At 34.2% G+C, this 53513-nt stretch overlaps 4 protein-coding genes across 6 annotated transcripts; 2 read left to right on the top strand and 2 right to left on the bottom strand.

Moving 5' to 3' along the window:
* Positions 1-8299: 8299 nt before the first annotated feature.
* On the top strand, positions 8300-16911 carry LOC113693387 (DNA (cytosine-5)-methyltransferase CMT3-like). The gene is made up of 21 exons (XM_072081304.1): positions 8300-8795; positions 10201-10235; positions 10354-10453; positions 11574-11681; positions 11764-11883; positions 11964-12063; positions 12163-12362; positions 12441-12506; positions 12604-12873; positions 12978-13036; positions 13125-13191; positions 13283-13612; positions 13707-13775; positions 13856-13942; positions 14043-14130; positions 14592-14710; positions 14868-14972; positions 15066-15109; positions 15205-15274; positions 15367-15470; positions 16373-16911. The coding sequence occupies exons 1-21, from the start codon at positions 8433-8435 to the stop codon at positions 16530-16532; spliced, it is 2664 nt and encodes an 887-aa protein (XP_071937405.1). The 5' UTR covers positions 8300-8432; the 3' UTR covers positions 16533-16911.
* Positions 16912-17744: 833 nt separating this feature from the next.
* LOC113693466 (protein NLP6-like) lies at positions 17745-25279 on the bottom strand. Of its 2 annotated transcripts, none has more exons than XM_027212012.2 (5): positions 24138-25279; positions 22962-23012; positions 22094-22844; positions 18126-21976; positions 17745-18032 (listed from the first exon to the last, which is right to left on the bottom strand). In XM_027212012.2, the coding sequence occupies exons 1-4, from the start codon at positions 24804-24806 to the stop codon at positions 19764-19766; spliced, it is 3684 nt and encodes a 1227-aa protein (XP_027067813.2). In that variant the 5' UTR covers positions 24807-25279; the 3' UTR covers positions 17745-18032; positions 18126-19763. The 2 variants fall into 2 exon arrangements, with proteins under 2 accessions (XP_027067813.2, XP_027067848.2); XM_027212047.2 differs by having other exon boundaries at positions 22106-22844; positions 24138-25041.
* A 1411-nt stretch (positions 25280-26690) lies between these two features.
* Positions 26691-31452, top strand: LOC113693634 (pentatricopeptide repeat-containing protein At2g02980, chloroplastic-like). 2 transcript variants are annotated; one of them, XM_072081417.1, is made up of 4 exons: positions 26691-27512; positions 28645-30256; positions 30490-30640; positions 30845-31452. In XM_072081417.1, exons 1-2 carry the CDS (start codon positions 26974-26976, stop codon positions 29456-29458), a joined length of 1353 nt encoding a protein of 450 aa, XP_071937518.1. In that variant the 5' UTR covers positions 26691-26973; the 3' UTR covers positions 29459-30256; positions 30490-30640; positions 30845-31452. The 2 variants fall into 2 exon arrangements, with proteins under 2 accessions (XP_071937518.1, XP_071937547.1); XM_072081446.1 differs by having other exon boundaries at positions 28645-30107.
* Positions 31453-50212: 18760 nt separating this feature from the next.
* On the bottom strand, positions 50213-50890 carry LOC113723446 (dirigent protein 22-like). The gene has a single exon (XM_027246528.2). It carries the CDS (start codon positions 50857-50859, stop codon positions 50287-50289), a length of 573 nt encoding a protein of 190 aa, XP_027102329.1. The 5' UTR covers positions 50860-50890; the 3' UTR covers positions 50213-50286.
* Between the last annotated feature and the right edge of the window lie 2623 nt (positions 50891-53513).

The following is a 53513-nucleotide window of genomic DNA, read 5'->3' on the forward strand; positions in this document are numbered from 1 at the left end:
AAAAAAATTCTTGTATCATAAACATATTTTTTGATACATTTTTTTTTTCAATCACCTTTTATCTCATGTGCATTATATTGTTAAAAGTTCTACAGTAATTATTTCAAATAATCTCCTATTTAAACAAGATATTAGCAAGTTCAGAAAAAAAAAAAAAAAAAAAACTTTCAAACCCCCAGTTTACTGTTCATATTATTTTATGTCTAAACTACTCTATGACTTTTAAGAATAGCTATTAAAATTGGCTAGTTATTTTCATGTTGATGTCCAGTAAAGCTGAAAAATAATTTTAAAAAAATTGACAATTGAGTTGATCTATGCTTTTCATAAACTTTGAAGTTGTCATATGTAGTATCATTTTTTTTATCTGTGCATTTTAACTTGATAGCTTAAGCATCAAATTTAATAATTAATGAAAGGCTTGGAAGCCTTAATAGCAATCGTCAACCACCACACTTGCGTAGGAGGTGTGAATCGGTAATTCGAAACTTTGAAATTGGAATTTTTTGAAGTTTTGGCATCAGAATTTCTGATCGAATTCGATTTCGAATTCACTAACTTCGAATTTGAATTCAATTCGAAATTCGATAAATTTTGATTTCACTGAATTCAGGAATATAAAATTTATTATTATAATATAAATATTATATTACATATATATATAAATATATATATATATATGAAAAACTAATTTGACATCGAAATAGGAATTCCGAATCACCGAATTCAGGAATATAAAAATTATTATTATTATATAAATGCTATAGTTCATATATATAAAAAAATATTATATATATATATATATGAAAAATGAATTTGAAATCAAAAGAGGAATTCCGAATTCCGATTTCAAATTCACGGAAATTCAGATTTGAAAAATCCCATTACTGAATTCAAACCAAATTCGCATAATTCAAAATCGGAAAACCCGATTTCAATTCTGAATTCCGAATTACCGATTTCAAAAATTCCAAATTAAATTCGAATTCGATTGATAAATCAGAATTTTTCGATTTTGCACACTCCTACACTTGCACTATTTCCCGTAGCTCCTCACAAGAGTCACAGAGAAAAAGGGGGGAAGAATGTCACAACATGAAAATCCACTAGTACTATCAATCTGCTAACCATAAAGTTCCAACTCGGATGAAAAATCAAAAAGCTTATTACGATAATATGGTGGAACTAGTGACTCTTTTTGCTTTGATCTTGGTGGCATTGGTATCTATATTAGTCATGGATTGGGGTTTTTGTGCAAGTAGGAGCTAATTAAGGCAATGAGTAATGCAAAATTTGGTAGAAGGTTGCGTAGTTAGGTTCAGTAGAGTTAGAAGCAGTGGTTGTGGTTCTACGTTGCAACTAGGTGATATGGGGTTGGCTGGGGTGGGTTCTTAGGGACAACAAGTCTTCTGTTATGCAATGGTTGTGAAACATTCAAGCTACATGCTTTAATATGTTGATATCTGCGCTCTTTAAATTATCACAGTTATACTTTTAATTAAGTTGAACTTTATAAAAAAGACACGTGTTAACACATCAGGATGTGTAATATAGACGTTACATATTAGTATATAACAGAAGATGCATAGTCGTCGTTGAACCTCTTTGTCATGGCTTAAGGAAAGAGTATGCACAAAATACCCATAACCATTGTTAGGCTTCTTTATCATGGCTTAAGAAAGGAGTATGGGTCATAATAGAGATGTAATCGAACCGAGCTGCTCGTAAGCACGGTCAAAAACTTGACTCGAACTCAGGTTGACCAAGTTCGAGTCGAGTTCGAGCATCCAGAAGCATTGTTCGAAGGATTGTCGAGACTTATCGAGCTTTTTAATTTTAATTATTTAATATATTATTATTATAAAAGTACCCTTATACCCAAAAGAGTTGTTGAATTTACGAAATGTTTCAAATCATATAAAAATTTTTAAAGGGCAATAATTGTTTTTTCGCTAAAAAATTATCAAGAAAATGAAAATTTTTAACTCGAGCTCGAGTTCGAGCTTGAGCGAGTAGTATTATTGCATGTCGAGTCATACTCGAGGTCGATTCGACTCGATTACATCCCGAGATCATAATCGTGTTGGTGACAAGGTACAAGTGAGAGTTGGTTGACTTTAGTGAGTCGTTTGAAACTTTAAGACCCGTTTGGCAAGTGAATTTTTTTGTTATTTGTCTAAAATCTTACTGTAATTTACTGTAAAAATTTTTATAAAATTTTTTAAAGTGTGTTTTTTTTTAATATTTTGAAGTGTATAGTATAAAAATTTTAAAAAGTTTTTTAAGATTAGTGTAGTTAAAGTTTTAATATTAGTTCACTGTAAAACTTTTTATAAATTTTTTTGAAGTGTGTTTTTGTTTAATATTTTGAAGTGTATAGTATACAAATTTTGAAAAGTTTTTTATGGTTAGTATAATTAAAGTTTTTAAAAAATTTATAACTGACAGACTTGACAAAAAACTTGACTGCCAAATAAGGCCGTGTATGATGTGAGGCAAAGCGTTAAAGACAATTTTGTCATAAAAGAATAAAAAAATTGAGGGAGGAGGGCCCAGGTCCAAATTGGTAGTGCAAATAACGGCTGCCTTTTAACAATCAACTATTCCAAAAGATATCTCCAATCAACGTGGTCAACGTTTGTTTTCAAACTTGCATTTATGAATTGCCTATAAAGCTATAACATATTTTCTTTTAAGCAACTCGAAAAAATCGTGAAACACATCAATCTTTAAAGACGTCACTTGTGAAAAATTAAAACAATTGATAACATACAGGAAATTCTTCCAAACTCGTGGTCTTCACAATATTAATGATTTTTTCTATTTTCACGTGATAAAATTGGACCTCATGATTTGGACTTTTCCATTGCTAGATAATAATATAAGAAGGGTTTGTTTGGATTGGCCTTTATTTTCCCAAATATATTTGTTTTCATGATCATTACAATTTTCAATACACTTTTTTACCTTCTCAATTACCTTTTTATCTCACATACATCACATCACAAAAAGTACTACAGTAAAAATATCTCAAATAACTTATAATCCAAACAAACCCAGGCAAAGAAAGTTTTGTTGTTGAGTAACTAGTGATAGATCTGGAAAGCTTTAGGTAGTTGTGGTGGTAAATGAGCAGAGAAAATTAATTGATAGGCAATATCATAATAATAGCACCACATATTTGTAAGTTGTACCTTTTTAGTCTTTCGATGATTCAAGTTTGATGATTACAAATTGCAGCTAAGGAGATAGCCAAGAGATGAAATCTTGGATGGGTTTTAAAGGATCAAATATGGCTTAGTTTCGGTTATTGCATCATATCAAATGGGTAAAGAAACAATAAACAACCCTAAGGGATGGAATAGAATAGAGAAAGGGTTTGTTTTACATTTATTTTTTAAAGTTTTTGATTTGAATGAGTGTGCAAGAGTTGGGGATGTTTTTGAAATATTTTATTGTAGTAATATATATGAAAAACTTTTACTGTAAATATTTTTAATGATGTTTTTTGAGATATTTTTGAGATATAATTTAGGGTATTTTTAAGATTTAAAAATTTTTAGAATAATTTTTAAAAATTAACACTCCACCCACAATCAATATCCACCACCGCTATCATCCCCTCTCTCCCTCCTCCTCTCTTATTCCCGTACCTCTTCCTCCTCCCTCTCTCCCCTCCCACCCTTTCCTTTCCTTCATTTTCTCGCTAGAACCCGGGCCTCCCCTTCCTTGCTCTTTCCAATTTAACCTCATTGAGACCGGATCCTGGCCTTCGATTGAGGCCTTCTGGTTGAGGCTAGAGGGGAGGAGATGGGGTATCGTGTGGAAGGGAAAAGGAGAGGAGGAGGCAGAGGGAAGGAGAGGAATGAGGAGGAAAAAGAGGGAGAGGAAAGAGGAGAAAAGAGAGGGAGGAGTAAGATGGTGGGTGGGGGTGATAGATTAAAGAAGAAGATAATATAGATTTTATTTTTTAATTTTTGATATATTTGAAATTATTTTTGATATATTGTATGGATATGGTATTTTTAGAATTATTTTTATATGTGTTGCTGTAACATTGTATGTGAAAAAATTGGTTTTTCAAAAAGTGGAGAATCCAAATAGAGCCTAAGTTCTTTGGACTACAAGATATGGTATCACAATGTGCTCGGCATCATGATCATCTAATTGACAAATAAGGGTAGCCATGATTCAAATTTGAACTGGAACACAACCGAAATCAGATTGACAATTTATTGAATTGCAACTAGAATTGAATTTTGGAAACCAAAATTGAAACCATAACCGTGACTAAAATTTAGGTTCAAATTCACTAAAATTTTGAACCAGAATCAAAATCAACGGTTTACTAACCGCTCAAACCATTTGAAAAAATATTTGCTACCTAAACGTATTTAACTAGTTTAGAGTTCAACGTCAATACTCACCATTTAATACTCGTAACTCCAATTATGATCCAACAACTATTTGTCCCATTCCATTAGTAAGTCTATACTCCATGACTAATCTAAATCCAAGATGAATATAATTTAATTAACAATGAGATATTTTTCATAAAAATTGCATCATTTTTCTTTTTCCTTACACATGATAGCATAATAAATTTCTTTCTTTCTTTTTTTTTTTTTTTTTTACATTCATTGTCATTTTTTCCTATAACCAATTTTACGATAATAAGTCTTTAAACATAACTAAAAAAATTGGAACCGTAATCGGAAAAAATCAAAACCATGACTAGTGCCGAAGGTTCAAGAACCGTAACCATAAGCATCCTTATAAGGATCGGTTTAGGTTTTCCTTTTAACAAAATCAAAATCTTCAATTTTTAAATCGAAAGTATTGATTTTAGAACCGTGGTCATGCCTATTTGGCAAATGGGAGCACATGTTACTCCAAATCAAAGAAAATGTGGGGTTGTCAATCCACTCAAGGTGTGGAAAATAGAAGTATAAGCTGAATTGGTGGAGGCAAGGCAATTGTAATATTTGCAAAAGTAAATCTTATATACACTGAAAGTGTTTACATTATCACCATTTGATTCATGATATGTATGCAAAAATTAAATTTTAAATTTGAATTTTGTATAGTTGTCATTCATCTAACGCTGATAGTGTATATACACTGTTAGTGTAAAAAAAATTAATCCTATTTGAATCTAAAAGTAAGAAATATAAGTGTGTGCTTAAAATTCCAAGAAGCTGTTATCTCGAAACGAGCTTTAGACCAACAAATCCTCATAAAACAAGGCCAAGAAGCTATTCAAGAAACCAATTATATATTGAATCTTCAGTAATTAATCGATTAGGAAAGTTCTTGACTAAGCATGCATAATGCAATGGAACATTTAAACCGTCTTTCTGGACTTCTTAAATTTGTTGAGCCTTTAGTGTACTTTAGGTTTAATTTGCCTTGCATATGCGACTAATTTTAATCCATATATTTTGTTCAGTGACTTGAGTCTAAGGCTTGTCAGTAAAATTAATCGCTTGCTAGCATTATACAGTTTCAATAGCATTTTTTACATTGTGATATATGCGAGAACAAAAGATTATTGAAAAGATATAAATTTTGATTGGAAAATATGTTTATAATGCAAACATATAATTTTTTGTAAATATAATGTGATATCCAAACAAACCCATTGTTATAGCTATCTTTTAGGCAGATGAAGAAGCAAAACTGCGTGCCAACTGGTGCATTGCATACAAAACAATTAAGACTTTGTTTGATAACTCAACTTAATCCTTAATTTTAATGGATTTAAATTTTAATATTTTCAGATCGTTTGATAAGCAAATATTGAGCATCTAAATTTAATAAGTGGCACTAAATTTTTTATGCAAAATTTGTTCCCAAAATTAAATGATAAACTATTCATTTATCACTGAATCTGATATGCACTCAAATGTATTAGATTTAATGTTTAACAATTCAATAACTTAATGGATTCAAATTTCATATTTCAAACTTTAATTTTATTAAACGCACCTAAGTATCAATCAAGTTCCTATAACTTCATGGCATAATCCTATTGCCATTTCTAGCTCAAACACTGGGTTTGTTTGAATCCATTAAACAATTGACAAATAATTCTACAAATAATACTCAATTTTTTGCATGAGCTTCAATGTTGATTAATTTGTCAATTGTTTCCAATTTTTTGCGGCCATTTACTATTTTTATGCGTCTAATTAGAAGTATGAAAAGAGATATGTACCATGACAGATTTTTATCAAAATTTTAACATATTAATTACTGCAACTTTTTCAACGATCGAATATGCACGGAGCCACAACGTTAAATTACTCATTTGATGATATATTCACACTAAAAAAGAATGACTGGCTTGGGATGTTATTCAGAAATAGAGTGCAATTTAGGTAAGTATAATTGTAAAATCTAAAATTTTTGTTGTCATTCGTGATTTATGAAATTTTTTTTCTAAAAAGCTCCCAATAAATGAAAATGGTTACTACTATTATACCTTCAGTCACACCTCACATTTCCAAAATATTGTCATTAAACACTTTGCAGATAATTAATTGATGTATTTGAATCACCACTTTTATTCTTTTCAAGTACATAATGAATACAAAATTTTGCTAGTGATATTCTCAATCTCAAATAAACATCCTCTTTTAATGTAATCTCAAATTAATTCAACTCTATCGTCTATAACCAAATCTCAAAAGAATTCAGTTCTTGTTTAAATTGAAGGCCTCATTTTACAAATGAGTTTTTTTAGCGTTTGTTTAAAATTTTAATGTAGTATTGTAGGAAAAATTTTTAAAGTGTATAAAATTTTAGATATGTTGAAGTGTATAGTTTAAAAAATTTAAGAAGTTTTTTGGAGGTTATTGTAGTTAAACCTTTTAAAAAATTTGTAGAAATCAAAATTGACCAAAATCTTGTTTGCCAAACGAGGCCAAACACGCCCGTAGGCCTCGTTTGTCAAATGATTTTTTTTGATATTTATCTAAAATTTGACTGTAACTTCATTAGAAGTTATAGAAAAAATTTTTGAAATGTAATTTTTTGAATATTTTGAAGTGTATAGTTTAAAAACATTGAAAAGTTTTTTGAGGTTAGTAATATTTAAAGTTTTAAAAAATTTGTAAAAGACAAATTTGGCAGAAAACTTATTTGCCAAACAGACTCGTAATTTTCTAAAGAAAAACTTTTATATTTTTCATATATATATATTTTAATTAATTTTTACTTCACCCATATCAAATCAAATTGATACAATATATAATTTTTTTAAATAAAAATTATAAAAAATAATCTAGACTAGACCTTGTAATATTCACGTTCTATTCAGTATCGGGTAGCAACCCGTGAGTCTCGTTATTACTAGGGATGGGTGCCCGCGGGTGCCCGCCCCGCGGGGGGCTCACGGGGCGGGGGGCGGGGTATACTCCCCCGCCCCATCCCCCGCCCCGCCACCCGCAAAAAAAAAAAAAATTATATATATATATATATATATATAAATGACTATATATTATATGTAAGTTAATTAGTTATAAACTTATGATAATGATATTATTAATTAGATGTATTATATAATGTATATTAGTTTATGTAATATAATTGATATTATCAATTATATGAATAATTATACATGTCTACTAATATAATTTATTAATTAGTTATACTAAATTTACTAATACATTTATACTAAATTTCTAATTACACTTAATAGAATAACACTTTTTTCTAAAAAAAAAGCACAAACACAATGATGAATTAGTGATTGCATTTGTACTAAAAGTGAAAATTTGACTATTTTAGTTATATTTATTTCATCATATTGGATTGTATTCAAATAACTTCTGTTTGATTGTTTTTATGAGTTTCAATTGTAAAATTACAATGAATAATAATTTGGTGATGTGTTGATATTTTAGTACTTGATTATTTATTAAAATTTAATTATAATAAAATTTTATTAATCCCGCGAGTGCTCCGGGACAAGACGGGGCTGGGGCGGGGCGGGGCGGGGGGAGCGGGAGGCGGGGAACGGAGCGGGGGACGGGGGGAACTAATAGGCAACGGGACGGGGGACGGGGGAGGGGTCCCCCGCCCCAACCCCGCCCAGTTGCCATCCCTAGTTATTACCCAATACCCATACCCATATTCAAACGCCAATGATTATCCAACCCCTCAACGTTCACTTTCCTCGGACTTCACTTCCCTCGTTCAAATCCACTTCATTCACTCCCCGAAATTCCGCCTTCCCGCCTAGAAATATTTTCAAATTCACATTAAAAAACTCGCAGCAAAAGACAGGGAAGAAGAAGCCCTCCTTTTCAAAAACAATACCCCATTTCCTTCACCTTCTTCCCTTACCCCCTCAAAAAACCCTTTCTACTCTTTCCCCATTTTCCACAAATCTCTTCCATCGTTCTTGAACTAATTCTTTCACCTCCGAAATGGGGAAGAGGAAGGGTTCATCGACGCCGGCAGCTTCGAGGGAGAAATCTAGGGCTTCTTCTTCTTCTTCGGTAGAGAAGAAGTCGAAGCGACAAAGGATGAAAGTTGAGTCGGTTCCGGCAAATGTGGATAGTGATTTCATGGAGGAGCCGGACGTGGTGGTTGTGTCGGATGACAATGAACGGGAGGATGGAGGTGAGGTCGAGGGAGAGAGCTCGCCTATGTCGCCGGCTGAGAGGAAGACAAAAAGGCGCGTTCTTGCGGAAAATGAGGAGGAAGGTGATTTTCGGTTTCTTGGTGAGCCTGTTGCTGACAAGGAGGCTCGTTGTCGGTGGCCTCATCGATATGCAGTCAAGCAAAAGGTCGGAAATGTTTTGGTTTATTGTATATAATCGACAGCTATGGATTTGTACATGTGTTTACCTGTGAAGAGTAGATGAACTTAATCTGAAAAGGGTATCTTTTACGATTCTTCACTTTTCGTTTTTTTTTCTGAGAGTAAGATTTTATTCTCCATTTTTTGCGTATTCTGAAAAAATTAGGGCTTTTTTTTAAAGGGTTCTGGACATTCTTTATTGTGATTATATTTGCAAGTACGTTGAATGTGAATAAAGTTTCATGTCTTTCCTGATACAAAGCTGGTTTTTGGCTGTTTTTGTAAGTAATAAAGAACAAGGACTTTTGTTTTTTCCAAAGAAACATTTGAGACGATGTCAACTTTTTGGTCTTTTTAATATGATACAAATCAGTAGGAGCGCAAGCACATGTAACCGAGATTATAGCAGATAAATTGAGGAAAAAGATGCTGGAAATATTGTCGTTGTAGTATGTCAGATATGGGAGCTAGTTTGGAGTATTAAAAGGGTATTGATAGCTGGCCAGATTATCCTGAATAAGCTCAAGTGTCTTTCAACATGGACGCCCTGAAAACTAATGTTAGCAGTTCCTTGGGCTTCTTCGCAAGTCTCTGTTTTATTCTTAGAATCTCACTGTTGAGGTTAACATACGACCGTTCTATGGACATTGGGATTGTATTTCCTTCAGTTGTTTGCTAGTGTCAAAAGTTTTGTCTTTTGGATCATGCCAAGTTTGTCCATTGGTCTTACGCTTTAAACTCGTTCTTTTGCTTTAAACTCGTTCTTTTATCTTTCGGTGAATCTATATGTTTTCCATTCTGAGTCTATCTCGTTTTGGGTGGAAAACTTTGGCTTTCGGATAATGCTTTGGTTTTAGTTACTTGTCACTATAAAATCTTTATCTGGTTTATTCGAAGTTTGATAATTAGTGTATCCTTCTGCGAGTATGGGTTTTATAGACTTAATGGGGGATTACTCATCTTGGCTAAGATTAATTTTGTCCACAACCTGCACGAACTCAATGGGAACTTTTAGACGAGCAAAAAATACTTTTCAAGTGGATTCTGCGCAAACAATTTTTCCATTAGCTCCCTTTAGCAAATAGGAGGCTGTATGTTGTCATTGTTTTATCTTTCTGATAATTAGTATCCTTTCTTTTAGTGAATCTTTATGAACTAATAGTTAAATAAAGGTAATTGTTGTTCTTAAAAGAGCCTTAGTATGAAATACTTTTGGTTGGATCTAAGTGTAGGAGATACCCCAATTATGAACTAAAAATGGTTTGGTTTTTTGTCATTCAAACAAAACTTGTTCATGTTATCAGCTATAATCATCATGCTGAATGTTGATGTGCACAAATTTAATTTGAATTTTTGGCTGAGTTAATGAGCTAATTGTTTTGGTTATACAGAGGAAACAAAATGCAGTTTTAAAAGACTCAAAAGGGTGAGTATATGGTTCTTGATTATTTAATTTTCTCATTCTAGTTCTACTTATTAGAACTCTTTGCATATAAATTGTTGTTCTTTAATTGCTTGCATTTTTTTTCTATTCACTTGGAAAGTGAGGATGACTCTGAAGAATTTATCGATGCTAAAAGACACTTCACTCAAGCAGAAGTTGATGGGCAGATTTTTAACTTGGAAGATGATGCTTATGTACAGGTACAGGAACTTTGCTTCCTTTTTCTAGTAAATGGAAGATTTTGCTAGTATGACATTTTGAGTGGGCTAGGTCTAGTCATACCAAATCAAAACCTATCTAGTCTAGAGGTGACCTGCACATATCGTGTTTTCTGTCAAGGTTTTTAGCATCTGTCATGGGTGTGCAATGAGCTTAATGTAAGATTCATCTCTTGCTCCTGCATTTGCTTTTTCCAGTGCTGTTATGTAACAAGGAAATAATCTGTTCTCAGTATAAATATGTAGTTGTTGTCATATCTTGAAACTCGAATGCTATGTGATCTTTTTAACTTATGATTGTTAAGACTGAGTAATGATTTTGGAGAAGTAAAAGGAGGGTTTTAAGTTTGTTTACTTGGACTTAGATGTCCAGCTTTTTTAAATGGTCTCAGATATCATAGACCATGTAGTGTTCCAAAACTTATGAGATTTTGTGGATGTGGCATCGTTTCTATTTCTTTTAACTGTCTGAATTCTACGGGGTTCATTATCTTTCCAGAAAATTTAATGTGAATTTCCTACCCATAAATATCGTAACTTTTTTTGGGTGTCTTGTTAATCTTGTTATGTATTGCAGGTGATCCTTGTGGCTTAGCGTTTTTGCATTGAAGATTGTATAATCAAGGCCTAGATATTTTTTTCTTATAAGTTGATTCTAGTTTTTTCTTTCTTTCTTTTTTTGGGTTCAATTTTCCCTTTGCTGAAAGCTGCTTTTAGAGGTTTTTGTTTTTATCTGTGAATTTAAATTATTTTAACCATCAGAAAGCTATTCGTGAGAAACAACTCTAGAGATTTTTTCCACTGTACTTTTGCTTTCGAAATTGAGACAAAAATACCTTTTCAGGATTTAAACAGCTTGGAGTGTCATTTTTTGGTTATAATCTTTTGAAATGTGCCATTTATGGAGTATAACAGGCTAATACCAAAATAGGAGGAAATTTTAAAGAGAAAATAAATCTTATATTGTTGAGAGTTGCCTTCTTTGACAACTTTGTTAGCCTGGATTTCATTGTCTTGGTTTTGCCGGTATTTTGAATCACATGTATCCAAATCTGGTTCAGAAAGTTGTTTAATTCTTGCCTAATTAACATGCTGTCACAAGGCTGAAGTAGGCAAAAGAAATTACATCTGCAAAATAGTGGAGATGTTTGAGGGAACTGATGGCATGCCGTATTTCACTGCTCAGTGGTTTTACAGGGCCGAGGATACTGTAAGGCTTGACAATCATTCCTTTAAATATCTGTATTTTCAATTTCCATTTTCTGAATTATACTGCCACTTCCTGTGGTCAGATCATTACAGAATGTCATGAATTTATAGACGAAAAGCGAGTATTCTTTTCTGAAGTCAAGAATGACAATCCTTTGGACTGTCTGGTTAAGAGACTTAGGATCGCCCGGCTGCCGCCAAATGTATGCTGACTTACCTAAGAAACGTCTTTTCAACTTTGAGCTTCTGTAAACCTTTTTAACAGGACCGGCTGCTATTTCAGATGGATTTGGAATGCAAGGATGCTGCAAAATCAAATTGTGACTATTATTATGACATGATGTTCTTAGAGCCTCACTGCACGTTTATCAGCTTGCCGCCTGGTAACTTTTTTTCCTTTATATATTGTCAGCAACAAATTACTCTTTCTTTTTTCACAAACTTTATAGTGTAAAGTTTTGGATGATATTTATATTGTCCAGAGAATAATGGAGCTGGAAGTGACTCTGGCTCTACAATATCGAGTGAAGCTGATGCTACTGGAGCAGTGGCTAGTGGTGTAGAGGTCTCCCAAGAAGCAAACCACTTGGAGATGAGGCTACTGGACCTGTATTCAGGCTGTGGGGCAATGTCCACTGGACTTTGCCTGGGAGCTTATAGCACTGGTGTTAAACTTGTTACCGTAAGGACAATAAGTTTTCTTGAACTTCTTTCTAGTTGTTATGTCGTTCTTTACCATTAAAATAACTTCTCAATGCAGAAATGGGCAGTTGATGTAAACAAGTATGCATGTGAAAGTCTAAAATGGAACCATCCGGAGACTGAGGTGTATATTGCTCCATATGGTTTTGTATCCATTATTTCTATATTTATAACCTTGTTCAGGATACATTTTTCTTCTTGATAATTTCTTTTTGATTAAGGTACGAAATGAATCTGCCGAGAACTTTTTGCTTTTGATTAAGGAGTGGGAGAGGCTTTGTGTCTCCTATGCATTAGTAGAAAGCAATGTTCTACCACATCCGTATGTTAGCTCGTCAAATGAGCAAGTAGATGAAGTTGGTGGAGATGATGAAGATGACGATGTTGATGATAGTGATGGTAATAGTTCTGAAGTTTTTGATGTCAAAGAGGTATTGGCTATGTGCTATGGGGATCCAAAAGAGAGTGGTGCTGTTGGTCTTTACTGTAAGGTATACTTGTTGGATTATCAGTGTACCTTTATATCTCTATCTTGCCTTTTTAAACATTTTCAATTAGCTTTGGCTTGTAGTAATGTCTCTAAAATGCAATTTAGATTCGCTGGAAAGGTTATGGACCAGATGATGATACATGGGAGCCTATAGACGGTTTAAGGTAGGCATTAAGTCTGGTTTGCTTAGTGATTTCTTGATGTTATTTGTTTCCTTGAAACAATCACTGACCTTCTATACGTGTTTCTTAGTGATTGTCAAGAGAAGGTGAAGGAATTCGTCACTAAAGGTTACAAAAGAAAGATTTTGCCTTTGCCTGTAAGTTCAAACATCTTCCAAAGAGATGTGAAGTATACTGGACTACTGCAGATTATGTTATCTAATTTGTTGGTTTCTTGATGTCTTGCAGGGAAATGTCGATGTTATATGTGGGGGCCCTCCTTGCCAAGGAATAAGTGGGTTTAACCGATTTCGGAATACAGACCAACCATTACAAGATGAAAAAAATAAGCAGCTTGCCGTCTTCATGGATATTGTGGCTTTTCTAAAGCCTAGATTTGTGTTGATGGAAAATGTTGTTGATTTGATTAAGTTTTCCAAAGGGTATCTTGGGAGGTATGCTTTTGCTCGGCTTCTTGCTATGAACTATCAAGCACGACTTGGAATGATGGCTGCTGGTGCTTATGGTCTCCCACAGTTTAGAATGCGTGTCTTTATGTGGGGTGCTGTTCCTAAAGAGGTGATACTCAGTTTTTCTTTTTCTTATTTATTTATTCAGGTTTCAAGGTGTCTTTCCTCTCTCATTAGCAGTACCTACTCTTCTATTAATGCAGAAGTTGCCTCAGTACCCATTGCCTACCCATGATGTCGTTGTGAGAGGGGTTGTTCCCAAGGAATTTGAGGTAGGCTATGGATGGTAGAAAAATATTATACAATTTGATTTTTGCTTCTTTATTAGCCTAAATCTTCTGTGTCAATGTAGTCCAATACTGTAGCTTATGAAGAAGGTTCAAAAGTTGAATTGGAGAAGGAGCTTTTTCTTGAAGATGCTATTTCTGATCTTCCACCGGTATATATTGCCAATACTAAGCTTTTTTGAATTAATGTATGCCTCTAATGTTCCTTATATGCTTAAAACTCTCTCTTTATCTTGCAAACTTAACATTTAGGTTGAAAATGACGAGCCACGAGATGAAATGCCATATGGTGGTGCGTCCAAGACTGAATTTCAAAACTTCATCAGATTGAGGAAAGATGGTAAGTTCATATTTCTTTATTTCTCCTTTCAGTACTTCTGGATTTATAATTTTCAATGCCTTATTTTAAACCTGGAATTCTTGCTTTGTCTTGGTGAGCATGGTAACGTGATTCCAATGGATGCTAAAAAAGTCATCTAACATTTTTGATCCAGAGCAAACAATACACGTTTGCTGGTGCTTAAAAGTTTCCAGCTATATTTGTCATTCATTGTTTATGTTGTGAAAAAAGTTAGTTTACCAACTAAGCATCGAACTATTTACATTCTTAAATCTGGAATGTAATACTTAAATCCATGAAACTAAAAGTACTTTGTTTTATAGGTTTCCTTTTTCTATGGCTTTTACCTTGTCTTAATTTAGCACAATATGGATTACGTTCTGATACAGGTTCTCTGCGTAGTTTGAGTTTGAAAAGTTATTGAATGTCGTCTTTCACAGTGTTTTTTCTTTCTGATGCAGAAATGCCAGGTAGTCTAGGCTTTGGATTAGAAGTAGCTCCACATTTGCTGTATGACCATAGGCCGCTCCAACTAAATAGGGATGATTATAGTCGGGTGTGTCAGATTCCCAAGAAGAAGGTATATTTTAGTTCGTTAGTCTTTTTCTTTTTTATGTTTTGTTTTTCCTGGTCAAAGGACCTTCTCTCATGTATTTATGCTTTTCAGGAGCTTCTTGTTATGTAAATTGTCAATTGAATACTACCTGCTTCTGAACTATTTGTACCATGGTTGCTAGGGTGCAAACTTTAGAGATTTGCCAGGTGTAAGAGTCCGTGCTGATAACAAGGTGGAATGGGATCCAGATATAGAGCGTGTCTATCTGCCCTCAGGGAAACCTTTGGTACGACTTCTTGAATATCTATATCATGCAGATCAGCATGTATTTGTTTATTTCTTCATTGATAATCCTTACCCTAGTGAGTTGCTTGTGCAGGTACCTGATTATGCTATGACTTTTGTTGGTGGATCTTCATGCAAGTAATCTTCATTTCTCTCCTATGTCTCTCAAATTGCTTCTGTGATAAATTTTTGTTTTTTGGCTTTTCACACAACTATTGTTGCATGCCATTTAGGCCTTTTGGACGATTGTGGTGGGATGAGACAGTACCTACAGTTGTCACACGAGCAGAACCTCACAATCAGGTACTGTTGTTGTCACTTTCTAATTTAATTGAATATTCTGGTTTGCTGTTTTATACTTCACTGAATGATGAACCTTCTTTGGACTTTGTCAGACCATATTGCATCCAAAGCAAGACAGAGTCCTTACAATCCGAGAGAATGCTAGACTCCAAGGATTTCCTGATTATTACAAACTTTTTGGCCCCATTAAAGAGAGGTAAAAGCTGAGGAACAATTATGTTTCTGACATATTTAGGCATTCTATAGAGTACGCGCTAATATGATCCTCATAGGTTCTCTCAATTCTTGTTACACCCTTGAATAAAACAAACTGCCTCTTGGCCTCATACTTAGTCTTTTTCCATCAGTTAGAATTTGCAGACATATGTTGAAACGAGGAAAAAAAATTGCAGTAGCAGCGGGTTTGTCACTGTCAGAGTGAAAGAAAATTAGATCCCAAAAAGTCTTTCCCTTTCACCTGTTCTCATAATGACAGCGAGGATATAGGACATGTTGCTGACGAATATGGCAATGCATAGGTTGTGTGATAAAATGGTGAAGAGGTTGTAGAACTCTTAAAAGTAGCTTAATTTTGAGATGGAAGTGTTCAATGTATTGCATCTAGATTTCATTATGAAAGTAAAATATCAACTCAACTATACAGAGGCTTTTCAGTATTATTCACCTAGTTTCGCAAAATCTTGGACCTTCTGCACTTTCAGATAATCTGTGAGCCAAATTCCAAATGGCGTCTACTTAGTGTGCAGAGCACAAGTTACTCTTCTGGAACTGTTTCAGAAAGCAGCTGGTTTTAGTTGTCTGTCAGCTTCTGTTTCTTCATGAGTTTGGTCATTGTCAATAGGCCTGTGTTGCTACATGTTGAGATGTTATTTATATAGGCAATTAGTTGCTGATTTGCTTGACTGCATCGTGAAATTTGATTTGCTTGACTGCATCGTGAAATTTGCTGATTTGCTATATGTTGAAGAAAGCCATGTTCATTATCCTGAAATTTGATTGGCTTATTTGGTAATCAACAATATTATAATACCTCCTATGTGAACACGGAATGGATATCTGTTTGCAATTATTAACACTCGATGTTTTATGATACTCCAGGTACATTCAAGTTGGCAACGCAGTTGCTGTGCCAGTTGCTCGCGCTTTAGGATTTTCTTTAGCTTTGGCTTTGAAGGGTTTGTCAGGCGACGAACCAGTACTGCAATTACCAAAGAGCTTTCCAAATAATGTCGAGCTTCCTGCAGAAGTGTCTTCATGAAGGAAGCCAAATTTGTGTTTTTGTAACCCATCCAACACAAAATTACATGCCATTTATTGGTCACATTTATTGGTTATTTGTCGGAATTGTTCATAATTTGTATCATTTGAGTACCATGTTACTATTATTTACTCCATGAAACAGCATGTGCTGAAAGTAGTACTGCTGAACTCTTGCTGATCAACTGATCCTCACACGTTGTGATGTACGAGCTGAACGTGTTGAAAGAGAAGCATTATCGTGCGAAGCAATGTTCTAGTTTCTATAATTTGATCATTGACAAGTGCGAAGACAGTCATTCTGACTTGCCTTTCTTCATATAATCTTATTTTGATGGATGTGGTTGTATTCGAGAATGGAAGCAAATTTGTTTAAATTATTTTGATGGATCTTTTATATTTTGTATCTTTATTAAATTTTATGATTTTTCAATTTAAATATACTTGTGACATGTTTAATGTATTTTATGTCATTAGTGCAAATTATTTTGTCAAGTAAATCGTGCTGGACGATTTCTAGTGAGATGATTAATAATATTGATTAATGTATTATCAAAAAAAAAAAAAAAAACTCAAGTCTTACCAAGCTACTCACTATTATTTGATCGAAGGGTGAAGTGTCAATAAGACATGTTTCTAAGATTTGTAGGGTTTTCTTAGATTGACCATTTTAATTGATTACAGATTTTGATTTTGAATAATCAACTTTTGTGATATTTTTTTATTACTTTTGTACATTGATTACATATTTTTTAATGATCATTCGTTTGAATTATCTGTTTTTAAAATATTTTACGATATACGAGATTATTTTTGAGGATATTTTTGAGATTTTTATGATTGTTTTTGTTTGTATATTATTGTAACATTATATATGAAAATTTAGTGACCAATCCAAACGCAGATTGTAACAGATTACTCAAAGAATAACCTTTGCTGATTCTAATTATTCTTTATAACAATTTCTATAATCAAATTTTATATAAAGCAACCGAGAACAAGGTCGTAGTGGAGTTCAAGTGAATTTAGTGACTTTGAAATTGCAATCTGGTATTTGAAAGACACTCGTGATGATCTTTTGAAGATTGATCATGGTTACCAACCCACCGTTATTCCTTTCCCTCCTACAAAACTTTGAAGAAACACAAAAATTCTACCCAGAAATAAGCAAATGAAAAACAGAAAGGGTCAGCTACAATATGAGATCACCAAATACTAAAACTGTGAAACACTTGCCCTTTTTGTTTGGATTACTACAATATACTGATGTGAATTCAGATCCACATGATAGTACTAAAGAAAATATGTGAAGTACCTCATTTAGCAGCAAGAAGTTCAACAACAGGATTTGCTATTCAAATCACCAACTGTTGCATCAACTACAAATACATCTGAATTAGTTTTAGGAAGCAAATTTTTGGGATTTTTTCAATTTGTCGATTGGAAAAGGGGGCAACCGAAGAACAGCTTCCTCAGTCTCAATAGGGTCCGATCTCAATATCTGCAAAGAAACCGGGGTAAAAAAAGAAAACCTGAAATCAGTTTGAACGGTTCAAAATAAGAAGGAAAAAGAAAAGAATCAAAATTGACTTACTGGGTCTTTGAGAATTGGCTTAGTGTCATCGAGAGCAGGTCTAAATTGGGGTTTTTTCTGTCCTTTCGTTTCAGTTCCGCCATTGTTGCTCTTGCTCGAAGCCTCTGCTGCTGCTGCTTTCTTCATTCTTTTCTTCAGTTCTAGCTAAGTGGTGGGTTTAACTGGTAGGCGTTGGGCGTCCTTTCTAGTATTATGTATAAGCGTGGGCTTTTGTCTAGCTAGGTTGAGGGGATCCAGTATACAGAAAAGGGAAAGAAAAAAAGAAGAAGAAGAACCTAATATATAATCATTTGTCCTGAGTCCTGACTTACAAAAAATAACCCTTTTCTTCTAACCCTCCCACTATAGACACCCAGGCATGTTAATGGATTGGTTTTTATCCAAATTTAATTCAAATCCAATGTATTTGGGTAGGGTTTGGATTTAATTTATCAAAACCCTACTTAGACCTAAACCCTATAAAAGAGTTATGTATTTGGATAGAATTTGATTTTTTATGATTTATATCCAAATCCAAACCCATAACAGGCTTTACCAAACCCATGTATATATAGTTAAATTATATATATTAGTAAATTTATAAAATATTCTAATATTCTATGGTCATTGGATCGAATACAGTAAGATTTAATGAATGTTTTCTTTTTTCAAGTTAATCCTAGTTATTTTTGTAATTAGTACAAACTTTTTCAGAAAAAAGAAGAAAAAGTAAATGCAAATAAATGAAAGATTGGACGTAGATACAGTTGAAGTTTTAAAAATAAGTCGAAACTGTCGATAATAGTCACTTTTTGAGTTTATAATATTGCATTCAACTTCTTGAATATTAATTTTATTATTTAAAATAAAAATTGGATGATGTTTATATTTTTTGAAATCTGCATATTTTTAATATATTTTTACTTTAGTGTATTAGAAAAATATATCGGGTACCCATTGGATACTCAAATCTAGAAGGATTTGGATTTGAATTTGTTTTTTCAGGCCCATAAGGCTTTGGGTCTGAATTTAGGTCTAACTAAATTTAATAAATCTGGATCTAAATCAAAAGGATCTAACCTAAACCTTACCCATTGTAATATCTAGACACCTCTAGTAGAGCATCCAATGAATGCCCAACATTTGTTGTGTGATTTTCAGTGGTAGCATGGTTTTGCATTTGAAATTGCATCCATTCAACTCTCCTACCATAAATTCAGGCATCTATCTAATTTGAATTGTAATAAGTTCATTTGGATATCCACATAGTTGAATTATTTTCCCCCATAAAATGCAGCTCTCAAAGATGATCTTTTGAAATTTGAATTTTTGAAATTTATATGAGAATTTGCAAGAGAGACTGTGTTGAAAAATTCAATTCAAGAACCATACTTTCTGGTGCTAATCTGGGCATGGTTTCAATACTGCCATTATCCTATGTTACTTGTTGACTAGTTGGAACAAAAGATCCCGTAGAATTTAGGTAGCTTTTTTCCCCCAACAGGTTGGTAGTTAATTGTATAATAAAATTTATGTGTAGGTTGATCCCTCTCACACAAGCTAGATATTGAAGATTAAGAAATTGTTTGTGGCTCCTGTATATATGTTCCACAAAAAGAAGTTCAAACTGAAACAGTAAGCATAGTGAACCTTTTGAGGCTATGTCTTCAAGGGCTCAATATGAAGTCTGACAGTTGACCTGTCTGATGATCTCATAGCTCTTAAATGACTCTGCAAATCTGCATCTCTGGATAGACAAATCCAATTGTTATTGACATCTTGATACTTGATCTCATAACTTTCACCACTCAGGTTGAGCCGTTTCTTTATCGCATCTCTGAGTTGCATCAGTCCTGATGAAAGAGAGAGCTGAAACTTTATCATGACTTCTTTGTATGTTGCCTTTATTGTCATGAGGCTTTCATTTTGCATTGTCATAGCTTGTGGCATAGGAGGTGAAGCAGAAGTAGCAACTTCCTCAGGAATCTGATTGGTGCATGGCTCAACAGCAAGTCTGATTGTTGGGTTTTCCTGTGGTTTCATGATAGTCACACAATTATGCAAATCATTGTCGCTGGTCAATGGAATCCATTCATTGGGTTCAGCTAGACACTTGATGTCAAAGCTGTCACCGCTTAACTTGAACTGCTTCATGACTTCGTTTTTCAGTTCCATCAATTTTGAAGAAAGGGAAACCTGAAGCTCTACAGTCTCCTCTTTATATGTTGCCTTTATGGTCATGATCCTCTCATTCTGCACTGGATTTATCTGCAGCATAGGGCTCCCAACAGAATCCCTGGAACTTTCAAGGTGTTGATTCTGAGTAGGCTCAAGAAGAACTTTGATTGTATTCTTCCTTTGTGACACCATATCAAACATCAACTTCTGCAAGTCCACATCATTGGATACTAAAATGTAGTTATTATCTTCCTTTTGATACTTGATCTCAAAACTTCCAGTTGTCAAATTTAACCTCTTTGTCACTTCTTTCTCAAAATCCATTATCCCTGAAGAGAGAGAGAGTGGAAACTTAATCATGTCTTCCTTAAATGATGCCTTTATCATAATTGTGCCTTCATTTTCTGGTGCTGGTGGTGCCTTTATACTCTCATTGTGCACTGGATTTATCTGCAGCATAGGGCTACCAACAGAACCCCTGGAACTTTCAAGGTGTTGATTCTGAGTAGGCTCAAGAAGAACTTTGATTGTATTCTTCCTTTGTGACATCATATCAAACATCAACTTCTGCAAGTCCACATCATTGGATACTAAAATGCAGTTATTATCTTCCTTTTGATACTTGATCTCAAAACTTCCAGTTGTCAAATTTAACCTCTTTGTCACTTCTTTCTCAAAATCCATTATCCCTGATGAGAGAGAGAGTGGAAACTTAATCATGTCTTCCTTAAATGCTGCCTTTATCATAATTGTCCCTTCATTTTCTGGTGCCGGTGGTGCCTTTATACTCTCATTCTGCACTGGATTTATCTGCAGCATAGGGCTCCCAACAGAATCCCTGGAACTTCCAAGGTGTTGATTCTGAGTAGGCTCAAGAAGAACTTTGATTGTATTCTTCCTTTGTGACATCATATCAAACATCAACTTCTGCAAGTCCACATCATTGGATACTAAAATGTAGTTATTATCTTCATTTTGATACTTGATCTCAAAACTTCCAGTTGTCAAATTTAACCTCTTTGTCACTTCTTTCTCAAAATCCATTATCCCTGATGAGAGAGAGAGTGGAAACTTAATCATGTCTTCCTTAAATGATGCCTTTATCATAATTGTGCCTTCATTTTCTGGTGCTGGTGGTGCCTTTATACTCTCGTTCTGCACTGGATTTATCTGCAGCATAGGGCTACCAACAGAACCCCTGGAAATTTCAAGGTGTTGATTCTCAGTAGGCTCAAGAAGAACTTTGACTGTATTCTTCCTTTTTGACATCATATCAAACATCAACTTCTGCAAGTCCACATCATTGGATACTAAAATGTAGTTATTATCTTCATTTTGATACTTGATCTCAAAACTTCCAGTTGTCAAATTTAACCTCTTTGTCACTTCTTTCTCAAAATCCATCATCCCTGATGAGAGAGAGAGTGGAAACTTAATCATGCCTTCCTTAAATGCTGCCTTTATCATAATTGTGCCTTCATTTTCTGGTGCTGGTGCTGCAGGGTGAGAAACAGAAGTAGTGCCTTCGTCAGGAGGTAAATCAGAACGTGCTTGGTCTCTATTACGTGTTCTCTTATTGTGGTTTTCAGATCCTCTTGCATCTTCGTGAGAAAGGGAATGATCAGCTTTTCTCTTGTTGGTCTGTCTATCTATGCTACGCTCTCTGCATAACTGCTTTTCTTCATGTATGACAACTGTAAAAATGAGAATTTGAATCAAGATTAATACCAGGTGATCTTGTCAGCCATATAAGCAAATGAACAATGCAGTCATACTGAAAGCTAGGTTCAAATTCAAGATAGCAAACTCACTATCAGACATACACTCAGCATCTTCAAGTTGCCTTCTTGACTGGTTTCTGGGAACCTTCACTCCTGGTGCCTTTACCATGTCTTCATTATTTTGAAGAACAGGAAGATTGTCCTGTGTTCGTACATTCTCACAGTTGTTATGTGAGAATCTAAGCAAAGGTTGAGATCCGGTTGTTGCACACATTTCCAAAGATTCATCCAGTCTATCAAGTTTAATTATGTTCAAAGGTGTATCCGCCCCTGATTCTTGTACAGATGCAACCTTGAAACTCTGAAAGTTCTGCTGTACTGCAGCTAAAAAAGCTTTCAAGAGGGTCTGTGGTTTCCCATAAGAAGGTTGGTACGGGCACAGAAAAAACTCTAGCACATAAACTTCATTTCCTGTGGATCTACTTTGCAGACAGACAGCAAAAGAGCCAGTTAAGTTAACTTTGCGTGCACTAAGTACTAGGGGGTACTCATCAATACTTAACTGCTTCACATCTTTGCAGAAGCATGAAGCACCAGATGTAAATGCACTCCATACAACACTCTGTCCTTTCTTTAAGCCAAACTGAATGCAATCCTTTTGGAAGGAGGAAACCTTCTTGACTGACATAACTGATCCCCTTTCACTTGTGCACATGACACTTTCATTATGGTTCTCTCCAGTGCTTGTGAACCAGGTCTGAGCAAAACGTATACAGTGTGCATGACAGAATGCATTCAAACCGTTCTCAATTTGACTGAGGTCAAATTCATGCTGAGAAATCTGCTTTGGACATTATCAGTAAGAAAAGGAATCATACAGTACGAAAAGCGAGTCAGCAATAAAATAACTTAACTGATACATGTGAAAAAAATGTGGCTAGATACAGTCACCACTTACTCTATCCTTGTGAAGTGACAAATGTGCATCACAAATCCTCAGTCCTACGGCCTGCAGGAAAGAATATAACTATCACTATACATTTTTGAGATCATCATAGTGAAATGATTTCAGAAATTGGAATGAAATTTTCTATTAAGACTTGTAGCATGCAATGCAGGTAAACATGACAGCTTTATGACCGGATTCGACTATACAAGAACCCAACAAGAACAAAAGAAGTCCTGAAATTATACGAACATCGCTTACATCAGTACTAACACAGAATCCTATCTGATGGATGTGAAGCTGAAACCCCTTTGCTATTTAAGGGGGATCTTCACTAAAGGGGGATCTTCACAGGATCATCATGCCAGCTATACAGCATGGTAATTGAAACATAAACAAGTCAAATAGAAAGTTCTTGTCCTTCACATGAAAATTTTTCCAACGCCATGAGTTACAGCTCAGACTTCATGGGACCAAACGTTGAAAAGGTTTCCACATCATAGATCATAGCTTAGACATGAATGAGTAATTGTTCTAGTGCGAAAGCAAGAATTCATAATAACTTTCACTATCATAGAGTTCAGCAGAAGCTATGCCACTTCAAATATCCTCCACTTCAAGCCAGAGATGTCAATTATGCATAAAATAGATAGCTTCAGCTCAGAAAAACTCCAATTATTTGAAGACAGCTGACATTTCAGGAAATGTGTTAGCCAAGTTCTACAGCTAATGTATCTGAAAATGACTCTGTAGCACAAGAAGCACAGATTACTTCAACTGACAGAACTTTTGCAATCTTTTTGGCTTCCTGATTTCATCCAGCGATATGAGAATCTTGCTAAGACAATTTTTTAGGGCATGAAAGTAATGGAATTTGATGCCAACCTTTGTAAAAGCTCAATTAGCTGATTCTTTTGAATAAACATATCATTTGCTGGCAGAGAACAAAAGAAGAAATGATCTTCGCGTCACTTCCAATTTCTAAAGAACAAGGAGTTACAAAACAGAAAAAGCTCAAAAGAGAAGCTTGTTCCCCTTGCATCCAAGACCAAAGCATTTACAACAAGAAAAATTAGCAGGTTTTTTGGGCAAAATTTACAATAGAAGCACAATTTCCATATGGAGAGGCGAATTAAACATGCTAGTACTTTATCCTTGGTGAATAATGGGTTGAGTTAGAAATCGAACCTTGAAAGCATCATCAATAACTTTTCCAATTGCATCAGTAAAGTAATAATTCCCATCCCACGAAGTAATCAGCTCAAGCACACCGACACATTGATCCCTAACTGACTCAAAAACTGGCAAAGCCAGGTATCCATTTACACCACATCTAACAGCAGCATCCCTCAGTTTAAACTCTTTAGATGAGTAACAAGACACATATGGACTAAATTCTGAAACCCCATTTCTAAAAACCCGTCCAACAGGGCCAAGCTCTTCTTGACAATCAAGATCATATCTGTGTTCCAAACAACGCTTCCTATACAAACAGAGTCCTTCGGTGAGCAGACTAATACCAAAAGGAAGATCTGAAGTCACAAGAAGCTGTTGGGTGCCTATTGTTTTGGGCATCCACAGTTGCACTAAAGTGGGGAAGAGAAAAACACCCAAACCCTCAAGTGCAGATTTGATCTTTTCTTTGATTGCCGCAATCCCTTTGTTGTTGTTGAATTGAATAGATTCATCTTGGCTACAGAAGATCATAAGATGGGAGATGGACTTCTGGTCTGATACAGAAAGTTGACTTGGCATGAGACTGATGAACTCAGAAACTGAATATCTTCCTCTAAGATCATCAACATGGATGAGTAAAGACTGGTTTTTTTCCATCTTTGATACTATCTGGGATTGCATTTCCTAGCTTCAAGAATTGTTCTTCAAAGCCCCTCTTTTAGCCAATTCAAAGACTCGAATAAGGGTTGTTGGCTATGCAATAATCCATAGAAGAAGGATTCCAAAAGAGGTTCAAGAGCTCATCCATCTTGTAGCTTCTGCCTTCTGTGTATATGCATCGTCGAATGCAAAGAGTTCAGATTTCAGAATGGTTCAGGAGGTCAAAGTTCAGAAAGACAAAAGCAGACAATGACCCCACGAGTCTATGACAATGACTGGTTTGTGGCCTACATTTTCCCAAGGTGCAAACGACAAATCCATATCACCAAACTCTAGTCACTGCGAGCTGTGGAATACTGGAAGTGGAAAAAGTCTGAAATAGGTCACAGTTCCACAACTTTTCGAAAGAAAATCTGACACGTCCTGCGCTGGATAAAGTATACGCCTCCATCCCCAAAATTTTGCTTAAAAGAATTTTCACGCGATTCAATTCAGTACGAGAAGAATCAAACGCTCGGCCTCTTTTGAGAGCCTTCAGAATTTCTTATTAGGGATAATTTCAGAAAAGCTTATGTGAAATTTAAAAAATTACACATTCCTCCTTTATTATTTAAAATAATAATATTATTTTTAAATATTTTAATAAAATTCTCTTGTTTGATATATTTATATTTAGAATGCCTTTAAAATTATTTTTTTCATTCTTTTTCCTTTTTATTTTAATTTTTTGTCAATAAAATTGTAAAATTATCATTATTATCTCTGATTTCTATTGTAACCAAATGTCGAACTAATGATTTTTTTGATGAGTTAACTTTATATATAATCCAATGTTTTTTGCTAATATTTGATTTCTATTTTTTAGTATTAAAATTAATAATAAATCAACAAGAAATTGCCCAAAATTATTACTAAATTATGATAATTTCACTGCTCAAAAAATTCATAAACTCTAAATCAATTATTTCAACATTTATTGTCTATCTTATAAATCTAAATCTATAATAAAATACCATCAAAAGTATCCTATCATAGTGATAAATTTATTATTGCAGTTGTTTATCAAATAATAGATATGGAGATGAAAAATTCGGCACATTTTTCTTATAATTACATTAGATAATCTTATAATTTTATAAGAAAGTAAATTAAAACTCATTACACAAGGGCATTTTGGGTATTCATTAAAAATTTGACCAAGTCAATATTATTTTAAGATTTTGTTACTAAAATTATCAAATCAAGAGAGGTATATATAATTTTTCAAATCTTAGGAGAGTTTAGTGAAATTGTTAGAAACCTCAGGGAATGTTTCTGGAATTATCCCTTCTTATTATTATACTTATGTTTAGTGCTTCTAATTAAGGGCTTAAATTAATCATACTAAATGATTTGGATTCACAAGTAGTTTGGTTAAGGGCTTGATTCGAACTCAATATCGATCGAGTTGCCGAGTTTAAGTCAAATTCGAGCTACTTGATAAAGTAATCAAGTTGAGTTTTAATTAGGGGTACAAATTAACCATGCTACTTGATTCAGACTCGCGAGTACTTTGGTTAAAGATTCAAGTCGAACTTGGCATCGATTGAGTTGCCAAGTTCGAGTTGAGTTTGAACTACTTGATAAGGTAATCGAGTCGATTTCGGGTGAAAAAAAAATCAAAATTCGAGTATTTGTCAAGCGTCTCGAGTAGTGTATTTACAATATAGTTTTTAATTATTTATTTTAAAATTATGAAATTTACTAAAAACTGATCTTAAAAACTCAATTGAACTTGATTGAGTTCAATTAAACTTGATTTGGTCGAGTTCAAACTCAATTTTAAAGCACTCAACAATTTTAAATTCGAGTTCAAGTATTTTTATTAGTAGAACTCGAATGACTCGATACTTGACTCGACTCGATGACAGTCTTACTTCAGACCCGATCGTTGGCTACTGGCATCGATTTTGCCAAGCATATGAAGTTTCACACAAAATAGTGATCACAGATTACACCAAATTCAGGCTCCAATTCGTTAAATTTACATGTCATGTCATGTGTCCCCTTCTGACAGAGTATGCGGTAATTTGGAAACCGCAGGGACAAATGCCACATGTTTACTGCATAGTATAATGATATCCAAAATCAGTCAAAATTGGTCCTCATCAAGAACGGCAAAAGAAAAACAAAATCGGTGTAAAGTCTGATGATTTCCCGCCAGATTGAGACCCTGTTACAACGGTCAAAAACCACTAGTCATCTTCTTCAACTGCAATCTCTCAGCATCAAAACAGCTCTAGATCATCAAGAACACTTCCTTTCTAGACTTATACTTGCATCGTCTTTAATATCACTGCAAATTTCAAGAGAAATCTTTGACAAATCACCGATTACACCATCACGTTTTTCTCGGAATACACTGATTCAAGGGTATTCAAAGAGCTCAATACCATTAGAGTCGGTAAAAATGTTCGTTGATCTTCAAAGAAGTGGGATAAAACCCGACAACTATACATACCCTTTTGTGCTCAAAGCTTGCGGGCGTTGTTCAATGGTTGGAGTAGGTGGGACTCTGCATTCAATGGTGTTGAAGATGGGTTTTGATTGGGATTTACATATATGCAATACACTGCTCAGAATGTATGGAGGGCTTCATCTGATTGCGTATTCGAGGCAAGTGTTTGACGATATGTCTCAAAGAGATGTGGTTTCTTGGAGTTCTATGATTGCTGCTTATGTTAATTGGTACGTTCTATCCTTAATCAGTTACCGAAGTAATGCTAATTCTTTTGTTTTATTTCCTTCTTACTTGTCTCAGCAATTAGGGGTTCGTAATTTATCTTCGAAACACCTAACTTCCTTTGCAATGAGTCGTAGTGGGGTTGTTCATGGTAGAAAGCCCAACTACGGAGTGTACTTTGTTTAGAGAAGGGAAGGAGAAAATCAGTTGGAGTATGGGAGTCAGACTTCTTAGTCGACTCCTATGTTTTTGGACGTCCATTAATATTATTAATATTTTTTTGGCTTCCAGCAACAAAGGCTATTATAATGCATAAGTATCATGCTGCACAAATTCCATTGAAAGATAATGACTTGTGCATAGATCGTATATAATCCAATTGATCTTGTGGTACTTTGCTTATGCTCTTCATTTTTCTTTTGCTTTTACTTTCTGCTAATTCTGGCCAGGGGATATGGTTTAACTCCCTAAACAACTTGTTCAAGCTCTATTAGTCACAACATGCTTTTACGCGATCACAGAGTCATATACAACTTATTGCATTTTAATTACTGGACTCCCGAAAACATTATTATAATATTTAATTATCAAGAATTAAGATGAAGGTTTTGGTATATGGTAGCAAAAGGCAATAAAAATTAATCTACTTTTCCAAATGAATGAGTCTCAATCTTGTTAACTGCAGCATATTCTTAATGTTTATAATATAAGGTGCCTAAAATTTATACTCTTTATGGGCACTGCTTCTTCAATTCATTAGCTACTATTTTCTAGGTTTTAGGTGCCTTATAGCTTGTATGGATGTAGATACGATCACTGTAAAAAAATTTCTTCCGCACTGTTTACAGCTGACCTTGTTTACAAGTTAGCTTGATCGATTAAGTGCTAGACACCCTTGAGAACTTGTTATATGGGGACTTATGGCCGTCGTCTTGTGAAATTGTGCTGATTGTTGGTCTCAAAATGAAAATTGAAGTAGTGGAATGGTATCTGATGATTTTATTGTCGGCTAAGGGGATTATCTTTTACTTCCTTTGTATTCTTTAGCATGTAGTTAAGGCTCTGTTTCCAATATTTTAACATTTTATAGTCTTGAAGTTTTTGTTTGACCTATAACTTGACTTTGAATGATTACAGTAACTGTCCTGTAAATGCTTTAACTGTTTTCCAAGACATGATCATACAACATGAGAAGCCAAACTCCATCACTTTGGTTAGCCTGCTTGCTGCATGTACTCGTCTCCTCAATGTCAAGCTTGGAGAATCCATTCATTCCCGCATTCTAACTAACGGTGTTGGATTGAATGTTGAACTGGGAACTGCTCTTCTTGAGATGTATGCAAAATGTGGTCACATGCTGGAAGCGTTCCTTATTTTTGATTCAATAAGTGATAAAAATTTGCAGTCTTGGACTGTCATGATTTCTAGCCTTGCAGATAATGGCTTTGGGGAAGAAGCTATGTCATTGTTTTCAAAAATGCAAGAAGCTGGCCTGCAGCCTGATAGTAAGTCATTTTCTGCAGTTCTTTCTGCATGTAGTCACATGGGTCTTGTTGATGAGGGAAAAGATTATTTTGATAAAATGGTAAAGGTTCATAATATCAGGCCAACCATGGAACATTATGGTTGCTTGGTGGACATGTTTGGTCGTGCTGGAAAGATTGAAGAAGCTTATCAGGTTATAAAGAGCATGCCCATGGAACCTAATTCTATTGTATTGAGGAGCTTCATCAGTTCATGCAGATATCATGGCCGTATTGTTTGTGAAGAAAAACATCTGAAGCAACTTCTTAAAATAGAGCCTGATGTTGGAGCAAATTACGTGCTTGCTGGGAGTATGTGCTCTCTTTCTGGCTATTGGAGTGACACTAATGACCTTAGAGTTTCCATGAAAGAAAAAGGTTTAAAGAAGGTTCCGGGGAGCAGTTGGGTGCAGCTGTCTAGTGCCTAATCCCAGAAAACTGATAAAAAGGCCATAAGTTCCTGTTCTGGTTCAGATGGCTTGAGACTTGCATTCTGGAGAGCTGATGAACAATTTGCTAGTTCAAAAGGCCATTAGTTTTCTTGGTAATAATGATGTTAAGAGGAAGCCCTTTGCTTCTGCAATCAAATGATCTTTGTTTGCTGGTAGGATTCTTGGAGTCTAAACTAATTTTGGAAGAGATGACACATGGTTTGAGTTGCAAAGCTTTTATGACATGAATACCTTCATGCAGGAATGCTTCTGTGCAATTTGAGGTTGTTTCGGTTGTGGTTGGTGTAGTATGGAATACCTATTTGTAAGATACACAGAAGTTTAGAGTCTTGCTAGCAATTGATTACATGGTCTCTTGATTCTTCTATCACAGTGGGTTTCATTAGAGCACCGAATTATGCAGAAGTTTTGCTGCTGAAGTTAAATGGCTTGAAAATGGGACTTTCATTAATTGTTACGTGCATAAAATTGCTCAGTATCCAATTGCTGAACCAATTCAGTTGTAACAGACTGCAAAGGAATCATGTCTGTAATTTCATGTGAAACAATTACAACAGACAAGAAACCATGGGTTTCCGCCTGAGCACGGAAGAAAAGTGAAAGATTCTCTATCTCCATGCAAAATGTGAGATGATATTTTCCTTTAGGGCCAAATTTCAGTAGTACAAGCTTCAGCTTTGTTTGGCAGTGGCGTGCAGTTAGTTGTTTATGCCTATTGCTACCTTGTCTTCTGCTCTCTACTGCATAAGAGTTTTTCAGAATTAGTTTTTAATGGTATGGGCCATTTATCTCTTGCCTTTTGGTTTCCTTATGGATGCATTTGTGCTCTAGACATACTTATGCGTAATGCAATGCTATGTTCATCTGGAAGTCATTTCCTTGATTTGAAAATCATAAAAGAAGCATTTATGTGGTCCAAGTTCTCGGGACCCAGTGTTCTTCTTAAGTTATAGTGTTCAATCAGTTTAATTTTCTTCTGACGTTTGGCAAATTGGATTGGTGGGCAGTGGCAGATGAAGTGAAAGTTGCAGCAGGCAACGATATCATGCTGAAAGCTGCATGCTAGCACGAGTATATGAATCGTGAAGATGATTAAAGAACAATGAGATTATTTGTTAGAAAATGCTCTCAATTCCAGAGGATCCAATACTAAGAGAAGTATGCTCCCTTTATCACAACATTAATGTACTCTATTTAGCTTTATTCATGTGATTTAGGCATTTGCAACCATGATAAGAAGGATGATAATGTTTAGAAGGATGATAAGCATGGCCTTGTTTGTACTTTGTGTAGATAGCTAATTGTCTGTTCATGACTGCTGGTCTTCTAAAGGATGCTGACCAACGGACCTGACTTTTGTAGGTTAAGGAAGAGGAAATGCCTTTGTTTGGAAATCACATAAGTACTTTCAGGTTGCAGAGCTCTTATTCATTCTATCTTGCAGTTCTGGCTTTCCTGGTTTTTTTTCTAGGTCATATAATTGTTGTATGTTAGCATCAATTACAGGAGGCTACGCTCTAGCAATCCAGAGAATACATAATTTATGCATGCCAGGGTGTAATTAGCAAACTGAGTTTGTTCTTCCTGCTGGTTCTCTCAGGTTATGAACCTTTTTTTTCAGGATTTTGCTAGAGCAGTAAACAGTTTTAAGTCACAACTAAAATATCTAGAGATGAAATATTGTGGCTTTCATGAGATGCTCATCTGACCTATTGCTGACAATTGGTGGAGAAGTTGGTCCTGATGTCTAATCAAGCTGACCTCTGTAATGGCATCCCTGATGAATGTACACGTCCGGTGAAATGTGGAAATACAATTTTTTTTTGGGGTTTTGATGCCATATGATGTTAGTAACTTTTCATTTTGGTATAAGAACTGCTTTCTTTCTCTGAATTAGTTTGGCAGCTGATGCTCACGTTCTGAGTGTACAAACTTATACTGCAATTTGGAACCTCTCTTTCTGACCGTCACTTCTGTAGATTGAACATCCCTTTGAATGTGTTTTGACAGCTGACAGTCTACACAACCTTAATTGCTTGCTTTATTTTATCAAGCTCAAACTTGAACTCAAGCTCGACGAGCTGCTAATTTAAAGCTTGAGCTCGAATTCGAAAAATTAAAAAATAATTATTTTAATTTTTTAAAAATAAATAAAATAATATTTTTTAATAATAATAAAATATTAGGGATATATATGTAATTTTATTATTAAAATAAAAAATAAATATATATACTCGAACTCGCGAGCTAACAAGTTTAATATTTTTGAACTTGAGCTTGAGTTCAAGTTCGATTTGCCCAGCTCAATCTTGACTCGAATTATTCTGAACAGCTCGATTCAAGTTCGATTTGCCCAGCTCAATCTCGATTCAAATTATTCTGAGCAGCTCGATTCGTTTGTGATTCTTAACTACTTTGTCCAAGAATGGTTCCAACGAAAAATCACATGCATGAAACCTGTGTTATAGTCAGAGTTCAGTATTATTTTCCAGAGGACAAAAGAACAGACAAAAATGGTCCCTTTTGTACCCCAATTTTTTTTGTTTGATGCCAATATTAACTGATCTAGTGGCAACCACAATGGTGGAATCTTTATAAGTTGAAGTTAGACGCTCAATGGTTCCAAAGTGTTCAGGCTTAATGCTGAAATTTCCTTTTTGATTCCTTTTTTATTTAACAATATTGGTTTAAACCTGAAAGCAAGATTCTATTTGCTTAAAAGCAGTTTTAGGAAACACAACACAATTAACAGGAGGAGATAAACCACATTTCAAGTTCTTTCCCCACTCTTCTTCCAAATTTGGACTCCAGCTTCTTTCCCTCCATACTTCGAAACGGTTGCTCATGTTTGCGCAAGGGTCCATGACTCTTCTTTTTATCATTTCCTATTGGATTTCCTTCTACATTTGTTATTTCGGGTGCGTTTAATAAAATTGAAATCTGAATTTTGAATTCTAAAACTTGAAACCTAATATCTAGATCTATTAAATTAGTAAAATTGTTAAAAACTGAAATCTTAATATTGAACATATTTTGCATTAAGCGATAAGTGAATCGTTTATGATTTAGTTTTGGAGTAAGTTTCACATAAGTTCATTTAGAATCATTTAATTAATTAAAATGTTCTATTTTTTTGTTATCAAATACACTTAATGTCTGAACGTATTTAAATGTTGAGTTGAATTATTAAACAGGGTCTTAATTGCTCTAATCTAATCATTTAATAGGCTAATAGTTTAATTAATTTTCCAAATTAACCAAAAATATTTTTGACTGCAATAGGGAACTAGGAAAATGTATTGAAACTTATTGAGAATGCCCCATGTGCTTGCTTTAGTACTGTTACTTTATATGTTACCCTACACTGAAGCTTCTGGTTCATCATTTGTCTGTCTCATTGTTGGTGAAGATTGTGCTCCAATTCCCAATGATCTTTAGAGATCAAAGTCCATCTTAACCATACAGAGTAGTTAATTAATCATGTTGATCTTTTCTTTTCTTGGATAATTAGTTCATTAATCATTTTCATATTGGCAAAGTGCATTTGTTTTAGAAAACGAGACGCAAAAATCATCCTTTTCTTCTGTAATCCATATCAACTTTACATCATTTAACTACTCATTTAAAGGGATGGTAGAATTTCCCTTGATTTACATAGGGAGGTTGCTTTAAATCAATAAAACAGTGATACAAGTGTTTTTATGTTTCAGATGAACACCAGAAAATTATGATCAATTTACCATTTTCTTGTTTGGATTTGAATTTTGAATGGCATAATATATAGTAGCATGATTAGAAAACACATTTTCTCACAGAAAACACACACAAACCTGAAAACGTAGGTATACAATTACTCTCAGTTCTTAACCCCTTCGAAAGAAGAAAAAGAAAAAAAAAAAAACCCAAAACAGGTTGTATACTAAACTTCTAATACTGATAAACGTTAAATATTTACACATGAGAGGTCAAATTCTGCTGGTCTTCAACCCAGATATTGCACTGGAAACTAAAAATGAACAAGAAACTAGTCTCGTACCATACATAGAAACTACTGCGGCTACTATGTAGTACTACATATTTCTATCTTCTGCTAAATAAAGGGAACCAACGTTCTTGGAAAGAAGTATGGTGAGAGACCATAAATAGGAGAAAAATGAGCAGAAGTGCAACCCCAACTGGAGAGCCTCCAACCCTGTGAGGTGAGTCCTCCTCTGGTGAAGATGTCACAGATGGACCACTTTCTGAATATTCGCCCCTTGATAGCCAGTGCACCACAAGGAGTAAAATCACAGGAAAAATCAGCAGCACAAGCTTCAACTCCTGTAGTATGTCTTCATACTTGTTCTCGTAGTTGATGTACCATGTGAATACCAAGAACAAGAAAACTACGAGCAAGAAGAAGAAGAAGTGAATGGGTAGAGAAAGGTACTGTAGATAATGGTTGTATGAAGACCTGTAATATCTAGCCATAGTGGTTGATTCTGGAAGTAGCTAGTAGTGTTGTGAGGAGAGTTGGATGTCTATTACAAAGAGTAGTATTGTAGCTGAGATGTACTAGAAAGCTAGCTAGGTGATGGTGTGATGTATTGTGGATACAAGTGTAGTAGTGCTTAGAAATAAATGTTTCCAAGTGGGGATCGGTTTATATAGAGGAGATATCATATTTTTGCACAAAAAATGCTAGTAAAAATTAAGGGCCAATTATGTGGTTTTGATAAAAGGATTCCTTAAATTGATGACAAAATTTAGTCATCCTCTCTCGTAAAATTACATGGTTGACAAGACTAAGTCATGACACTTCATTAAATTTTCGTTCTCAATAATAATGTACTCCCTCCCTTTTTCTATAACTAACGTTTAAGAAATTTGATTTAGTGTACTTTTATCTGTCGTTTTATTATCCCCATACAGTATTAATTATTTTTTCACAATTTTACCCTTTTATCTCTCTTTTCCAATACAGGATTCTTAATTACTACTCCTAGTAATTATTGCTTCTCTCTTTGTAACAAACCTAGTAATTATCTGCCCCTCCATATTCTTTTTTCTTAGTTTGCATTGCTTTTGGTCTAGTTTAACAGCACTATTTAGTACTCTAGTGAGAGAAAATATGGGTGAATTGAACAATTAATGAGGGTACAAAAGAAAAGTAGTGTACAGATTTAAGCAATGAAAAACTTTTCTTAATTGGTGTGCACAACCTTAAATGTCAGTTATAAAAAAAGGGAGGATAATTTGATGAGAAATGAGTTCAGTGTCACAAAGTTCTTTGGTTGTACTTAAATTATTTGGCAACAGATGATTTACTGGTGTCATTTCTTAACCAAGAAAAAACTTCTTTTCTTGAGTCATTGTGATTCGACTTTTTTGGGGATGGGATATCCAAAGTCAGGATGCTTCTGAGGGCAGTGTAGGGTTTTAGTGGCATAGATTCTTTTCATATACAGTTTCTGATCAATGTGATGATGCCACCTACAACCGACCATAGACACTTGCACGGGGGATTGAGAGGAATAATGTAGAAAAAGGTTTAGGGTTTAGTGATGGTAAGGTGGAATATTACTCGAAAGTGAATAGCGAATGTTGGTCCACTCTGAAACCCTTCATCTTTCTCTTTTCCTTCCCTTGGTAATAAAGCAGTTATCTCCTTGTACTAACTTTTCTTGTTGGGAAAGAATCCTTCCAATATTAGCAAAGATGACAAGTTTTTTAAGCAATGGAAACAATATATTTGAGATTGTCATGTATTTTCCTAAGTAAGCCATTTTCCCCCCTTTTTAAGAAAGAAAAATAAAAAGATGTTAGTATTCGTGTACTCGGAATATATTGGTGGAAAAAAAAAATAATAATAAAGAGAGAGAAAGCTTAAGAACTTCAAGAAATTCTTCGTTATTTCTTCCTTTCTCCTTTGTATTTTCTCCTTTTTTTTTGAGCTAGACCGTGTGGACACTTTGCTCCGGTCATTTGGTAGTTAAGCCTTTAGTCAATTGTCCTTTTGTTATCTGATGGATTATCACCTTAATCATTCTTAATTAACATAATTGGCAGTTTGACTACAAGAAAGTGGTGTTATCCCCAACTCAGCACTAAATGATTACCTTTCAAAGTGAACTTCATCATGCTAATTGATTCGACTTGACAGTTTGTGATATGAGGATGAAGACATATTTGCCGAGTAAAAAATTTGCCGCGTACAAAATTTGGATCGATGAAGTGTATATAATATCATTATTGGAAGCATGACAACTGATTTGAATTGAAATTAAAATCTAAATTTTACATATGTGTCATGCATCTAATCATGATAGCGCATATACGGTTAACATATATAGGGTTAATTCAAAAAATTTAGAATAGTATTTTTAGTTATATATATGAATTAAAGTATTTTACACTGTAAATTTTTTTTTATAGAGACAGGATTGGATGCATGACATATTATTTTAAAATAAATTCAAATTCTATCTTTATACATGTGGTATAAATTCAACTCTCCTCGTGTAAAAAGCTCTACAGGCAAGTACATAAAAAGTTAGTCCTATATACATTCCTTGCTCATTTTGCAACTTGTAATGCGCAAGAGGAAACAAAAAATGCAAGGCAATGGGCCCAATTTTAAAATTTCCAGTGGGCAAGTATTACCAGGCCCATTTATCTCATGAATTGTTGAATATGAAACTCTATTGGTCCATTTAGCCCGGCACATTATTATCAGGCTCATTACGTGGAATTCCCCAGTGTTCTGTTTCAGGCCCACCCAAAGTTCTGTGGCTACTTATTGAGGTGTCGCTTGCTTCGCATTAATAAATTGGAATTATAATCTTCAATATTAATCCAAATTATTAGAATCTCCGGCTGTGTTTGATTTAATACATAAATATAAAAAAAGAATAGTTCCACTTGGGACTTTTTTTTTTGGTAATCCAAAACATGTCTCGATCCGAATTCTTAGGACCTGAGCCGACACACCAAATCGGAGGAGTGCGTCACGGTCCCACGCAGCGATTCGGAACATATCACGGAGGTTCAAATTTAGAATAAGATTTGAACCCAGAATCACAAGGATTTTTCAGAGTCCGCTTATCATTGGACCACCCCGTGAGGCCTCACTTGGATTTGATTTAAGCTTGATTGCCCGGACCAATGAGTCGGTCTGGTCTGAGAAACTGCGACCCTTCCCATCCCGTCTAGTGTATAGAAGAAGATTCCAATATTACATAGACACTGTCATACTGTATTAGTAACTATCCTTATCCTCCCGTTTATCCTTTTCCTTTATAAAATTTGGAGTCTCTCCTTAAATAAATAAAAAAAGATTAAGTTATCGTGTATATTATTCTTTACCAAAGGCCGTAGAATTTATGGGCATTTGAATCTAGATTGAAAAGGAAATTTGGACGAATTCTTTATTGGATGGTTTCCTTCGTCCATTTCCAATAACTTTACATCCGTATATGGATCTCAGCTAAAAGAAAGCTCTGTTGTATTCTAAACCTAATATGGTCACCCAAGACATACACTTCTTTCTTCCAGAAGTTAATTCTAAGCCTGTTGCTTGTCATTTTTATGGTCCACTTTGATCTTATTTGTTTACTAATCCAAACATTGTGCAAATTGTACAATTCTAGAATATCGTATTTTTTACTCACTAATTTGGCTAATGCTTACATTTGAGAATGCAGATTAACACACACACACATATAGAAATCATAGGCGGAAGATATTTCTACATTGTCCTTTTTCAGTAAAGTTCATTAGAATGAGCCTGAATTAAAATTTTACGTTGATTAATTTAACACTGTTTCCTTAAGGAGACAGGTTAGAACTAAAGTGAAAAACAACTTCTAAAACGTACCAAAGCATGCACAACTTAACAAGAAATCTCATTCCAAACTAATTTTTTTTTTGGTGGCAATTCATTTTTCTCTTACCTTCTCATTTCTCTCCACACCCTTCCACCGGAATGACAATTCATGCTGTGGAATGCACTTTCTCTCGAATTAGACTGAACGGAGAAGTTGGACGGGATTAGTTTGTTAGGTTCTTCCCTACCTTTTCTGATGGACACATGTCTAGCTCTTAACTACAAGAAAGTTCTGATTCTAGTCCCCCAATCCAAATTTCAGTTCAAACTTTTCTCTGACTTCTAGAATGGTGGTAATTACCTCGCTGAACTTATCCGATGCTGTTCTTGATTCGGCATCTTGCAGTGACCAGACTAGTTCTATATAAATAAACTCACCAGAAGAAGCATAGCCCTCATGAGTCATAATTTTGATTTGTATCTTAGAAACAAATTTTTGCAATATGCCAAAAGTCACAAGACTAAGTTCAATTATAGTGCTCATCAGTTTTATAGCACGTCGCAGCCAGCTTCAATATTTGACAGCAATGGCAAATGAAGATGATGATCATTCAGCTAATTCAGGCGCCATGGCCAATGTCGGCAATGCACCGACAATCAACTCAGCCGTTGATCAACAGCATGGCCAGCTTAAGGATGACCATATCTTGGAACCCCTGGAAGATTGCAATTGTGACCCATGCTGCCATATGATTTGCGATAATTCCTTTACCCTTAATTCATCAAAAAAAGACTAAGAAATCTGTTGCCCCTAGTCCATCAAAACACCGGAAGTTTGCAAATTCGATTCCTTGGATTGTCAATATGTTCATAAAAGAACAGAAGTAGGGGAATGGAAGTGCTTGATCATTGAGTTCTGTCCAGTGTTTTTCTCATCTGTAGCTTTCTCATGTAAGCTGTGTAGAGAAATCATATAGGTGTCTGCGTTGCCCTTAACACTTAGGTTAATAATTTTCATAAGAAGTTTTGTACATAACTACGTAACCATCTTAATTTTGGATTATACTATACGTCTTGCCGGCCATACAATATATATCAAATGCAATTATTTTTGTACCAATCGGCTTTAGATTCTACTGTGCCACTTAGTTTGATGGTTTGGAGGAGGAGAGATCGAGGTTGAAACGAATTCTTTAAAAAATGAAGGAAGAAATCAACAACAAGGTTATTAAAAAAAAAAGTGAGAGAAAACCAAATAGGGAGGGGAAAGGAAGGGAAGGGAAAGGAAAGGAAAATAACAACAATATCTCATCAAATTATTACTGTGCAAATTTTTATATTCCTTTATTTAAAACAGATTTGCCAATCAAAACCATATAATGAAATATACAATTTAGTTTAACTATTCATTCGAAAGTAAAACATATCAATTCCTTCCCAATTTTAATATAGATGGAATTAATCTTTCCTACATCGTTTGTGTCAAAAATTTTCTATGCAAGTGATTAAGACACCATATATAATTTGTTACTGTAAGATTAAAATCAAGGTGGTTGGACAACGACTAAGTCTAACTATATTTAATACATCATACACTTGTATATTTTTTTATTTCTTTTGTAATATAACTTGTAATTAAGTAACATATATATTGTAGAAGGCATGAAAGCAAAGAATATATTGATTCATTAATTAAAATAAGAGAAATATTATTAGTTTATTAATTTTCAATGATAGTGGTGTATTTTGGAAAATAAAGAGAGGCAGTCAATATTCAGTTACATTTAATTAATCTCATACTAAAAGAATGTTTACTGAAGTGTGTTCAGTAAAGGTTCTTTTGGATATATTAAATAATTTATTTTGGTATTTGAATATGGAATGAGAACAAAGTTCTTGTTTTTTTTTAACTTATTGATTTGTTGGTGTACATATTTTTGGGCACCAAATGAAACAAAACTCTAAATTGTGCAGGGTATCAAAGGCACAAGCCGGCGGCAATAGCTGTTTCTTTTCGAATTCATAGGAATAAGCACAATCCCATGACCTTTTGGATTTTATAGCTTGTGAATATTTAAAAAATTTTAAGTGTAACATCGAACTATCCTCTTATCCTCTTATCTACACAATCGTAGACAACGTACATTCAATGTAATTAATTTTGTATGCATTTGGTCTGAAATCCTATTCGGCCACTTGGTTAGATGGTTAGGGTAGATTCTTCAAAAAATGAAGGATGAAATCAAAGACAAAATTGGAAGAAAGAAGAAAGAAGGAAAAAAAGGGAAATTGAAATTAATGCAAAAAATAATGAATTCTTATCAAAGTGTTTGTATGCAATCTTTTATATCATATATTTAATTTACAACATATTTTTTTTTACTTTCACTTTTGATTTTAATATTCAACATAACAATCGCACTCGTCTAGTTTTAGGATAAATATAAATTAATCTTTTCTACTCTCTACAATGTTTGTGTAGAAAAAAAAAATTCATACAAGCAACTTATGTGCATGTCATATAAACTGAATTTAAAATTGATTTGTATACACGATATGCATATAAGTCCGCTTAATTGTTTGAAAATTTTTTAGGTGTTGGAAAAGTTTAATCCTAAAACTTAACGGAAACCAAAAAAAAAAAAAAAAAAAAATCATTGGCATATCAAAATCCATGTGGTTGTACAGTTAAGTGATACTACTAGATAGTAGAGGTGTGAAAAGCAATAAAATAAATTAGTTTCTTAATTGGTAAAAACAAACTAGAGTTCTATTACTAACTAATTTTGAAACTAGAGTGCAAAAGTAAATTTAACTTGAAAACTTTTAGGGGAATCTTTTCAGCCAACTTCAAGGGATCTGCAAGAACGGCAAGTCACTATAGATGACGGTGATTCCTGTGCAAATAGCAATGGATGGGATCGAAGTTTTTGAGGTGATTCTCGAGAACTGGGCATCCTGAGACCACCAGGTCTCGTACCATATAAATTTACTCATCATGCATGAAGCTTAGCCCTCATAAGCTATGTGCATTTGTTTTTGTAAGAAGCAAGCAAAAATTGCTGCAAAAAAAATGGCCAAAGTCACAGGACTATCAATTCTAGCGCTCATCTGCACTCTTTTAGTTTTAGCCCTCACAACTTTGCCAGCAATGGCTGCAGCCGAAGAATTTGGCAATGCACCAATTTTTAACAGGGACATCCATCACAATGAACTGAGCAAGAATGGCTTTCGCTTGGGTTCGGGAAGGAAGCTGCTTCACGAGGAAAAATGTGTATGCAATTGTGATCCGAATGTGCCCGAAGGCTGTTATCCTTCAGACCCTAATTGTACAGGGTATTGTAATTCTCCCCATAGAGGTCACAAGGTTGGGAATGGGAATTAACCCTTGATCCAGTCAGGTTTATCAACAAACTCGAAGTGGGAGAATGGGAATCCTTTTAATTTTCAAGCTCAACATTCGTGTCATTTTTATTTCCCTCTTCATTCTGCAGAAAAGGAGTGACCAGCTCCTTCAAACGAATGGTGTGTGTTTTGCCTTGTCATCTCTATCCATTGATGGATTTGGGTAGAGGGATCAATAAATTTGTAAACTCTGTGATTTCAATGCATCTCCATCCAAGACATGCGATTCCAATTTATTACGGTGCTTGTTTCTAACTGTTCCTAAAATTCAAGCTCGAGTTCAAAATGACCGTGTGTCGGTTAGTATACATGCTACTATGCTGTATTCTACTCTAATGTATTAACTAAGATATTAAAAGTTACAACTTAAAACTCATGTCTTCATTAAAGATAAATTTTATGTACAATAACATATGAAAGCCTCTATTTTAGGATGTGTTTTAAGAAACACTAAAATATTTCAAAAATTTGCTTCACAAAATGTGTTTTGCAAACCTGTTGATTAAAGATTAGAAATATGTAACTTTAGAAGCATATTAGTTAATTTATTAGTGACCCGTATCTTGTTGATGTCACATCACAATATACTACACAAATCTAAACTAAAGAATTCAAATCAAAATTTTGAATATTATCTAATGGAATTACTAGTTATCTGACCGCAACTGAATGACTGATATCTAAATTAACTACTAAAAAATTGGATGGTATTTGAATGTTGATCTTGTAAAAAATAAAAAGTATAAACACCGAATTTTTTTAACCGCCTACCTCACTACTAGCCGATGAACACAGATATTTGTTTGTGTGCTTACATATTTACTAGATCAAAAGATCATTAATGGTTCACTGGTTTTAGATGTTTCAACTTCCGAGGATCATCTTTGTCCATTATTTTGGGGCTTCTGTCTACATTATGATGCTTAGACCGTCAATTTGATGGCGGAATTTGCTTGCTCTGCAGCCATTCTTGATCAATTGAAAGGGCCGAATTGTCATCTGCAAGGAAAATGGAGATACATTTTGCGAAGTTTTGATGGCATGCTGTTGCCACATGCTATACAGCTCACCGTGCCATATTTTGGGACGGGGGCACACTCCCGCACCCCCTGCCCCGTTCCCCGCCCCACCCCCGTCCCAACCCCCTCCCCATTAACCCCCCGTAGGGCGGGTTGCCATTGTCATCCGTTCCTATTGTCATCCCTAGTCGTATTGTATGTTTAGAGTCGATCTTTTTAGATAAACTTTTAAAAAAATGCATGTGACTTTATTTTTATTATCAGACATATGAATGTTTCAAAACATTTAGATAGATGTATGAATAATTATAAATATAAAGTTATCGATTCGCTTCTCAATAGTGAAGAATAAGAATCATACTCTATCTCCATGTATATACATATATAGAGAAAAAAAAAATCTCCATATATAGCTGAGGTAGTGGAGAAAGTGGCCTAGTAAGAAAACTAAAAATCTTTGTTTTGTAAGATGCTAAAGCATTAATGTTCTTGATTTATTCTTTTTTTTTTAACCATGCACAATACTCTCTAAACAAAAACTACGGATATTGATACAAAACCATACCATTCAAAATAATTGTGTATCACGAAAAATGGATAGTGAAGTTAATTATTGTAAGCACAAAAATTCACTTGGCTTGAATTGTTAAAGTTGCATAGAAATTGGTTTGGTAATTAACTTTAGAAAGTTACGTCCGCTTGTACCTCTTATCTAGTAGTAGATCAAGTCAAGGGGAGATTGATTTTGTCTTATTATTGGCCTTGTAGTTAGGTGATCGATGCGTGCAAAACAATTGCAAAGTTATTATTATTTTTTAAAGAGTTTAGTCTGTTCTAAAGTTTTCCTAGTCCTTATCTATATTTAGGCAAAGATTAATACATGCCTAGGAACCCTAAAATTTTACAGTAATTACTCGAGTGTTTGAACAGCCTTTTGCCGTAATTCGGTATGCAAATTATAAGCTGTTAAAGTTACTTATATTGCATATGATTTCTTGTGTTAACAGTCAAGAATCAAGAACCTCCTCTATGAAAATTTATGAAAAAGCAGGACATATTGCATCTATTTAAGAGCCACTATATCTACAAGTAATGAATGAAATTGATATAGACAAATCATAAGTAACCAACAATAAACTAAGGGCAAATTCCACTTTACCTCTTGTTGTTTAGCACTTTTTTACATAACCTCCTTATAGTTTCAAAAGCTATACATAACCCCCTTGTGATTTGGATTGAAATGTTAAAGTGACGGGAATGATCATTCGTAATGGAGTCACCTGAAATGTCAAAAATATCCTTATGTAAAGTTGAAAATTATTTATTAACTAAGGGAGATTATGTGTATATTTTGAAAACCATAAGTGGGTTATATGGTAAAGTATTAAACTATAAGGGAGTTATATGGTAAAATATAAAAATCATACGGGGTTAATATGTCATGTATTTATAAGGGTAATTTCGACATTTTTAGAAGTTTCGTTATGAGTGACTATTTCCGTCATTTTGACACTTTAATTCAAACCATAAGGGAGTTATGTATAGCTTTTGAAACCATAAGGGGGTTATGTAAAAAAGCTAAATCACAGGGGATAAAATATAATTTGTCCATAAACTAATGAACTCGATAAACTTGAATTCGGCAACTCTAATTCTTAAGATATCAACCTTAGTTGTTATAATGCCTGTAGACTAATACTTCATCGACAAGTTTTGATGAGTTGATTTGGTAGTTTATTTTCCTCTCGATCCTTTCAATGTACTATAGACATGATTAAATACTAAACTAATGAAATGAAATTTTGATTCTGCCGGATTTCAAGGCCCAAGCGGGCGAATCTAGAAAGCTTATATTAAGGGTTTGCAAGAACGCCAAGTCTCTCCTAACTGACAACACCTGAAAATAATTTACCATTCAGTCATTGGCAAGTCCTTTAATTTGATCCTCGAGAATTCGGCACCCTGAGACAAGAATTGTGGTGTATAAATTGACTTTGCATGCATGAAGCCTAGCCCTCATTATAAACTAAAACTGTCTTTGTAAGAAAGTAAGAAGTGAAAGCTTCTGCAGAAAAATGGCCAAAGTCACGGCACTAGCAATTCCAGTGCTTCTGTGCATTTTTTCAGCACTTTGCAGCCACTTCACAACTTTGCCAGTGATAGCCATGGCCGATGACATTCGCAATGAACCACGCTTCTTCAACAAGGCCATCCCTCATCATGATCAACTGGCCAAGAATAACCTTGTGTTGGGTTCGGGAAGGAAGCTCCTTCAATGTGTATGCGATTGTGATCCGAGTGTGCCCGAAGGTTGCTTGCCTTCGGACCCCGATTGCCAAGGATATTGTAACTCTCCTCATTAACTTTAGAAGCCCGGAAATGGGAATCGTTGATCTTGTCATATTCATCGACAGATTAGAAGTGTGGGAGTGGGAATCCTTGATACCCACTTAAGTTCATCCTTTAGTCAGAGTCAGTTTCATTTTGTCTTTATTCTGCTGAATAGGAGTGAACTCCTTCAAGTCAATCGTGTGTATTTCTTTTCATGTCTCTCCATTTCCTTAGGATATGGATCAATAAATTCGTTGTAAACTCTGTGATTTCAATGCATTTTCTTTTCTATTAGCATTGTCTTGCAATTGGAATTTTCTTGTCAAAACCACAAAAAAAAAAAGAAAAGAAAGAAAGGTAAATCACCAATTCCATTCATTCTCCAACCTTACAACTAGAATAACCGGATTCTGCCTCATACTATTCTTAATCAAGAATATCAGAAATTGCCATTTAAACAGTCTACCAGACATTAGATTCATCTATACTATATATAAAATTAAGTGCCTTGAGTGTTTCTTACTTTTTGAATTTAGTTAATATACCCTTAATTATACAATGGTAGCAACTAAATTATTTATTATCCCCTGTGATTTTACAAAATACCAGATCACCTCCTAAGGTTTTAAAATAGCCACAAAACCCCCCTGTAGTTTTATGTAAAGTGAAAAATGGACGGAATACACAATTAGTTAGAGCGTTTATACCAAACGTGCTTTAAAAGCCCATGTGATAAAATCTTAATATCCATATAATTCCCTCATAATTTATAAAAATATCCACTCTACCCTTTTGTGATTTTTATATTTATCCACGTAATCTCCCTATACTTTTATACAAGGTGATTAAGTTGTCGATTAATTTAACATTTAAATAAGGGCACTATTGGTATTTCAACTAACAATATTGCGTAGCTATTTTACATCAAGTTTTCACTTTTATATAAAATCATTGGGGTGAAATGGATATTTTGAAACGTTAGGGGGGCCGCATGTGCAACAGATGAAACCATAGGGGGGTTGCATGTAATTTACCCTTAATATAATACTTAATATGGCGGTCGAATAAGTCATTAGAGCCACTGTATTTACAAGTAGTCGTGAAATTACAAGTGAAGAATGTTAAAAACTGATACACACACTATACCTACTTGGGACTTCCACTTGTTCCACTTCTTTCCTTTGGAAGGGTGGACTTGGGATACAGAACAATACTCAATGGAATAAGTGCTTGTTGTTCAAACCTATTTGGAATATCTGCAAGAAGAAGGACTCTGTGGGTTAGATGGCTGCACCATGTGATGTTAAAGGGTCGTAGTAATAACTGTATTTAAGTTTTATTGCTTAAGTTTGTCTACATGACTTTATTACTTAAGCTTGTTGTGTTTTATTTGAGTATAATTTTTATTTGGTATTCTATATTGATGCTTGTGAACTGAGTTTGTTGGAAACATTGAGATTGTGTTTGCTGTGTTATGATTTTCTTTGTTAGGCAAAAAAAAAAAATTTTAAAGATTTTATAAATTTTTTGTATTTATTATACATATAGTGTATTTTTCTATATTTAAATATTTAAACGATCAAAATCTGTGAGGCTTATGTCCCACACCCCGCTAGGTAGATATAAAATATGCACGGCAAATACCTGCACCTTTTACAAACACTGATAAGCACGAATATATGTACATACGTATACATGTGTGTGTGCGCCTATATATGTGTGTGTGTCTATATACACACACACATAAATAGAGTCTTCCTCAGGAAATTGTGTCTTGTGCATCTTGAAGTCTAGCCCTCGTAAGTTAAATCTGTTTCCTTGAGAAGTTTATGGCCAGAGTCACAGGACTGGCAATTAATTACTGGGCTTATATATCATCATTTTAGGACTGCTGCCGCCACTTCACTTTGCCAGGAATGGTCTTAATCATTCACCTATTTCAGTCCGCATGAGAATGTTTGTAACAACTATTTAATGTTCTTTTGGGTTTTTGTTGTATGTGCATAATTCGTAACGTTAAACTTATCTCATCTGTCCAACAGATCATAGGATATTTATTCAATATAATTTTATTCCCTTTTGCCTAAGATTGTACCATGCAACTTTCCTCGATGTTTAGGAGGAGGAGATATCAAAGTTGGACTTGGCCAATTCTTAAGATAATGAACGACGAAAGCATGAACAGCAGAGGTTCAAAAACAAAAAATAAAATAAAATAAAAATAAGAATAAATTCTTTTTAAAGTGATTATATGTGGTTACTTACCCAAGAATAAAGTAAGTATATGCCTTTTTTTTTCTAAAAAAAAATTTCGACTGCGGAGAGATGAGATTTAAGAAATGGGGAGGGGATAGGGGTAATTTGACACTAGAATCTCTAACTGCTAGATTAACTTTAAATCTTGCAGTCTCAACTTTAACTGTTAGATTAAGGCTTTCTCAAAAAAAGCAATTATATGTAATTATTTACTTCCACTTTGTTTAAGTATGACGCTTTAGTTTTAATATTAACTCTAATATATGAAAAAATCATTACACTATTTTTTGTGAATGGCACGTAATTAATCTTTCCCAATATGCCGAAAATTCTCTACCAAAGCTGTTTACTGCACATCATACAATCTCATTTCATATTTGAAAATTCTCTTTTTGTACACACGACATGCACAAAACTACTTATTGTGCAAAAATTTGTCAAGGTCTAGATAGCTTGTGTAGAAAACTTTCTACAAAGAGTGAACGATTAACGACATGTTTTACACAAAAAAAAAAAAGAGATTAGGATTGTTTGTGCAGTACATTATAGTTGAAAACTTTCTTTTCTGTACACATGATATACATATAACTATACTTGCATAAAAATTTTAAGGGTCAGGGAAAGATTTATCTAAAATTTAACTGAAAATTTCAACATTTCTTAGGGCAAGAGTGTATGCGTGCGTGCGCGTGTATTCACGCTTGTACGAGTATAATGTATTTGAGTATGGTATTGTAGTAGAAGCATGAAAAGCAGGGGAAAAAAATAGGTTGTTGCCTAAATCAAGAGTAATAATAGTATCATTTTTCTGCGAACAATTTGTATTTCAAAAAACAAAAGGGTTAGTCTTTGTTATCACAATTAATTAATCTCCGGACAAGAAATCAAAATCTAGAATGAGAACAAAAAATTCGACAATTGAATGGTTGATTTCGCCCCCCACATTTGATACATTCTGAAACTTTGTTCATATATACCAACTGAAACAAAGTTCCGAATCTACAAGGTATAAAGGCACAAGCCTCTTACAGAACAATAACAACAACAACTACAACCAAAAAGAAAAAGGCCACAAGCCGGCAAGAAAATTAAGGACCCCAGATTCCGAATTCGGCATCCAGATTACTATAAATTTACTCATCATTCATGAAACATAGCGCTCGTGAGCTGAATTTGTTTGTAAGAAATAAAATTTTCTGCAAAAAAGAAGATGGCAAAAGTCGCAGGACTCGTTCTCCCAGTGCTTATCATCAGCTTTGTAGTTCTTGGCACTTGCAGCCACTTTACTTTGAAAGCAATGGCAAGTGAAGATAAAGATGATTCAGCTTCTTTCACAGTTGCTTCTTTACCCGCGGCCGATGAAGTGGCGGATGCAGGACGGAGACTCCTCCATAACCACCCCGACCCACGTTGCGATTGCAGTTGTAAAAATAAACCAGATTGTTTTGCTGATGATCCTTACTGTCAAGAGCAATGTGGTGGTCGGTAAGCCCGAATCACCCAAAACAGGGAAAAGTGCGAATATATCCTCCATGCTTGTCATGTCAAGTTGCATTGGAATTTCAATCTTCTTGTCAGTTTCCTTTCTGTTGTTTTCGCTTTGTTGACTTCTGGTGTGTGTTTTATCCGTCCATCTCTCTCCGTTTCCTTCAGGAATGGATCAATAAATTTGTTGTAAACTCCATGGTTTAAATGCCTCATCTTTTGTTTTGGAATACTATCATCAAAAAAATTTTTTTTTGACAACATACATCATAATTCATTAAATAACAAATGAGTACTAATTGGTAGAAAATACTGCAATTCTAAAACAGCTATGAGTGCTTCCAATCGCTAAGTTTAGATTTCGTCTAACAAAATAGATCTTAGGAGTCCTAAATTTGACAACCAAATTTGATAAAGAAAAATTTAGATCCAATAAAAGCAATAGAAGAATTAAAAGAAAAAAAATTACACTAGGAATCCCAGTGAATTGCAAGGGGAAATTAGAAAATTCTCAACCGTATGTCGTCGTTTGAAAACAGGTGGCCAGATGTTACTTTTGTTGTAGAAACGAATTACAATATATAGCCTCTCGATCTTGGCTTATATCATTTTAATAAGTGATCAAATGAGTGAGAAACATGTTACCTTGGTTGTTTAAAGGGATAATTTCAGAAACCTCCCTTGAGGTTTCTGACAATTTGACTTAGCTCCCCCCAATTTTAAAAAATTACACAAACCTCCCTTGTTTTTACTATTTAAGTAACATTATAGACCCATTAGGCTAGAATTATACTTAATTATCCTAAAATACCCTTATGCAATATCATAATATCAAAAGAAAGTGACAAAAAGGTTTAGTGATCAATTTAACCAAAAAAAAAAAACACTTTTATCCAAATTTGCTACGCTTCCACGATAATTGTAAACTCCAATTTGATTCCCAAATTCTATCAATTTTGGTATCACTAAAATCCCAAATTTTACCAAAATTGCTCTCCAATTTAATCCCCAAATTCTATCAATTTCGGTATCATCAAAATCCCAAACTCTACCTAAATCACTTTACAAATAGACCATAACCACCACCACCAACTAAAATACCCTCAAAAGCATCCCGCCCAAATTAATATTATATTTTGTCTATTGGCTAATCTTACATCTCAAATTATGAACCCAACACCTATCGCATATCACCTTCCTTGAACAGAAGACCTGGCCAACTACTATTGATGTCTATGCCAAGAGTAACCCCATATTCCAATGGCGTTAGAAATAGAGAAACTCATCTTTATGACAAACCACCACCAATACTTGTAAATCAAATAAAAATGAAACTAAATGAAGATCTTAAATTCTAGTGCGTAATAGACATAATAGCATAACCTAGAATCATCCCTTTTTCTCTTCCAACCATAGCCCATTAATTTCATTTTTTTTTCTTCTCTATCACAACCATCTTCATCATTTCCATCTAATTTGAACATGAAATTTTCATTTGCTCCCTTAATTTGTAATTTTGGAAATTTTGATTCTTTAATATATGCAAATTATAATACGAGAAAAAATAAACAAGGGGGTTGATGGTTAGGTACTACGGAAAGAGAGATATAGATAAGAAATGAACACTTCGGATAGGTTTGCATGGTGATATAGTTGATGGGTGGAAGAGACTGTGGAATTATAGGTAGGAAGAAGAGAATTATAAGAGGTAGAAAAAAAGGGAGGGAAAGATAAAAAAAACTGCTGTTAATTAAAGTAGGGTTGGGGATGATAACGAGTTGTTGCAAGTTTTTATTTTTTCTTTTACTTTTGGCTTGGTTTTTGTATCCCACATATGTGGTAAATTATCTATTACGTAGAAGGTATTGTAGTCATTTTATTGAACTGAGGGAGGTTTGTGTAATTTTCTAAAACTGGGGGGAGTTAAGTGAAATTGTCAGAAACCTTAAGGGAGGTTTCTGAAATTATCCCTTGTTTAAATCCAACGTTAGTTTATTTACCATGTTTTGTATTTGAAGTTTTTCCGTCCAATTGACTCAAAAAAAGATTAGCACCCAAGATTAGCACGAATGCTCCTTTCATCTTTTCAAATGAGAGACGAGTTGACAGGGGACAAATGGTCAAGACTCGTTGGGTCTTGCATATGTTCGTTCAGGCAAATAAGGTGAAAAGAAGCCTAAAATAGGCAAACATCTTTCACAGCAAAATTTATCGAGGAATGCACAACAGATTGAACGAGCCATCAAGCCACTTTCCTGTTTTCGTGCTAGTTTTTCCATTCTTTTTTTCCCCATGTTAATTACATTAGGATTTGTTTTAATACCAGATTATAAGCAGCATTTTTGTAGAAAATTATTCCAGTTTTTATCGACATGCATTTTTGGATCAAGCTATGCATTCTCTCGGGAATAAAGCAGTAGAGACCTGAAATTGATGAACAAAATGTTTATTCAATACTGCAAATGCAAACGCTCAATTCAACAAATTAATGATACACAGGACCATCAGTAATGCATTACAAATATGTTATACTCAACGGTAGCATCACGAGTATTGGGATCAAAGGTGTAAGTTCTAGCCTGAGCATAACCATTAGCAAATCGGAAAAGCCCACTTCCACCAATTACCGGCATCTCCCTCACCTTGTCGAATACCGGATTCCTCCCTAGCACGGTGATTGTACTCCCATTATACTTACCTTCATGAAAAACGAAGTTCATGGTCACCAACAAAGCCACCTCCTCTAGGGAAGTCGATGCATAAAATCCTTCAGATCTTCCAATCATCTTGGAGCTAAGCTCTGGTCCCAGAGTCAGCGGATTATCAACAATATTCAGAACTCCAAATGTTGTAGTGTTTTTTGGTGGTTGAACCACTGTAACTGAGGTTGGATTTTGTCCACTAAGAATATCATGCCAAAAGAACCTAAAATGGCTTAGCTTTTGTTTTCTCAGTTTGATTGCTTTCCGATCAATGGATTTAACAAAATTGTACTCTTCACCATGAGTGAATTGAATAGCCAGGAACGAAATGAGGACGGAAATGGCAAAGATATGGAGAGCTGAAATTGCAGCCATTGAAGCTTGTGTAGTTGTATATTACCTAATAATTTTGTATTGGGGGATGTCTTGTTTCAAATTTTTGTGGGTACATTTATAGGGACTTGGGAATTTGGGTAGAAAAAGTTTACTTATTCTACTCTTTTTGTACCAAATGAAATAATAATTAAAACATAGGAACTTGAACAAGCAACAATTATTTACAAGGCGATGGCTATACTTTAGCCATCACCTATCATCCTCTGTACATTAAATTTATTAGCTTGTGCCACTTTTATTTTGGAGAATCCTCTCTGGTGATAATTGCTCCAAATCAATTTTACTCTCGTTATTGTACTCATTTAATTTTCTCCTAAGACCATACATTTGCAAACGGGCATGTGTAGCTTCGGTACTAAAGAATTTCCTTGTTGTTTGAAGCCTTAAAAACGAGTACAATTTTTGGGCACTAGTTATAAATTGGAGTATTATACTTTCTTAAAGGCTATTCGTTAAGTCAAAATAAATGGATGACATAATAAGTTCATAATATGTCAACATTTTCTGTTCAAAATGGGAAATATATATACATTTTAAGTTTCTTGTAAAGTTTACAAGTTTGGACAATCAAATTTATAAATGAATAGGGGGAAAAAACCCAAAAGAAAGAAATCGATTTTTATGGGGTGCAGAAGACAACCTTCAACCCATGCATAGTCATCTAACATTTATTTATAAGTAGGGTCTCTATTGTATTTCACAAGTTTAGAGTCATCTAAACTAAGATTCTTCTAGATGTGAGACAACATTTTACCTACTAATAACCATATTATATCCAACCACCAGACGGTTTTATTGGATTTGAGAATGATTTGGCTAAGCAAGTCAGCCAATGTCTGCTTTAATGTTTGGAGCACTAGTGTAAAAATGTATATATTATCAACATATGAAAAAAATAAATTCTCAATTTTTTATTCTTTTTACTCGTTAAAAAGAAAATTTTGACATCTTCTACAAGGGCTGTAACTAAAGATTTGTTGCCATCTAATTTATTTTATATCTCAAAGTGGTTTCACTTCTCATATGGTGTTTTTGCTTTTGTGTGGCGCCAATTTGCACAATTTTTGTATTTCACATTTTGTCATTTTAGAATATATACCCTCAAGAGCAAATATATTCATGTCTTTAGATATAGAGCCATTTAAAGTCCTTCAAAAGCATAACAAGGCATGTTATGAATGGAATGTAATATAACCAAATTGGTATTAGAATCCAGAAAAAGATAATCAACAATTAACGAGAAGATTTTTTCTTACTCTTTTGGTGTACTTTTCTCAATTTTACTATGAATAGTTTAGCAAAGGGTCTCTGACACTGAAAATGCAAAAAGACGTTAAACTACTAGAAAACCAATATTAACTTCCTTTCTATCTCATGAAATCTAAAAATCCCAAAAAGTGCTATCACACACATTTGTGCAATATCCTAAAAGGATGCAGTAAAAATGAACAAGTTTTTTCTATTGCAGTTTTGAGAATTAAACCATCTTAACTTTCAAGAATTAAGAACGAAAAGTAGAAGGAAAAAAATTTAATTCATGGTCTATAATTCCGATGGTGAAAATGAAAATAGCAACAAACATGGTCACTTGTAAGCATTTTATGTTTCTTAAGAACTTTCTTTTTTATCTTTCTTAGGTCTTTCTTAAGAACTCGAACATAATCATAGAGTTTGGTTGTACCAAACACAATTGTTTTAATAAATTTTTTTAATATCTAAATATTTTTCAATACCATTATTATAATGAAAGAAACAAATGATTCAACATATGAAGATATGGGGAGTAAATTAATGGACAATTTTCCTTCCTATTATTCAAAAATTCAAACCTAAGAAAGTGAAATTGTTTTCAAAGATTTCAGAAATATCTCTGAAATGTGTAATATTTTAGATTTGCAACTTTATACATGCCCAAAAAAAAATTGTGGTAGAGAAACAAACTATGTTAAATTTACCTCACATCAAACATACCCTGGAGAAGGAAAACTATAATCCAATACTTTTGTTAGTAATATTGAACCTTTAATCTCTACAAACCCTGTGTGACAATAAAGAGTAACTTTCCTTAAAATGAAAAATACTTTTGGTCACTACCAAAATGTTGACTGAAGCTTCTATGGCAAAATTATGCAAAGAAATATACAACTTCTGAAATAAGTCAATACAAAAATAAAAAGAAAAGACGAAAATAGCATGCATGAGAAAAGCATGAAGTACCTAACACTCGAATAATGCAATGTTTAAGTGCCTAAGAAACTAACTTAATAGAATTGCATGAAGCAGTAGAATCCCATGAATCTCGGAAAAGACTATTGGCCAATCTCTTCTTTGTTTTGTTTCATCCGACAACCAGTGTTATTAAACCCAGATCGGATTGGTCAGTTTAATCGATCTGATCATGAATCAACTTTCTTTCCGAGTTGGTTTGTAGTACAAAACCTCTTTGGTAAAAAAAATCAATAAAAATCGTAAAAAATCCACTAAACCAGTATACCCGATTCAACTGGTTGACCCGATTCTTAAACTTTTCTTTCTTGTTTTCCCCAAACATAATTTGAGTTACCAAAATTGTAACACGTTCATTTATTAATATGAATAAGAAAGCACCACCCACTTAGTGTAAATACGAAGAT

This window comes from Coffea arabica, chromosome 1c (genome assembly GCF_036785885.1).
Source record: "Coffea arabica cultivar ET-39 chromosome 1c, Coffea Arabica ET-39 HiFi, whole genome shotgun sequence".
Classification (NCBI taxonomy): Eukaryota; Viridiplantae; Streptophyta; class Magnoliopsida; order Gentianales; family Rubiaceae; genus Coffea; species Coffea arabica.

Coding starts and splice junctions, on each gene's coding strand:
- LOC113693387 (XM_072081304.1), top strand. CDS start 8,433: ATGGGGAAGAGGAAGGGTTCATCGACGCCGGCAGCTTCGAGGGAGAAA. Junction 12,507..12,603: donor GGAACCATCCGGAGACTGAG/GTGTATATTGCT, acceptor TTTTTGATTAAG/GTACGAAATGAATCTGCCGA. Junction 14,131..14,591: donor CATCAGATTGAGGAAAGATG/GTAAGTTCATAT, acceptor TTTCTGATGCAG/AAATGCCAGGTAGTCTAGGC.
- LOC113693466 (XM_027212012.2), bottom strand. CDS start 24,806: ATGCAATCCCAGATAGTATCAAAGATGGAAAAAAACCAGTCTTTACTC. Junction 23,013..24,137: donor TTATTGATGATGCTTTCAAG/GTTCGATTTCTA, acceptor TCTTTCCTGCAG/GCCGTAGGACTGAGGATTTG. Junction 22,845..22,961: donor TGTCACTTCACAAGGATAGA/GTAAGTGGTGAC, acceptor TGTCCAAAGCAG/ATTTCTCAGCATGAATTTGA.
- LOC113693634 (XM_072081417.1), top strand. CDS start 26,974: ATGATTTCCCGCCAGATTGAGACCCTGTTACAACGGTCAAAAACCACT. Junction 27,513..28,644: donor ATTGCTGCTTATGTTAATTG/GTACGTTCTATC, acceptor GAATGATTACAG/TAACTGTCCTGTAAATGCTT.
- LOC113723446 (XM_027246528.2), bottom strand. CDS start 50,859: ATGGCTGCAATTTCAGCTCTCCATATCTTTGCCATTTCCGTCCTCATT.